At 42.1% G+C, this 72,089-nt stretch overlaps 1 protein-coding gene across 2 annotated transcripts; it reads left to right on the plus strand.

Moving 5' to 3' along the window:
• Window positions 1-442: 442 nt before the first annotated feature.
• SOCS6 (suppressor of cytokine signaling 6) lies at window positions 443-27,756 on the plus strand. Of its 2 annotated transcripts, none has more exons than XM_081263410.1 (2): window positions 443-555; window positions 24,317-27,756. In XM_081263410.1, the coding sequence occupies exon 2, from the start codon at window positions 24,441-24,443 to the stop codon at window positions 26,046-26,048; it is 1,608 nt and encodes a 535-aa protein (XP_081119536.1). In that variant the 5' UTR covers window positions 443-555; window positions 24,317-24,440; the 3' UTR covers window positions 26,049-27,756. The 2 variants fall into 2 exon arrangements, with proteins under 2 accessions (XP_081119536.1, XP_081119535.1); XM_081263409.1 differs by having other exon boundaries at window positions 474-658.
• The last annotated feature ends 44,333 nt before the right edge of the window (window positions 27,757-72,089 follow it).

The following is a 72,089-nucleotide window of genomic DNA, read 5'->3' on the forward strand; positions in this document are numbered from 1 at the left end:
CTCTATAAAGAAATGAGTCAAGTTGCCAATGAATGCACAACTTCCCATCAGTTGTCTTGGAATTCAGGGGCACAAACAATGGGGAACTTGCAGCAAACCCCAGTAAAAAGGAGTGCACGGCAAGGTGGCCTCCGCAGGGGCGGCGGGGCCGGGTCCCACTTGTGGCTCTGCCTGCGCGGGTGTCCGCGGGCCTCGGGCTCGGGCCGCGCGGGCCCCGGGCGCGCCCCGGGCGGCGGGAGACCCAGCCCCGCGCCGCCCGCCCGCCGCGCGGCCCCGCCCCCTGGCGCCCGCCCCGCCCCCTGGCGCCCGCCCCGCCCCGCCCCGCCCCGCCCCGCGCGCCGAGCCCCGCCCGCCGGGCGAGCAGAGGGCGCGGGGCACCGCCAGGTCCTCGCAGCGCTCGGCTCGGGCCGGGGCGCCGCGGCCGCGCGCCCAGCCGGAGGAGGAGGAGGCCGCGGAGGAGGCGGAGGCAGGCGGCGGGGGGCGGAGCTGCCGGCGAGGGGGACGAGCGCGGCAGTCGCGCCGGCGCGGGCGAGGAGCGGGCCCGGGCGGCCGCCGGTGAGCGTCGCGGGGCCCGCGGGAGGCCGGCAGGCTCTGGCCGCCCGTGTCGCGCCGCCGCCGAGGACCTGCGCGGCCGTCTCTGCCGCGGGCGCGGGCGCGGGTGAGCGCAGCGAGGCCCGGCCGCCTCAGGGCTGGCGGGGCGGGGCGCGGCGGCGGGAGGGCCGAGGCCTGCGCGGCCGCGGCGGCGCCGCCGACCCTCGGCCTCCGCGCCCGCCGGCCGCCGCCTTTGTTGCCCGCGGCCGCGGGGCCTGGGCGCTGCTCCCGGCGGCGTGCGGGCCGGAGGCCGCGGCCGGGGCGCGGGGCGGGCGCGGGCGCGGGGCGGGGGCTGCGGGCGCCGCGGGCCGGGCCCGAGGCGGCGAGTTGGAGACCGCCCGGGGCGCCGCGGGCCGGGTTTTCGGCGCGCCCGCGAGTTGGCAACTTCGGGGACCGCGCCGGGGTCCCCGCGGCAGCGCGGAGGTCGCCGGGGCAGGTCCCGGCGCCGGACCCGAGTGAGCGCGGTGGCGTGTGGCCAGCGCAGGGCAGTGGGAAATCGGGGGCTCCCAGCCCCACTTTTGGAATTGGGGGCTGGTGGAAGAGGTGGTGGGACCGGGCTTCGGCGGGAGAGGCGCGCGGCGCAGCGGACCGACCCGCGGCTGGGAGGTCTGCAGGGCCGGCGCGGAGCCCGCCGGTGCCGCGGTGCCGAGAATCGGGACACCGACCTCTCCCAGAGACGCTTTTAATTTGCTGTGTGCCTTGGCATAAAGACACATTTGTAATCAAACACAGTAAACTTATGTCTGCTTCACGGTGAAACATCCGATGTTCCCAGCCACGGCAGCAGCAGTTTACCTTGAGATTTTATTTTTAACCCCCCAGCACCCACAACCTGGCGGGCTTGAATGAATTAATTTTAAGTAGTTAGTGCTCTGAAGAGTCAGCGCTGTTTAGAAACATGAATGGCATTGTTTACCAGCTTTCACAGATAAAACGCAGGAAACCCTGTGCAGTCTCGGATGCTTTCCACCTTCCAGTCCAATTCCTCCTCAGTTCTGCCTTCATGGATGTGGGAAGCTTCAGGATATACCCTGCTCAAAGGAAAAAAAAAAAAAGCGGCTGGAGGATGTGGACTTTGCCTTTTGGTTTCACGTCCTCCCTCCTTTTTTCTTCCTATATGCTGGCTCCTGGCATTTGACTTGATAGGTATTCTCAGGAGAACATAATAATCTGGAGTTTGCAAGAGCTCTTCACTTCCAGGCTGGGTAATGATCAGCCAGGTTGTTCTCTGAACCTCTTTTTTGGGACTCCATTCAGCATCTCTGAAAATGCTTTTTCTCTTTTTTAAATATTTTTATTTTTTAACATTCTGACTTGATAGCAAGTACTTACCCTTTGCCCCTTTTCCTTACTGGGGAAGACTGGTCAGCCTTAAGTCCCTCCTCCATCCAGGGGCACACCCTCAGGGTGTCACCTGCCTCCCTCCCTTGAAAGGCCATCTGCAGGGAGTGGCCGCGAAGGGATTTGGGTGCCTGGCTCAGCAGGGGGTGTTGTGTAGACCAGGTCTGCAGTTCCAACCAGATTCTTGGTCACTTTCCCTTCCTGTGTTTTCCTGCAGTCTTGCTTTAGAGTTGAAAAGGTGCTCTTTTTAAGGTCCTCGTCTAAAGGCAAAATCAAGGGTCTTAAGACTCTTCTTGTGTGACTCCTCTCTTCAGAGGAAATCCTACTAGTTCTCTCCCTTTTGGCTAGTTTTCAGGCAACTTTGTGTTTTGTTCTGCTTGTAGAAGTAATCATGTGATCTTATTTAAAAGTCATGGTACACTCTGAAAAACTGGGAATGTTATGTCATTTCTGAGTTTGTTGCAGTTATTATTATTGTCTCTTAAAAATATGCCATTATGAGGAAACAGGCTAATGGACACATTGGAAGTATGATGCAGGCATTGGAAGTTTGAGGACAGTACCTCCCCTTATTTCTGGTATAGCTAGTGTATTTGTGTACATTCTGTTTCATTGCTTAATAAGACCTGCTGCTGAGATCACCTTTCCATGTTTTGTTTATTGCCCTCATTATTGGAAGTGAAGATTATCTAGTTCAGACCTCTGACCTCTTGTAGTTCTAGACATAGCATTTACATCTGTGGTCCCCAAGTACTCTTGTAAAATTATTCCTTTTACAAGGAAGAAATTTCTAATATTAGCATATGTTATAAAGGTAGAAGTTTTCTTATATGAATGGAGTGATTGAACTAATTTAATAAAAAGGTATTAAAAGAGAAGCAGTGGTGGGACTTGTGTTCTGTTGTCCTGAGAGTGAAATGGCTGTAATGTTTGTGAGTCATTTGTGGTGCAGTTTGGCATGTTGTTTTAGCTGTCAGTGAAGGTTTCAGGACTGAGGGCACAATTTTCTTAAACTGACATCAGGATCTTTGTGGATGATCCACACGACATCAAATTCTCCTTGCTTGGGACAGTTGTTTCTATCAGTAGATGGCTGTTGGTCTTGTTGATGTTTCCATAAAGTCATTAGGCTCTCAGTTCCCACACCTCACACAGAGGATGTCAGGAGGTGTTAGAGCTTCCATTTACTAGCGGTTTGACCAGAGCAGGGTTAGAATTGCCTCTAAGTCTTATTCCTCATATGTGGCTAGAGTGGGGATAATAAGCCATTTTACAGTTGTAGGAAGAATATTTCCATATATATATTTTATTTATTTATTTGGTACCAGGGATTTGAATCCAGAGGCACTTAACCACAGAGCCACATCCCCAGCTCTTTTTATTTTTTGTTTTGAGGCAGGTCTCGCTGAGATGCTTAGGGCCTTGCTAAGTTGCTGAGGCTGGCTTTGAACTTATAATCTTCCTGCCTCAGCTTCCTGAGCCATTGGGATTACAGGCATGTGTCACCCTGCCCAGCTAAGAACATGTTTATTTAAAATAGTAAACATAAGAATATGTTTATTTCAAACTCTTTCTGCCTGCTTCTATTTTTCACAGAGTTAGGCCCTCACCTTTCTAAGCTGTGTTCTGACTCCCGTCTTGGACATGGTGGTTGTTTCCTGCAGTGCCCTTCAGTGGCTCTTTGTGTGGTTGGTTCTCCCTCGGATCTTCCTCCAGCATCAGTACCTCAGAGAAGCCTTCCCTGACTACCTCAGGGTCTTTTCAGTAATCCCTAGTAGTCAATTTACACGTTTCCTCTGTCACATTTACTGTTGTCTGTAATTTTTCTGTGTACTTGTGCCTAGTTTGTCCACTCAATGCATGTTGTGTGAGGGCAGCAGGCCTGCCATGGGCTGTCTGTCCTCTTTGTGTCTTTAACACATCCTGAGGGGCTTGGCCTCTGAGGAACGACCTGGTATATAAAAAAGGGAATATATTTTCCAACCTATTAAGGGCAAAGATGTTTTGTGTAGATCTTAGAAAACTGTTGGTGTTTGTATTGCTTTATTGGTTGTATTGCTTATTTATATTGTTTATTCCTGTGTTAGCTGATTTGCTCAGCTGAATAAATCACAGCACTAGTAAAATCAAGACCCTGTAATAAGTGGCCCACACAGCCCTATACAATGTGCAGCCTCAGGGTGTCTGAGTTGACTTGGGACTCCACCTGGCTCTCCATATGGATACACGGTGGAAGTGTAGTTATTTAGTGTTTGGAAAGTAATCATTGCAAAGGACAGTTTCCTTGGCATTAGCTTACATAGTTCAGTAAAGCAAAACCTCAGGTATCTGGAGCTCCCTGGCATCCTCAGTTTTCTGATGTAGAGTCAAGCAAGAAGGAAAAATTGATTTGGAATTAGACAAGCCAGAGACTTAGATGACTTTGATTGTAACCAATGCAGGCAGTCTCTCATGGGGATGTAGATGTAGATATGAATTTTAACACTTGAATTTTGTAGACAGGTTTTGTTTATTTTTTTAAACTTTTATATTGTTTATATATAAAATAATAGTAGTGTCTTCCTCAGTATGAAAAATTGATATATATGTATCTATCTTTATCAAGCTCCTGGAATACACAAGTGTTAATAGTAATAATTAGTTTAAGATATACTAGATTAGTCAAAAGGAGTATTGTAGTTAATTAGCAATCCCTTGGGTTTTCTTGTCAAAGAAGTCCAGTGTGGAAAAAGGGTGTGAGACCAAAGGGACAAGAAAAACAAATAAAAGAGGAAAGCAAATGGGCATTCATGGAGTGTTAGTGGTGGTGCATGCTACTAGGGTGGGCAGATTAGGCCTGGCACTGGGTGACCACTGGAACAGAATTTGGCATTGGGGCCTTTGTAGTTTTTTGGTGCAAGATCTTGCAGGCACTTGCCTTCTGTCTCTTCTGCTTTGATGATGTTGATCTGATGCTGTTTTATTGCTCTTCGTGGTGTCCACGCTAAAATGTTTTCTTGAAATTATTGAAAGGGCACCATTCCTGGAGACTGGGGGTTGATTAACCTATTTCTCCAGTAACAACTTCTTGAATAGTAATAGAGAGGAGGGAGAAAGCCAGGATACTTCTGATAGCTCAGTGGCCTCTGAACATTGTAAACCCTAGTGGTCTGTGGCATACTGAGATTTCCAGCAAGTAAATTTGGTCCTCTGAAGGGGCCATTCATCTAAAGATAGCAGTTTTGTGACAGTACAAAATTATATTTAACATATACACTTGTGCTTAATAGATTTTTTATAAAAACTCCAGTTGTTTAATATTCCATATTCAGTAAGAGCTCCAAGGGTCCATTGTTTGCTGCTGCTTATGGTTGTACCTGTGGTGATTTTTGTGGTAGACCTTACTCTGACCACACTGTTAACATGCTGGATGGTTGAGGCTGCAGTGTTAGGACACTTTTAAATTAAGATGAATTTGGGCTGGGGATGTGGCTCAAGTGTTAGCGCGCTCAATTGGCATGCGCGAGGCACTGGGTTCGATCCTCGGCACCACATAAAAATAAAATAAAGATATTGTCGCCACCTAAAACTAAAAAATAAATATTTAAAATAAATTAAGATGAATTTTCATTGGTAGACTTAATACTTTGTATGCATGTTACTTTCCTTTTGTAAATTTTGATTTGATCTTATCATAATGAAGGTGTTTGTTAAAAGTTAAGTTTGTTTTTGAAATATTATCTCTTGTGACAATAGTCATTTTTGTCTATTGACATGGCCTTTAAAAAGTTCAAAAAAAAAAAAAAAGGAAAAAATTTATCAAATATCCCAGTCTGGCAGAATGTATAAACAGGTACCGACACCCATAATTGTATTAGGATTTTGGTGGTTTTATACATTTGCAGAATTGCCACAGTTTAGAGCTAGAAGGACCCTTATTGATTATAGCCCATCTTCATCCTTACACAGCTGGAGAGGAAATTGAGACTGGAGAGGTTATGCAGTTTGCCTAAAGTTACATACCATAGAACACTAGCCGATTTCAGAATGGGGTCTGATAGACACAGTCTTCTTGCCCTTGAGACCAGATGTTACAACTTAATTGTGGAAGCTGGGCGTTTGGATCTGTGACTTCATGGAGGATGTTGCAGTAAAGCTGACTCTTGGAGAGTGCTTTGTTTTTGACTGGGGAGAGATACAGAAGGCAGGGTCAGGATCTGAAACAGGAGGAGCCTGTGCCATCAGTCTGTAAGTTCTTTTCTCCTGCTTCCAAGGTGGGGCTCCTTGTTTTTGTTTTAGCTCATCCTCCTTGCCCCTTCCTGAGAGAGATGGTGGGAGGGATTCACTTATTTTAGTCAGTATGGAATAGTTTATGTGCAGTGACAGATTAACCCTGGAATCTCACTGTGGAATGAAGGTTTATTTCTTGCTTTCCTAAAGTCTGGAGTGGGCTGGTCTTCCTTTGTCTTAGTCCACTTTTACCTGCAGGCCTTCTCCTATTGCCTCAGGTTTAGGGTGCGGGTACAAGTGGGCTAAGGGGTACACACTGTTAGTCCTTTGGCTAGAATCAGGCTTGTGGTCCTACTGGGATGCCAAGAAACAGGGATGACCACAGGAGAGTCACTGAGCCATAAACGAAGGCACATTGTCTCTTGGAATTTTGAAGGCATTGTTCCATTGTCATCTTTGAGTCAGGTGCCACCTGATTCCCAAGCATTTGTGTATCTTTTTTTTCTTCTCTTTCTAGACATTTTTCAAGACCTTGGTATTATCTTTGAAATACTAAAATTTCAACATGGTATGTTTAATTATTGTTCTTATCTTTTTTTGGATGTACCAATCATTTCATTGATCACTTATTTGAGTCTGTAAACTTGTGTTGTTTAGTTCCAGGAAAATTTAAACTTTCATTTTTTTCTTTTTCCTTTATTTTCTTTTTTCTTTCTGAAGGTCTTCTTCACTGGCTTTAGTAACTCCTGAGTTGATCCATTGATTCCTTTTTTAAAAAATATTTATTTTTTAGTTGTAGTTGGACACAATACCTTTGTTTATTTGTTTATTTTTATGTGGTGCTGAGGATCTACGCTAGGGCCTTGCACACGCTAGGCGAGTGCTCTACTGCTGAGCCACAACCCCAGCCCCCATCCATTGATTCTTTTAGCTCAGTTTTTCATGTTGGTCTTTTTTTGGGGGGGGTGTGGAGAGGTATTGTTTACTTTTTCTTTCATTGAATTTTTAATTCTGACATTGACGTTTTGTTTTCTTACAGTTCTCCCTATTTTCTCCTTGCCCCTTTTAAAATAAGAATAGCATCTAACTTGCTTTAGATTTATGATACCTTTTCTCAGACTTGTTTTTGGCATTTTCCAGTAGGCCTTTGGATTTTGTTTTATTTGAAAAAAATTTTTGTGAAAAATTATATCGCATTTATGTATGATAAAAGGCATTCTACTGTCTTGTGTAACTAACTAAAACAAATAAACAAATTAATTTTTAAAAGAATATGGAATAATCTCAAAAATAATTTGCTGAATAAAAGAAGCTATATACTGAGTTAAAAAAAAATATTTTTTGTGATGCCGGGGATTGAACCTAAGGCCTTGTGCATACTAAGCAAGTATTCGACCCCTGAGCTGCATGCCAAGCCTTGACTTAGATTTTAGTTTCCTCCAGTTTGTCTAAGCCAATTTGCAGTGTTATCATTGACTGTAATTTGCTTTCCAGCTTTCATTGTCTGTGTGTCAGGGTAATAGTGGAGATCAAGAAGTACATGTTTAATCAATATCTTTCTCTCTTTTTTTTTTTTCTTTTTTAATAGTTTTTGTTTGGTTTGCTAGCATAGGTGAATATTAAAACCTTTATTTTGAGGGAAGCCAAATGTAATTTTTCTTTAAATAATTGTAATGAGTTTTCATTTCATGATCTCCTGAAGCCACATCTATGTTACTGATCTCTGGTAACTTAATTTATGAAATGCCTACTGAACTATAGTGGGTAACATGAATTATTTGAAGTTGGGTCTTTTTAAAAACAGAGATCTCATATTTGGGAGTTCACTCATGATTACTTTTGACACTCAAGTTTTATTACTTGAAATAATCCTTCTGTTTTGTAAGGTTTTATGTTATTTGCTTAATAGGACTCTTATTAAGTTGGATAGTTATTGCTATCGAAGATCCCCTATAGTTCTAATGATCAATGAATGAGGTTTACATTGGCTCTTAATGTACATTTAATAATAAATCTTGCATGAATTACCTTTTACATCCCAAATCTGCACTAAAACCCCATTCTTAATTTGGGTAGCACTTTGGAAAATGAGAAGATTATTTTTAACTGAAAGCACATATTCTCTAGTGCAAACTAAATGAAAATATCTTATATATTCATATACAGAAGCATTTGATTAATTAACAAATTGCTTTTTAAATTTGAGCTTTTGTATTAAGATCTTAAGGTTCAGAGAGCCGTCCAAGCAATTTTGTTACTTTTCAGTTATGTACATATTGCTTTTCAGAAGTTAAGATTTTTGTTTTAATAGTATACTTAAGAGATTTTTATATGTTTCAATCTTGAGAATGAAAACTGATGAAGGACTTCTTCACAGCCCTATTTGCTGTAGTATCTGACCCTGAGTCAACACAGAAATAGCAAAACAACTCTTCTTTGGACTCTGTTAATAGTTCACATTTTGTCAGAAACTCTTAAAGGCTCTTTTCTGCTTGGTAGATTAATCAGTGAAGTTATACTTTCCCATAGGCAATGAAAGTAGTAAGGTTTTTAAGGAATTTGTAATATTTTTCAGCTAAAATATTTTTATTAGCATTTGTTAAAATGTTAATTGGTTTTAATTTGTAATTGTCAGTTATGTTTATATACAGGGAAACTGTATTAAAACAACTACATTTAAAATGTTTCACATTTCTTATTCTAGAAGTCAGGATTTATTACATTATTTCAAAGGGTTATTCTAGAAGTCAGGATTTATTACATTATTTCAAAGGGTCAACTGATTGTACCTTAGTCAATAAGGTAGGGAGAGTGTTGGGATCGTTTAAGCATCTTAATAAGTTGGGGGTGTTATATTTTCTTTCATTCCTTTTTTTTTTTTTTTTTATGTTACTGAATATTGAACTCAGGGGCATTCTGTCACTGAGCTGCATCCCTACCCCTTTTTAGTTTTTGAAACAAGTCTTACTAAATTGCCTTGGCCAGCCTTGAACTTTGTGCTCTTCCTGCCACAGTCTCAAATAGCTAGGATTACAGGTGTGGGCCCCTGTACCGGGTTGGGTACATGTACATGATTTTCTTTATCAGTGCTTCCGAAGACTTCACTGATTTCAGATTGAGTGAACTATCAGTTTGTCAAAAATGTATAATAGTTATAGAAAACCCAGTCTGAAATACACAGTGAAGAAATAAGCCATTTTTATTGCTACTTGAACCAGTTCTCTGACATGAAAACTCTTTCTCTTCAGTTCTGATGCTGTCTAGTGTTAGAACAGACCCTGCAGGTGGAGGGCTTGGTGCACAAGCCTGCCTCCACTTCAGTGCCAGTTGCAAGTCCTGGGCTGCTCCTCCTGACTGGCTGGCTGTAAGCCAGGAGTTCCCATGGCCTCCTCCTCAGACACAGCAGTTTACTAGAATGGTTCATAGGACTCACTGAAACACTTCACTTTTATTTACTGGTTTATTACAAAGGATACAATTCAGGAACAGCCAAACAGAAAGGTGCACAGGGCAAGGTAAGGGCTTCTGTGCCCTCTTAGGTACCCCTCCCTCTCACTGCTTTCCTGAGTCCAGAGCTTTCTGAATTTGGACAGAGTGTTTGCACCTTCTGTTTGATCTCCATCTTTCCCCTTCTGCCTCTGCTGTAGGATGGGGCTGAAAGCTCCCCCACTGTGATTGCTTGTTCTTTCTAGGAGCCCCACTCTAAATCACCTCATTATTGTAAACTCAGGTGTATTTGAAAAAGGCTTGTTATTAATAACAAAATATATTTAATGTCACTTAGGAGATTGGTGTCAGGAACCAGAGACAAGACCAAATATTTCTTAAAATATACTTCTTTAAGTAGGTAAGTGCCTAGACAGATGTAAAAACGTAAACATTAGAAATTCAGTATGTATCTATACAAAAAAGGGATGTGTTGGTACATAAGTGCACTGCTTTTTAATTACACTATGTAAAAATCTGAGGAGAGCTGAAAACTTACTTTATAGATTAAAATCTTATAAGCTGGCTCCATTAACATTTTTTGGTAATTGAAGTTGGGAACATACTTCACATTCACTTTAACAGGAATGTATTGTGCATAGTTACAGTGAAAGATGCTAAGAAATGTTCACGGAAAAGTCCTGTGCAGGTTAAATAGCTAGTTCTCTGCAAATTTTTATTTTATTTTAATTTATTTTTATTTTTTAAAAAATTTTATTATTTTCATTGAATCAGATACTTTTAGAATTGGACATGCTTTAGAGATTAATCTCATTTTATATGGGAATACAGACTCAGAAAGGAGATTCACTCAGTATCATCCTGCAGACTTAGGTAAGAACTACCCCATGTTTTGGTTGTTAGTAGCCTACAAAGTATGAGTGAACCATTAAAAATAGCAAATATAAATTCATTTTAAATTTATTCAGTTTTAAAATATGTGGGAACTTTTAAGTCTATTTTCTTAACTTGGTTATATTTAATTTTTGTATCCACCTTTGTAACCAGGCAAACATTTCCTATTGCTTTTCAAAGAAGAGCTTAGTGTAGGATCTGTAGGCCCTGAAAGAAGTCAAGGCAATTTTATTATGTTTATTATACATCAGTTATTTTTACTTTTATATACTTGTCAAGAACTATGAAGGCCTAAGCAACTGAGACCCTGTCTCAAAATAAAAATGGGCTGGAGGTGTTGCTCAGTAGTTAAGCACCCCTGGTTTCAATCCCTGGTACCAAGAATCTTCTGTTGTACCTTACTTGTAAGCTAACATGTTAACAAGTTAACTTGCTAAGTTTCATGGATGCTGGCAGAGATCATGGGATTCCAGCATCAGAGAAAAAGGGCTTTATTACTCAGGGTTGTAGCAGTAGCTAGTGTCAGCATCTGTCCCAGTTCCCTGAGCACTGGTGTCATTTGGAGAGAAGACTGAACCACACCAAAGGAGAAAGCAAGAAAACGAATGAGGAGGCTGTGGCGGTAACACAGGTGATAGAGGACTGTTGTCTGGGTAGAGTCGTAAAAAGTGGCTGGATTCTGCATGTATTTTAAAGGTAGATGAGAGTGAGATTTGTGACATACTGGATGTGAAGTATCACAGAAAGGAATCAAGGTGATTTTGAACTTTTTTTTTTGTAACAGGGATTGAACCCAGGGGTATTTAACCACTGAGCCACAACCCCCAGCCCTTTTTTATTTTTTTATTTTGAGGCAGGGCCTCGCCGCCAAGTTGCTCAATCTGGCTTTGAACTTGTGATCCTCCTGCCTCAGCCCCTTGAGCCACTGAGATTACAGATGTGTGCCACTCTGCCCCGCTGATTCTAATGTCTTGATCTGAGCAGTTGGTAGAATGAAGTAACTGTAAGTGGAAGTAGGAGATCTTGCAAGCAGAGCTGGTTTGAAGGTGGGGTGGGTAAGACCCGGAATTTAGTGCTGAACATGCAGTTTCAGACACCTATAAAAAACTCAAGTGGCAACATCAAGGAGGGGTTTGAATATAATTAGTCTTGAATAAAGAGATAAGAATTTGGGAGTGGGTGGCACATAGATGCTGTTTAGCGCTATGAGAATGAATGAAATTATCAGGTAAGTGAATATAGATGGAGAAGAGAGGACCAAAGCCTGAGAGCTGCGGAGCTCCATGGAGAGTCTGAGGGAAGCCTGCAGAGGAGTCTGAGGAGTGACCCTGAGTGTGGTGTCCTTGCAGCAAAGAGGTCAAATGGTGTCAGGGAAAGAGGAGTGGCCAAAGGAGCTAAATGGAGCATTTAAGAAGGCTGAGCACTGGTGCTGGAGTTTCTTTGTGCTGGAGGCGGAGAAAGCTCTGCTGTGGCTGCAGGAGAAAACCAGAGGGGAGGCATTTTAGCTGCTGAGTTCACACAATTCTCTCCAGGTGTTGTGCTGCTAAGGGGGTTAGAGAGATGGAACCATGGCTGGTGGGGGAGTGGGGTCAAGACTAGTTGGCTTTTATGTGAGAAACAGGAAAATTGTTAGGAGATGAAGTGTGCATATGGAGGGTGGCTGCCTTCAGAAAGGAGCTGGGAGGAGGTGGATGTGGAACAGATGTCACCAAGTGGATAGATGTACTGGGCGGGTCCAGTTTCTTCTTGATGTTCTTGGTTTTCTCAGTGATGTTGGAATTTGGGCCTTAGCTGAGGCTGAATATGGAGAGCAGGCATTACAGTGTGAGGAAAGGTGATGATGATGTGGAGTGGTCAGAATGGAGTGGGGGAGTGGATCAGGGAAGTGCAGTCTGATCTCCAGGCAGTATTGAGTATGAAGTGAGAGCAGTCAGGGTGGTTGTTTCCCATCCACATTCATCAGTGTGGATGGAGGCCTGGTGAAGGCAAGGGTTGGGTTTAACCAGTGCTGCCAGGAGTGGAGTGGCACTGGAGGTTTGGTATATGCCAGGGAGTGGATACAGTAATTAATTGTGGAATATAGTTAGGAGGGTAGAGTGTTATTCAAAAGTTGTTAGGTTTATCATTCTTATTATTTAAACTTTGAATATTTAAGACCAGTTCCTGACTACATGTATTTGTGTGTGTCTATGTGTCTCTTTGTCTATATCTGTATAGCTCTACACACAAACACCAGTATGAAATTGTCATTTCAGCTTTGCAGAAAATAATTTTACATTGAATAAGGAGGAGGAGGCTGTCTAGGTCCTAATAAAGCAAAAATAATAGTCTCATCTAATATTTATTATTTGGTTGTGATATAACTAAAAGCCAAGGAAAGCACTTTGCTTTAACTTGGTGGAATTACTCAGCCATTCCTTAAAGCAGTTTCAGAACAAAAAAGTCTGTAGACTTTATTCTTATAAACACACTTACATGTTCAATGCAGAGTATTTTCCAAATGAAATATTAAAAATTAACATTTTTGAATAATTTGTCATCCCGTTAATAGTTCTGCTGTACTTCTTTCTGATCCAATTTTCCTCCCTATTCTTTCTACATAATTGAGACCACACTTTACATATAATTTTGTTTCCTGTGTTTTTGCACTTAACAAATGAACAATATGAACTTTCCCCATGTTATTTATAACTGTACACTTATCAATTTTCTTGGTTCCCTAAAGTTCCATTGTGTAGATATGCAAGGATTGTGTTTACTGTTCTCATAACTGTTGGGCTTAGGACTGATTTTTTAAACTCTTTTTAAAATCACAATACAGGGAACATTGTTATGGTTTCATTTCATATTATTTCTTGAAGATACATAAAATAGCATTGTTAGGTGAAAGTATGATTTTTAAAAGTTTCATATTGTCAAATTAATTTTTGCAATTAAGGTTATATTCAGCAATGAATATCATTAGAAACATTACTGTCCAGGTGCAATGAAGGTCAGTATTTTTCTATGAATGTGTTAAGCCAGTTGGTTATCCATGTGGAAAAAATTAAATTCCTACCTCATACATAAATCAATATTGTATTAACTAGGGGAAAACAAAGCTTTACTACTTATATTTTTCTTTAGTAGGAAATACACAAGAATGTGTATTTCAGTGTAAGAGAAATTTCTTCAGGCAGTAAAAGGGGCAAATAATGAAAGGAAGACTGATAAATTTGACTGAAATGAAAAGGAGAAACTTGAGTTTCTCAGGTACTACCCCCCTACACACATGCATAATGAGGGCATAAGTACTATGCAGCTATAAAAAAGAAACAAGATGATCCGTGTGCCTGATAAAGATCTGAAATGCACCAGCCCTATCATTCATTTCTTTATATATGTCGGCAGCATATCAGGTTTCCATTTTCTCTACATCCTTAACTTCACGTGATATGCTGTTTTCATTTTAGAGGGAGTGTAAAGAATGGAATGTCCTTACAGTTTTGATTTATATTTCCCTAATGACAAATAGTTTGAAGAACTTTTCATGTGCTTTTTAGCCATTTGTAAATCTTTGGTGAAAGCTATACTCAGGTATTTCACTCTGCGTGCATTTGTGTTTCTGAGAACTAAACCCAGGGCCTCTGAGCCTATGCTCTGCCACTGAACTAGACCTCACCTTTTGCTCATTTGTAAAATTGGGTTATTGCCTTAGTCAAGAGAGTTCTTTATATAAAGAACTTGGTTCAAGTCCTTTGTCAGTTATGGTTTGCAAATATTTTCTCCAAATCTCTAGTTTGTCATTCTTTTAATTGTTTGTTTTGAAGCATGAACATTTTTAATTTTTAAAAAAATTAATTGAAGTCTCATAATTTTTAATGTAATATTGTGCCTTATGATATTACCTTTGAGAACCCTCTGCCCAAACCAACATCACAAAAGTTTTCTCTTTGAAATTTTATAGTTTTAGCTCTGACATCTAGTTCTGTGATGCATTTTTAATTAATTCTTACATATGGTGTGAGGTAAGGATTTTTGTTTGCTAGCAATTCTGTTGTTGATACAAGATTTATAGACACATAGTTGTGTGTATTAAGCTTCTCTACATAAAAAATTATGTCAGCTGTGAATGAAGATAGTTTTATGCTTTTTACTTTCCAGTTTGGATGCATTTTGTTACTGTTTTTTCTGGCTTAACCCCTCAGACCAGTGTCCACTGGAGGCGGTGAGCACAGGCTTCCTTGCTTTGTTCTCACTCTTGGAGCAGGGCATTCAGTCCTTTGATTGTTAAGTATGGGGTTTGCTGAGGATTTTCATGAATGCTGCAAAAAGCATAACGGTGGCCTATGTCTACACACTGTAGTGTAGTTGCTGACTCCTGGAGTAATGGGTTCAGCACATCACATTTACTGTAATTATTGATGTTTTAGATTTATACCTATTGTTTTGCTTTTGGTTTTTTAAAAATTTATTTCTTATTTCTGTTTGTTCCTGTGTTGTATTCTTTTGTGTTCAGTGCACATATTTTAGCACCAGTTTAATTCATCTTGTGGCTTTTTTTTTAAACAATATTTTTGGAGTAGTTTTCTTTGCGATTCTTCCATAGATCACTGTATGTATTGTTAGTTGTCACAGTTTACTTCAAAATAATATTGGTTCTGGTAAGATGTGGACGTTTGGCTTTAACTTCCTCTGTTGCTTCCTGAATTCCTTCATGCCATTTCACAATATCACATCTGTGTGTAATGTGTTGTGACTTCAGTAGTGTTATAGTTATTGATTTATACCATCTCATGTCCCTTAAAGAAGAAGAGATGCAGTATTTTGCATTAATGTATGTGTTTATCATTTCCAGTCATCACCAAAGGTTACTGTCTTTGAATTTGAAGCACTTCCATATATATATATATATTTATGTTTATATTTTTATTTTATATGATGGGCCTGCTAGCAACATATTTACTCAGCCTCTTTTCTATAGAGGAATGTGTTTATTTCATGTTTAATTTTTCCTGGTAACTCTTGCATTGTTTTGAACATAAAATGCTTGGTTAACAGTTTTTTAAAAAATTTTTTTCAGCACTTTTAATGCGTCCTTCCTCTGCCTCTATGGTTCCTACTCCCTTCGTAGGGGTGCTTTCCTCTGCCTCACTCAGGGTCACTAGTTTCTGTGCATTAAGTGTCTTAGTTTGGGGTATGCTGCTTATCTCTTCTGTGCTGAAAGGGTTGCTTTTGGTGGTTTAATCCAGCTTTATACTTAGCTTTGGGGGAGAGGATTTATGGACCTCCTAACTCCATCATGCCAGAGGTGAATCTCCCTAGGCAGATGCTGTTCTCATCTGCATTTCCAGATGAGGAACCAGCCATGAGTGTCCAGGTCATTAGAAAGTGACAGCTGCAGTGTGAGCTCAGGAGAGTGGCCCCAGTGCCATCAATCCCTAGGCTGCTATTCACTGTGCTTCGTGTCATAGTAGCACACATCATGTTCCAGCTTTTCAGCTGGGAGTGTAAAGAATGGAATCTCCTTACAGTTTTAATTTATATTTCCCTAATGACAAATAGTTTAAAGACCTTTTCGTATGCTTCCTTCACAGTATGAGTGGCTTCCTTATGACTTTGAGCAGAGTATTAAACTATCAAAAGTTTGGTTTGTTTTTCTGTAAAATGGAGATGAAATAGTCTCTGCTAAATGGAGTTCTTACGAGCAGCAAAGAAGGTAAATGTACATTTTTAGTACATTCTGACCTCCGGGGGTGAGAGTTACAATTTCTGAGTCCACCCCTATTTTCAATCATTGTTTGCAGCTTGAGTCTTCAGGCTTTTCCAGGAAGTGTAGTGTTTTATAATTGTCAAGACAAAGTTGTGAGCTGGAATGATAAAATGAGGGAGACAAAGGATGCAAAGAATTGGGCAAAAATTACGGAAATCTGTGGAAATCATAGTGAATGATGAAAACCACTGCTGTACAACGTGAACTGAACTTAAGGGCGCCATGATTTGGGTATCAGGGAAGTGGCTGGATGAAGTTTTTGTTGCTGGTGGCACAGAGAGCAGAGCCACTGGAAGAGCCCCAAGTTGTGGTTGACGTGGGAAGCAGAAGACTGGACGAGTGTGGGACATGGAGGCAAGGCATGAGGGGAGTTTCTGTGTCATGAAGTTAAGCATTGGGAAGACTGGAGAGCTGATTACCTCTGGCCCTGAGGAACTCAGGTTCTGCCTTTCTTGATACCAGGTGATGGACACACGGATGTGCTCCTGTATCTAGACTGCTGTATTTTCTTTAGTAGGTATGGAAGGGGGTAGTTGTTTTGTAGTAATATTAAACTTGCTCAGTTGTTACAGAAAGAATTAATGAGAACAGGAACTTCAACTGGGCTTGCTGATCCCTTTTTGAATTCTTTAGAGCTGTATTCACTCTGTGAATTAAATGCTCTGACACTGAATGTGCATGTTTAGGTGTACAAATGTGCACACAAGTAGGATCATCTCTGCGTTGTTTCATAGCTTGCTTTCTTGAGTCAAGTATGTTGGGACTTCTATGTGTTTGACATTGTGGTCATCATAATTCAGAAAAGTAGGCCACTAATTTTTAATGTGGATTGTTATTTCCTTCAATTTAGGTTAATTTCATATTTCTTATAAATTATGCAGTCAAAAGTGTGTGTATTGATTTAGTGGGCTCTAGAATCCGTTGATCAGTTGTAGTTTTAAGCAAGTGGCTTCATCTGCCTGTGCCTCTGCTTTCCCATTGTACACTGAGAATCTTAGTACCACTGCTAGCTGCAAATACTTCTAACACATGCATTGTTTTAAGGATATCACATGCAGTAGCACATTCAACTCCATCTCTAACCCAAGAGATAGGTACTATTATTCCTAAGATTATCCAGCTCCTAAATGAAGCTGGGACTTTAATAAATACAGACAGGCGGTTCCACAGTGTCATAACTGGCTCCTGCATAGTGCTGAGTTTATAAGGTGTCATAGATCATAAAGCTCAGTAAGACACAGTATCTTCAGAAAGCTGAAATCAAGGCCTGGCACATATCAGGCCAGTATGTAGTATGTATTTACCCTTATTAGGCAAATTATCAAGTAATACAACTTTAAAAAATAATGCTAGAGAGAACATTGTTGACCATATGTTGTCTTTTGGCATGAGTGTATATCCAAGAGACAAATTTCTAGTCGAATAATTACTTGGTTAAAACATGCATGAAGTTAGTTTCAATGTAAATTTCCAAATGATCTTTTACAAACTTGTATCAATGTACACTTCAACCATTAGTTTATAAATGTCTAGTTTGGGATGTCCCTCCCAATATTGTATTATATATAGATTTAACCTTTTCACACAGGTAAAATATTTTCTTGTTTTGTGTTTGAAATTCTTTTTAGCGCATTTAAAAAAAATGAGATTATTCTCAGTGAAGTCACCTTTCTTAGTACCCAGCTTGTTGCCTTTTGACAGATGTGTTCAGCCATGGAAGTACCATCACAATTAAAGTACAGAGCAGTTTCCATTATCCCAGATTCTTTGACTAGGTGATGAATGAATTGAGAATATTTTAGGATATTGATTGGCCACTTCGGTTTTTTTTACTGTTTTTCTTGCTTTTTTCTTTTTTGCTTACTTTCTTCCCTTTCTTCTTTCATTCCTTCCATTTTTTGTGTGAACTATTCATATATTTTTCCCATTTGTGTTTAGGGTTTTTGCCTTTCTCTTACTGATTGCTGCCAGCATAGTCTGTTACAGAACTTAATTTGTCATATATGTTTGCAGTTTTCTTCAAGTTTAATTTTGGTTTTACAAGTAGAGAGCCGTATTAGCACTCCGGTGGCGTCCCTATCTGGTTGAATTGTTTCCCACTACTGCTGTTTGCAGTTTGTGCTTTAGTGTTCAGAAGTGAGATTGGGTTTTTTGGTTTTTAATCAGTCTTTGGTATCAGTATTCTGTTGACTTCAAAAATAAATTTGGAGCTCTTTTCCCTTTGTCCTCTCCAGTGGTGTAGTGAGTTGAGTATTGGACTTATCTTTTTGATCTGTCACTTTTTCAGTTTTTTTTTTAATTGACAGTTATTGACTCTTTTGCTTCCCTACTTCTAATGTTGTAAATTTTAGCAATATTTATTTTGCTATAAAATTGTCCTTTTCATCTGAGTTTCAAATTTATTTTCATAGTACTCACATATTGTGATTCCTCATAAGTCTGTGATTATTGCTTTGTCCATTTCCAGTTTTGTATGAGGACATTTTTTCTTCATTATGCCAGTAGTTGTTGACTAGGTTTCTGTTGTTTGATCAAATAATCAACTCTTAGTGTTTAAAACTGTTTCTTTTCTGTTTCATTAACTTATGCATTTATTTTAACTTTTTCTACATTTTCTTTTTGTTGTTGTAATTGCTGACTTCTTGATTTTCTTCTTAAATTTGAAAATTTGAACTTTTTCTGAGTTGTTTCAGGGTCTTGTAGAACTACATGTAGCTTTTTATTATGGTAGTTTATTAAGTAGTCTACCATTTTGTTCATTTTGAGATTTTGACTTGAGTTATTTATATTTGGTGATTCTGACTTAATCCATTTAATTTTTTTCTCCTTACTTTTATTGCTTTGTGGCCAAATAATGAGATCTTTTATTTTAATTTACTAAGATTTTCTCAATGTGGTTGAATATATTGTGATACATAGTAACTAGTCCATACAGTCTTGAAAAGTATGCTATATATCTGTTAGATAAAATAAGTAATTTAAATCTGCTGTATTCTTCACTTTTGTTTATTTTATTTTATTGTGCTAAAAGACATTTTAATGCTGTTCCATTTTATGTGTACAGATTTTTTTGGCCGTTTTTGTGTTCTTTGTGGATTGTATCTTTTGTAGTGTGCCCTTTTTTACAGTGTGTGCAGTCTCCCAAAATATATACTATTTTGTATTGTTACTTCAGTTCCTTTGTTGCTATGTCTTTTTCCACTCTTTTCTATTAGAGGATATTTTTTTTTTCAAAATTATTCAGGATTGGCATTTTTTGGTTAATTGAAAAACTTCACTGTCTAGGGACTTATGAACTTTAATCATTTTATTTTGAATTAAAATAGGTAAATATATGCCCTTTAATTTCTAAATGTCTTTCCTTTAAGTGTGCATTGAATGAGTTCTGTGTCAGCCTGAACTGTATAAACTTTGTCTTTACACAATGCATCACCTAGGATTTCTAGTTTGGCACTTCTTTTAAGTAGAATTAGAATTTAATGGCATTTGTAAAGCAATCTTTGTACAATAGTTGTTGTTGTTTTTCTTTTAAATACTATTTCCTTAGTCTTTTTAGAGAGGTTTTGCTTACAACTTAATTGTATAGGAAAAAAATTTAGTATCTCTATTTAGTATTCACAAATCATTTAGGTCTATTGTCGAAGGAATAATTTTGTTAGATGTTTGTTTACATGTAATGAATTTAAATTTGTAAAATGGTGGGTTGGAGCATCAGCCATGCCCTGCAACTATTTTAGATACTGGGGCTATAACTGACCATATTATAGAGGTCGTGCCCTCAGGTAGAACATACTGAACACAGTGGAGCTGATGGAATAAGAACATAAGAGCAGGGGCGGTGAAGAGGACAGCAGCACAAAAAAGGCTTCAGTGTTTCAGTATCTGAAAGTTTTTGAAGACAGTTTGTTTTACTAGGGTGTCCATTTCCATAAAACATCTAATTGGGTCATTTTTAAAACTAGATCTAAAATCTTGTTCTTGTAAAAGTTGAATTTATCCCATTCATATTTATTGGCATAGTAAATCTGTTGAAACCTAAATTCTGGCATATTTTGTATTATACTTGCTTTACTCTCCTTTTTTTTTTTTTTTTTTTTTTTGCCTATCTCTGTCTGGAAAGACTTAGTACCTGTACTTTTCCTTTTTTACCAAGGGGTAAAAAAGGAAAAGTACAGGTACTCACAGGTTCAGGTACAATGGAATAGAATCCAAGATACTGAAATGGAAGGGTCTCAAAAGTAGATAATGCACCCTTAGATGCTGCAGAGGGGTATTCGTGATGGTGTGAGCTTGCTTACTTCCTGTATGGCTGCTTTGCTCTGTCTGTATCCTTTCTTCTCTTTGTTGTTTTAAACTGTCTTCACAGACATTTTAAAGCCTGCAGTTCTTAAACTGTGGTCTGTAGATCCCCTTTATTATAATAATGTTGACATAATTTGCCTTTCTTACTATATCAAGTTTTATGGATGGTGCAAAAACAAATCAAGGCAATGGCGCCAAACTTAATAGTAGCAAACTTAAGTAATAGTAGTGAACTTAAATAATGGTCATATGTTCTTTATTGACAAGCAATTTGGTAAAACAAAACAAAAATATGAAAGAAAATTCCTGTCATGCTTGATTGTGCCATTGATGAAGCTAAAAATATTAATTTCATTAAGTCTTTGCCTTGAGTACACATCTTTTTACAATCCTTACCTTGAAATGGGTGTATTTAGAAAGCGCAACTGCCACTAAACAAGAAGGAAGGCTAGTTCAGGGGGAAGTGCTTGCTGCCACAGTTTGAGTTACTGACTGCATCTACTACCTTTTTCATGAAAAAAAAATTACTTTTTCTTAAAAGAACAATTGAAAGACACACTATTCAACTTGTTTTAGTAGACACTTTGTAAATGATCAAGGTGAGCCTTGTGACTTCCCTGAGAATAGCCAATGGTATTGTTGCCAGTAGCACAGTTCAGACTTCTAAGCACAAGTCACAGCTTTGAGCTCGCCGTTGCCGTCTCTGTGGCCCACTACCAAAGAGTGTTCTAAGGAGATCAATGACATTCACAAACATGACTTTGTGATGAAATAACTAATACATGATGTTATAAAATCACCCAAGTGAAAAAGGTTGATTTAAGATGCACGATAGACTATAATAGAGAAAATGATTTTTGATATGGTTGCAGGTTTTGCAGTGTAATTAACCTTTTTTTTTGTGTGTGTGTGTGGTTCTGGCGATTGAACCCAGGGCCTTGAACATGGAAGGCAAGCACTCTACCAACTGAGCTGTATCTCCAGCCCTGATTAACTTTTAAGAAATTGTCACTTGTTGAGGTTTGGTATAATATCAAAGAACAATATCCACAATGATATGAAAAGGTTATAAATAAGATACAGTCCTCCTTTTTCAAGTATAGCTCTAAACTAGGCTGGATTTCTTCTTATACTCCAACTAAAACAACATGTTGAGAAATTCAGTGCCGAAGCGGAGTAAGTCCAGCTGTCTCCTCTGAGTGGCAGAAGAGACTCAATATGTAAAGCAGTGCCACTTCTGTCGCTGCCTTCTATAGTGGGGCAGTGTAGTTCTTTTCCCTGAAATGCTGTCTGTTAACAATTAATAAGTATATTGTTTGAAGATGAATTATTAATTAAATATTTTAAACTCTTCTATTTTTAATTTCTTGTAGGATAAATTTCAGTAACTATAATCCACATAAACAAAGCTTTTCGTGTTCTTAATAAGTTTTAGGAGAGTAAAGGTATCCCGGGCCTGACAGTTTTAAGAGCCACTGATTTAAGGAATAGGAAGACAAACGAGGCAGTTGGGATAGGAAAAGGGTCAGCCTTGCAGTTCACAGCCAGGTTCCAATTCTGGATCTGCTGTTTTCTAGTATCAAATCATTTCATTTCATTGGGCGAATTTTAATTTAAGATAAATTTTAAATTTATTTGTAAAATGAGGATGATAAGGCCATTTTGCTGGAAGTAAGTAATTTGATTTGTCTTGATGTTTTGCATTAGATGTTACAGCTGCCTGAAATCATTCCTTAAAAAAGAGTTTGTGATATATAAAGTTTACTCTAAGAATCTAAAACCTTTTTCCTTGAACCATTGTACATATTTTCAAACCATGTGTAAACTTAAAATTTTACAATTAGAAAAGCAGTAGAACTAATTCAGAACATTTACTTAAGCTTAAGACAGATGGTAATCCTGTAAAAAGATGGCATATATTTTTGGAAGTGCAAACAGAAAAATAGATACTCTTAAAAATTCCAGAGTAATCTTTGCCTGGAAAATGTGAGAGAGAGATACAAGACCATATGGTCTAATAGAAATTTATATAGTTTCTAATGTCTAGGATTGAATTTTATTTCTTTATTACTATCGAGGTACATATGGATTGGTAGTTGAAAAGGAATAATTTTCAAGTAGATAACTACCAACTGCTTCTCCTGTGGCTGCCAGTCTTGGTATGGATGTGATAGTGGGAAGCAGAACTGTTTGAACCCCACATTTAGCGGGGTTAACTCAAATCTGAGTACTTACCACCTTGGAATCAGCTACTGATTGTGCTGTAAGGGCAGTTACACTCACCTAGTGATTGGGTAGAAGGTGGTATGTGGTGAGTTCACCTGAGGACAGCTTAATGTGGATGTAGCACAGTATTTTTCAGTATTTTATTTTTTTCTGTCTTATTAAAAAATACAGTATATGACAGTAAGATGGTTTTAAAGTTGCTTTATTTAACGGAGAGGGTATTGCTGATCCCCCATAGGTTGTTTGATCTGAGTGGTTCTTACTAAGTATGTGTTCATACAGATTCTAGCTATAAACCAATCCAATGCTATCTATAACTGAAAGCAAATATTTGTCAGATCTCTCTCCTCTCTCACCTGCATCCTTAGGTTACCACTCTTTCTAATGGGTTCATGTTATAATTTATCCCTTCATCTGTTTCGCCTCTTGGATTAGGCGATCATAAATAATTTATTAGTCTTCAGGTAATCATACAGTACTGTCTGTGAAACAGGGGCTTAGTAAATGCAGAGTGAGTTAAGGACTGTGATCAAAGTTCAAGCTGTTGTCATTTGCCAGGATGCTGAGTGGGCTCAGGCACGAGGTGAAAGGGCTCAACCTATGGCATTTTGCCTCTCTGTGCTAGGAACTAGAAACATGACAGTGCATGAGCCTTCCCTGCAAGAACTAGTGAAAATAAATGGATAATTTTCCAAAGATTATGGATTCTTTTTATTTATATATTTTTAAAGATGTTTAAATATTTAGAATGTGTGTAAGTTGTTGGAGGATGAGTTTGGCTGATATTCTCTAAGTTCTATATAGTGCCTCATAGATTGGCAAATAGGTAGAGGAAGGGAAGTAGTCAGATTTAGTGTTGAAGGTACACATGAGCACTGTTTCACACATAAGCAACTCAGTGAGACCCTGTCTCTAAATAAAAAATTCAACAACAACAACAAAATGGGCTGGGGATGTGCCCCAGTGATTAAGCGCCCTTGGGTTCAATCCCTAGTGCCAAAAGAAAAAAAAAAAAGGATAAAACAGAAAAGCAAGGTGCATAAAAAGGATAAAATAGGTGAGGTCTTGTTCTTATGTCTGTTGTTGAGTGGGTACAGATGAACCCAGGGCCTCATGCATGGTGGGCAAGTCCTCTACCACTGAGCTACATTCCTGGCCCTTTTTATTTTGAGACTGGTCTTACTAAATTGCCCAGGCTGGCCCAGTCCTCCTGCTCAGCCTCCCCAGTAACTGAGGTCTTACTAAATTGCCCAGGCTGGCCCAGTCCTCCTGCTCAGCCTCCCCAGTAACTGTGCCTGGCTTGTTCTTAAATATTATCCAGTATTTGCCACATGCCCACTGCGTAGCAGACAGTGATCTACCATGCAGGGTGTAATAGGAAAAAACTGAAAGAGCTGACATCTCAAGGAAAGACTGGTGATTGTTCTTCAGAAACTAAAAGATTAAAACTGAGTAAAAGAAAACTTTGGTGGAAAGTTCTACTTGAAAAATCAAAATCACTTGTGGGTATTTTAATGTGTTTTGTCTTTTTTGATTTTTTTTTTTTTTTTTTAGAAAATGGCTCCAGTGGTCAAATGAAGCTGGAAAAATATATAGATGCAGCACTGCGGCCTTTCCAGATGTTTGAGTGTGATACTCCAGTGAGAAATTGATCCCTTGGATTAGGTAACTAGTCATAATGAAGAAAATTAGTCTTAAAACCTTCCGGAAGTCTTTTAATTTGAATAAAAGTAAAGAAGACACTGATTTCATGGTAGTACAACAGCCATCCCTAGCCAGTGACTTTGGAAAAGATGATTCCTTGTTTGGTGGCTGCTACGGTAAAGATATGGCCAGCTGTGATATCAATAGCGAAGATGAGAAAGGTGGGAAAAGCAGATCCAAGAGCGAGAGCCTGATGGGGACCCTGAAAAGGCGCCTTTCTGTGAAGCAGAAGCCCAAGGGCAAGGGCAGCACGCCCTCGGGGGGCTTGGCTGAGGAGGACACCTTCTCCTCCTCCTCGGCTCCTGTGGTCTTCAAGGACGTCAGAGCTCAGAGGCCCATCCGGTCCACTTCCCTCCGCAGTCACCACTACAGCCCCACACCCTGGCCCCTCCGACCCACGAACTCGGAGGAGACCTGTATCAAAATGGAGGTGAGGGTCAAAGCTTTGGTCCACTCTTCCAGTCCAAGTCCTGCGCTGAACGGGGTTCGAAAGGATTTCCATGACCTTCAGGCTGAAACTGTGTGCCAGGAGCAGAATGGTTCCCTCAAGCGTTCAGATTCTCCCCACGGAGACTTGCATCTCCACCTGGAGGAACACGTGCCTGTAGTTATTGGACTTGTGCCTCAGGACTACATTCAGTACACCGTGCCTTTAGACGAGGGGATGTGTCCTTTGGAAGGGTCGCGCAGCTATTGTCTGGACACTTCTTCGCCCATGGAGGTCTCTGCGGTTCCTCCTCAAGTGGGAGGGAGCTCTTTTGCCGAAGATGAGAATCAGGTAGACCAGGACCTAGTTGTTGCCCCAGAGATCTTTGTGGACCAGTCAGTGAATGGTTTGTTGATTGGCACCACAGGAGTCATGCTGCAGAGCCCCAGAGCAAGTCATGATGAGGTCCCTCCGCTCTCGCCATTGCTACCTCCAATGCAGACTAATCAGATCCAAAGGAACTTCAGTGGGCTCACGGGCACAGATGCCCATGTGGCTGAAAGTATGCGCTGTCATTTGAATTTTGATCCTAACTCTGCCCCTGGGGTGGCAAGGGTTTATGACTCTGTGCAAAGTAGTGGTCCCATGGTTGTGACAAGCCTTACGGAGGAGCTGAAGAAACTTGCAAAACAAGGATGGTACTGGGGACCAATCACACGCTGGGAGGCAGAAGGGAAGCTAGCCAACGTGCCCGATGGTTCTTTTCTTGTTCGGGATAGTTCTGACGACCGTTACCTTCTAAGCTTGAGCTTTCGTTCCCATGGTAAAACACTTCACACTAGAATCGAGCACTCGAATGGTAGGTTTAGCTTTTATGAACAACCAGATGTGGAAGGACATACGTCCATAGTTGATCTAATCGAGCATTCAATCAGGGACTCTGAAAATGGAGCTTTTTGTTATTCAAGGTCTCGGTTGCCTGGATCTGCAACCTACCCCGTCAGACTGACCAATCCAGTGTCACGGTTCATGCAGGTGCGTTCTCTGCAGTACCTCTGTCGTTTCGTTATACGTCAGTATACCAGGATAGACCTGATTCAGAAACTGCCTTTGCCAAACAAAATGAAGGATTATTTACAGGAGAAGCACTACTGAAAGATTGAGAACCCTGCATCTTGCACTTTGGGAATAAGAAAAAGAGATTGAGATACAGTTTACAACTTTCATTGCCATCAGAATCTTTTGCTGCCATAACTATTTTAATTTTATGTGTAAGAGTCAACAGTTTGTTGAGGGGTGGGGAAGTGTCTGCAAGGTGTCTTGGGTTTATTTTGGTTCTTTAAAAAGGGATGTCTTGAGGTTCTAGAAGTGTGAATTATCTTTCATTAGTGTGCAGAATAATCACAATGTGAATTATCAGATTCTCCTTGATGCCCCCCCCCCGTCCTTTGCTGCTATCCACTGTGATTTTTATGCATTAAAAGCACATTTCATGTGTCTTCAACCCTAAGTTGAATGAAACTTACAGAATGAAAATTACTTTCTCTTTAAATGACCCATTTTCAAAAGTTAGTGTTGAATGAACATGTGATAAAACTATTTACATATACACTGAAAATGACTTTTTAATGTCATACTTCAAAAAGATTTATTTAGAATTATTAATTAACATCATCTTAGTTAATGGGATGCAAATTTGCCACATATCTTTACAACTTCTAAATTATTTTTAAGGTTGTGCTAATATTTTGGTTGTGAAAACTTTGTGTTTTTCTGTTGCCTTCATTTTCATCTTGTGGTTTGTCCATTTTAATAAATGGCCTTACATTTAAGAGTCATAAAGAGATATATACCACAAATTTAGCAATCGTGGCCTTTTCTGTCATTAAACCCGGGTACAAATTGGCATAGTGTAAAGACCTATAGACTGGAACAGTGACTACAGAAGTGAGATCAGTTCCGTGAGAGCGTTGTTTTCATGTTGCCTGCACTGTTCCTTTGGTTAAATGTTTAATCTGTGATTTCTTTAGTTTAGTCAACACATTCTTGGGTGAACTTGATTGTACAACTAATTTTCATAAATGGACTGGATTCTCTTAACAATGTTAAAGTTTATAAAAAAAGTTTGAAATTGATTTGAATAGAAAGAAAAGATTGCTTTAAAGTTGGATTTATATTTTTCTTTTATGTAGTCACAATAAAATGTGCTAGATTTGACTTCTCTTTTCCCCTGCGTCCAATAAAATCAACCCTTAGTGACTTGAGTTGAAAAATTTTGAAAATTGTGGAGCATCACATGAGAAAAAGATGAAAACAGTACTATAGATACACAGAAGCCTGCCTCCTGCAGGATCCACTGCAGTTTCGGAACAGGCTTTTCATTTATTTGTTATTTTCATTGAACCAAGTCTAGAGTAATTTGGCCTCTCGTTTTTTTCTCTTTTTGAGTAAGTCAATGGGAAGGGATATTATTATGCCTGAGAATTTTTAGTTATTTTGGAATGTGGAGTGTTTGTTCACTTTGTAATTCTGCAACATAGTCTAATTTTCAGATTGTTCCATTCAGAAACCATTCCCAGCTAAACAAGCCTTAAAGCAAAATGCTGGACATTTCTTCCTGTGTCACTTTAAGTTTTCCCATGTCTTCCCTTCTTTAAAACACAAGGGTAAAGGTCTTTGGTCTATGGCTGGCATTGTCATCTAACATCTCTGTATCCTCACTTTTTAATTAGTTTTTGTTTTTTTGTGGGGGGTGGGGGTGGAGGTGCTGGGGTTCATGCTAGGCACATGTTTTATCACTGAGCTACATCCCCAGCCTCTGTTTTTTTTTTTTTTTTTTTTTTTTTTTTTTTTTTTTTTTTTTTTTTAAGAGACAGAACTGAGATATTACCAAGGAAAGGCACAATGCCATATCAGTGTTTGGTATTTTGACTTAAATGGGGAAAGGTACTTCATTTTGGTGGGACATTGATTGTACCTTGTTACAAAGACTCCTTTCATTTTTTGATGTTTTCACCTAATAAGATGGAATATGGTGTATTCTATAATAATATAATTTAAGTGTTCACTATAAGCTATTTGGATTAAGAACTATTACAGAGTTGTAACCTTGTGATCAAATTGATGCAAGACATTTAACTATTTTTGCAAAACTATTTATTTTTAAACAATTTGAAATATATCTAGAAGTCCTTGTGCATCCATGTTAGATGGCAGGTATTGTCACAGTCACTTGTGCTGATGGTAAGTGTTGAGATGGCTTCTTTGTGTCTGTCTGTCCTCGGTGAGCTGGCAGTATAGAGGCCTTGGGACCTCACCTACCAATCTCTGTGGATGTAGCCTGTCCCTGCATTTTCTCATAATGCCATGTGCTTAAAATATGCCCATGTAGTGTCAAGATTATTTTGATCTTTATCCAAATGTTTTTTAAATTGTATTTTGTGGTTTTTTGGAGGGCAAGTCAATACTGTTCTAATTTGGAAAAACAATTTTTATGTACTTTGGTATTATTCATAATGCAAAATACCTTAAAGTAATATGCCCTATTATAATTCAACTTGAAATTGTTACGTTCTTATAGTATATAGATAAAAATCAAAGTATTTGCCAAGAAATTAAATTTGCAAACAGAAATGTGTATTGCAGAATTTGCTGCTTATGTGTAGAGAGGTACCTCTTTTGACCTAGGCAGTTTGACATAATGTGGAAGATTGGCTTTTCTGATACTGAAATGGTCTGGTAAAAGTGGAAAGGGGAGAAAGAGAGAAATCTTTATCCTATAGCTTGGTCTAGGTTCTATTTGTGGATTCTGTTGAAAGGGAACTTAAGTGACATGGACCCAACTTGTAAGTGATTCTCAAGTATGTACTTTAAAAGAAATCAGACCTCCTGGAAAACAGGAAGCTGTGTCCATTTGTGACAGTAAATGGATCAGAGGTAATTTTTTTTTAAATCAAATATTTCATCATAGAGCTTGGTGGAGGCTAGAAGCTATTTTGAGGCTTATTATGACAATGCGTTTTTATAAATGAAAAGAAAGCTGTGGAATGTACTTGAAAAATGTCTCCTTTCTCTGTCGAAGGAAAACTGTTTTCTTTCTGCTTGGTGCAATATGAAAATTTAAAAAGTCACACATTATATCACAGGAAATGACCTAGAACTAAAAATAGTTTTAAGGAAACCAGCTACCCAGGGCAGCCCTCTTGCCATTGAAGAAAATCACGTGCCAAAAGGCAAAATCATTGGCATATAGGAAATGAAACACAAAGTATATGTTATATTTTCTGAGCCAGTATTATTGAAACAGGATAAAAGTTACTAAAATCTTAAATAGGTTTATGCAATGTCTCCTAGTGCCACAGGTCTATCTTTCTAACAATGCTTTCAGGAATGCCGATTTTAATTATTGTACGTGTCACATAGTATATGAGAGATATTGCTTTATGAATGATTCAAAATAATATATTTTGATTTAAAATTTAATTGCTTTTCATTGAATGTGAAATATTAATTTGAAAGTGAAATCACACTACCAGCAATAGATAGTTTTGTTGAATACTCTAATAAGGAACAATAGCCAGTTCCATAAATTTAAAATTCTAAAGGTGTTGGTACGATAGTAATCACAGATTTGGTTTCTTTTAATACTTTTTTAATCCTATAAAAAAATGTCTTTTATAAACATCCTTTTTATTGATCAATCATAACATGGCAAAATGTGTATGTAGTCACTGTTCCTGAAAAGTTATCCAAATGCTACATCCAGAGATGATGAGAAATTCTTATAGAATTTTGTAATAGTATATATGTTGGGTTAAAGAAATTTCATAGTTGTTGGAGTGCCATGAAATTAATACTTGCAATCCAGATTGCTGTAGTTTACACTTTTTCTGTATGTTTCAAATCAGGTGTGTACCATTTGTACTGAGAACACCACAGAACGAACTATCCAAAGTCCATTGATTTTAATATGTGTTTTGGTTTGTAAACAAATTATAGTAATTTCTTGCACATTTTTGGAAATTAATTGTATAAGAGTTTATTGTATCTGCTCCTAGATACAGTGTGTAAATAAAAATTTCGTTCACAAGATCTCTCTGGTAGTCTATTTAATATTCTGGTATGGTGTCTGATTTGAATTAGTATCTGGTTAGCTAGGTTAGCTAGGCAGATTCTGGATGTCCCATAAACTGGTCAGATACTGGAGAGTGGGAGCCACTAAGTTTTGTTGTAAAAAGGGAAAAATAAAATTCTTTCACTAAAGGAAGATGTCGAATTAAGAGTCCACAGTGGTGCTGATGTGCCAAACACCAGAATTGTGCAAGCAGGAGAACATCTAACCAAACAGAAAGACTGAATTCAAACTAGCACACTAAATTCAAACTCTTTCACACAAAGAGGTCCAGGATGGGTGATAAAGTGTTCGAATTGTGATATTTAGGAAACATGTCCCTTCTTAACAGTATTTTGTGGAAATAGAACCGGCCATGTAGATGCATGTGTCTAGAGGTCATTTAGCAATCCTTTTACTAATAAGATTTCTCAGATCTACTGGATTTAACTTTATGCTTTTAAAATTCTTAAACATGTTGGGTAAACGTTTGTTTTAAAATTTTGTTCTATATTTTTAATGAACCACTTTTAAAATCATGGCAGGGCTGGGGATGTGGCTCAAGTGGAAACGCACTCGCCTGGCATGCACGGGGCACTGAGTTTGATCCTCAACACCACATAAAAATAAAGGGGTTGTGTCCACTGAAAACTGAAAAATAAATATTTAAAAAAATTTTCTCTCTCTCTCTAAAAAAAAAAAATCATGGCTATTCAAAGATGAATTTTAACCTGATTATGTACAGAATGTTAGATATTTTGACTTTAATAGAATCCAAAAAAATGTGGAGCTGTAATCTTAACGTTCTCCAGAGCTGTCACCAGTTAACAATGTTAGTGTCATACTTTGGGTTAGCAGAGGAGAATGGTCAGGGTTCAAGAACTAGGAAGAGACTAGACATTTACTTAAACCATGAGCAGGAAAATGGATTTGTTCTTTTTAGTTATACATGGCAGTAGAATGTATTTTGGCATATTATTCATACCTGGAGAGGAAAATTGATTTTAAAAACATAATGCAGATGTTTATTTTCTTGAATGTAATACATAAAATATTGCAAGAAGACAACAGCTTCATACTACCCCTTATTTCCCAATCATTTTATTCTTTGATAATTAAAGCCCCACATGAAGTCAAAAACTTAGCCAAAGTAGTGTCTTTATGATGTTAGGTCATAAAGATCCCCAAACCTATATCCAGATCATATACAACTCCCTTCTTAGGTTAAGCAGGAGTAGTGATCCCATCGAGGGCTTTGTATGAACAGACACCGAGGACAAGACTGAACTGCTTTTATTGGTATGGAGACCAAAGTGGGAGGTGCAGACCTAGACAGATCCCTAAGGATGTGCTTAGGAGAAGAGAATTATAATCATCCCCAGTTTCACCCAACACGGGTACAGGTCCTCCAAGATAAGGGTGGCTACTTCCAGAAGAGCAGGTAAGGCAAAAATGATGCAGCCCCCAGCGAGTCGTGTCGCACCTGGTGGTGAAGGCCCGAGTTCACCATGGCCAGAGCTGGAGGGCAGAGGCCTTGCTTGAATTGCAGCCTGGGCATACACAATGGTGTGGATGGCTGGATGGACAGAGATCTCCACAGATGGATTCTTCATAGTTGTCTGGTGCCCTGTGGATTTATTCTTTCTTGAATGAAGTTTTTATTCTCATTCACTTCCTCTTGAAGTTCATTCAACCAGGTAGAGAAAGAGGAAGTTGCTGCTGTCCATCCTCGTTCTGGGAGGTGCTTGCAGTCCCAGATGTCCACCCACAGGAGCGTGAGAGTGGACATACCAAGATGAAAGACCGGCTGCTCCAATGGCTGATGGTTCACTGAACACATAGGCCCCCCTGAAACATCCACAGCTCATCATTGTGCTTGCCTTGTAATATTTCTTCCCTCATAGTTTTTACTTCTACTTTTCTTAGGCTTTTGACTGTGGATTAAAAGTAGTTTAACCGGGGCTGGGGAGGTGGCTCAAGCGGTAGCGCGCTCGCCTGGCATGCGTGCGGCCCGGGTTCGATCCTCAGCACCACATACCAACAAAGATGTTGTGTCTGCCGAGAACTAAAAATAAATAAATAAATATTAAAAATTAAAAAAAAAAAAGTAGTTTAACCTGTATTTCAGTTGAATTTAGCTGTCTTTTAAGAGTCTGTTATTTTGACCTCCAGTGCAGTTTTTATATTTTTCCAAATCTTTAGGTTTGTTTAGAATTTATTATATTAAAAAAAGTCAATTCTCTTCATATTTTTGCACCTTATTTGCATTTTCAGTTTGAAGGGTTTCCAAGCTGAACCACCTTTTTTAAAAAAATGTATTTTTTTAGTTGTAGGTGGACACAATATCTTTATTTTTATGTGGTGCTGTGCATCAAACCCAGTGCCTCAGGCGAGCACTCTACCACTCAGCCCCAGCCCCAGCCCTGAACCACCTTTTTAAAGAAATTTGGCCCATGTTTCCTTTCTTTTCTCCTTTTGTGTGACTGGTCTTGCTACTAGATAAGAATCTCTTTTGGCACTTGCTACTTTGTCCCCTCCCCCGAAACCTGGAGGGACAATATTCACAGACCTTCAACTATGAGAAGTTCCGCAGCGTTGTCTTCCAGGCCACCTGCTTCTTTATGGAGAAAGAGGATTTGATGGAATGGAAGCATTGGTTCATGACATTTACACAATACAGTTCTCATAGGAAGATCAGTCACGAGCCCAGTCATGCAAGCCCTCAGCAACCTTGTTTTCTTGTGGTCGGCAAGTGTTGAGAACTATTTTTCACAATTACCATGCTGAAGTACCTCTGGGGTGTGACAAGTTCCTAGAAAACCAATAGATGCATATTTTCAAATAGAAGAATCATTGCTCTGTGATAAAAGAAAGCTTTTCTGGAATCTAAGTAGTAGGAATAGAAAAAAATTAGAGGGCTGGAATTTGTACAAAGTCTTGATAGCAAAGATGTAACTGTGCTTAGTATCTATGCTAATACCTAACATACATAACTCATGTTTTCAAAAATAGTCCTAAGTAAGGAAGGTACCCTTGTCTTTTTATAGATAAGGAAACTGAAACACCCATGTCAACCTTACCAAGGTCACAAAGGTAAGTGACAGAGCCAGATTACAAATTTAATCTGGTTCCAAAGGCTGTTATTTATTATGTTTCTCTTCAGGGTTTTATATTTAGGATATTCATTTCTGTGGTTGTCAGGGAAAAGAACTTCAGTCTAAGTAAACAAATTACTTCTTTCTCCTCCAGGGAACTATTTTATTCTAGAGCTTAAAAAATAAGTCTATATAAGTAATGCCAGAGATAACCATTTATGGAAGCTGGGATGGTAGCATAGCTGAAGGGTTTCATCTTTTATTGACGAGGATGGGGAACACTGCTTTTCTTTTCTGACCTTGTAAAGATTGACAAACTACCTTATATGTTAATATGGGAATAAGATTTGGTTGAGTACAATCATAACTCTTGAGAGGATTTCTCCATGTGATTAGCACAAAAGGAAAAGTGCTCACTCTGCTTTTTTGCTGATGTATTTAATGCTAATATCAATTGCCTGAGACATTCATTGTTCCCTGTTTTATGAGGAGCCAGAATGTTACGTTTTATAGCAGACCAAAGACTCCAGCCCTTCTCTGACTTTCCTGTGCTCTGTTCGGCCAGTTCTCTTTGACTTCCTGTCGTTTGTGATAAGCACACCCAGAATGAGGACTTCCCTTCAGAAGTAGTCTAGCTATGTCCTCCACGTGCTGACCTGGCTTCTCTGCCTGCACCAAAGAAGAAGCATTAGCCACCTATTTTCAGAGAGCTTTATTGTAGTTGTTAAGACAAATCGAAAGGAAATTTCCCCACTTCTGTTGTGGAAAGTAGCAATTTATATTATGCCTACCTCAACATCATTAAATCAGATAATCTTTTTGTCATGAATTATGGAATAGATGTCCTAAAACCTGTCAGCATGTGGGATTAACCTGGACAGTTGGGGGGATTAGGACAATTAAGCAAGACAAAGTAGCAAAGGTCTATTTAAAATATATTTTTATATTAATAGTGTAAGTCTACATGCAATTGAATTTCTCACCTTCCATTTAACAGAAATATCTTTATTTACTTTTTGAGAGATATTTTCATTTGATACAGGATTCTGAGAAGACTCTCTGTCCCCCTTTTAGTATTTTAAAGATATTCCATTGTATTTCAGACTCCATTGCTTCTGATGAGAAGTTGGCTGTCATTTGTAGTGTTGCTTCTCTGTAGTGATGTGTGGTATCCATCCTCACCCCGATAAGCTTTTTAAGATTTTTCTCTTTATTTTCAGTAGTCTGATTATGATGAGCCTGGGTCTAGTTCTCTATATTTTACTGTCTGGTACTTGTTGTAATTCTTGGATCTATAAGTTATGTCTTTCATCAACTCTATTTCTTCAAATATTTTAAGCTTTTTCATATTCTCCTCTTCTTGTAAGACTCTAATTTTGTTTCCCTAAACATCACTGGGGTTCTTTATGTTTTTCAGTCATCTTTCAGTGCTTTAATAAACAGAGAAGAGTTAATGTTGAGAGCAGTGAATATGTTGGACTTGAGGCAAAACATTAGATGTGAAGGAATCACAAAGGAAAAACACAAATAACTTCATAAAAATTCCCCTTAAGCCACTGACTGACTGAACGTTTTCATGCATAGGGTAAGACTCCAAGGACCTTGTGTTATGGTTTTTGATGTGAGATGTCCCCAAAAAACTCATGTGTGAAACAATGCAAGAAGGTGTAGAGGTGAAAGGATTGGGTTATGAAAGCCTTAACCCAATCAGTGAATTAATCCTCTTACAGGGATTCACTGAGTGGTAACTAGCCAGGTAAGGTGTAGCTGGAGCAGGTGGGTCATGATGGTGAGGAGTGCCTTTGGGGTATATATTTTGAATCTTGTGTGTAGAGACTCTCTTGTTTCCTGGTCTGATCTCTTGAGCTGCTTTCCTCCACCATACCTTCTGCCATGATGATGTTCTACCTCACCTCAATCCATGAGAAATGGAGACAGCCGTCTATGGACTGAGACCTTTGAAACTATGAAACATAAAATAAACTTTTCCTCCTCCGATTGTGCTTGTCAGGTCTTTTGGTCACAGCAGTGAAAAGGTTGACTAAAACACCTCTGAATAGAACAACAACAACAAAAAAAAACCCACAATAGTTTAAAAAAAGAATACTGGGGGAAATTAATATCAGGGAGGCTAAGGAGTCCAAGAGAAAGAATATAATTTCTGTGGCTCTGATAGCAGGTTAACCCACCCTCACATTTTCAGTCTCCAATTTGCTATATTAAGCCTATGCAATAAATTGTTCATTTCAAATTTTGTAATTTTTGGTTGTAGCATTTCCATTTTCCAGCTGAGATTCCCCATTTGGATCCTTTTCTTTTGTCTTTACCTCCAGTGTCTGGTTTGGGGTTTTTTGGCTCCATTTTTTAGCATTATTAGTAATTTTTTATTGGATGCTGAACTTTACCATGAAAACTTTTTAGAAACCCTGGACTATTATTGCTTTCCCTGAAGAGGTGAGGTTTTCTTCAGGAAGGTAACTGGATAACTGGCAGATCAGTGTAATTCTTGTGGAATCACACTTGTAGGTGTTAGTCTGGTTTCTTTAGGATTTTCCTTTTAACTCTGATGGCACAGCCCTTGCTCCTGAGGTATGACCTGTTAGGGGTCTCAAAGTAGTATATTTACCAACATCATGCCATTTAAATTCCAGAATCCTTCCCCCCAGTACTTAACAGCTCATAAACCTTCTTTTTGACTTTTTAGACTCCCTGTTAGTGATTTATCCCAAGATTCCTTTTTTAAACTTTTTGTTTTTATTTTATTCCAAGGTTCTTGAAATCTTACCCTATGCATGAAAATCTTCAGACTCAGTGACTTAAGGGTTTTTTTCTCTGAAGTTCTTGTTTGTTTGTTTTTTTTTCCTGTGATTTCTTCATTTCTAGGGTTTTGCTCGAGTCTAAGATGATCTGATAACTCTAGACACTAACTCTGTCTCTACTTGATATGTACTTGTTGCCACCTCTAGTTTGAAGTCTTTTCCTGTGTATTACAGTTTGGAAAATGTGCTCAGGGTTAAAAAAAAAAAAAGCCAGGATAAATGTGGATGTCACCACTCACATTTTTCTGTCTTGGGCCCTAGGGCCACCTATTCCTGCCTGCAGTGCTTTCCTCATGTCTTCATGGAGTTGTTTGTGGTGGGATGATTAATCAGAAATGAGGTAGTTTTTCCTGGCCAGAGCTAGAAGTCACCACTGACATCTGAGGTACTGTTTACTTATGTATATGTTTATTGTGTTTCTCCTCCACCCCTGTCCTTAGGAAGTAAACCCTACCAGATAAGCATTTTGTTCAATACCTCCTGACAGGAGGGGGCGGGAACATGAAAGGTATTCAATAAATCTTCATTGTATTCAACGGTCAACCACTGAACCTCAGCAGTGTGTGGGGGGGAGTGGGGGGGAGTGGGGAGGTAGGGGTAGGGGTGTGGGGGTGGGAGGAGTGAGTGGCAGGTAAGATATACTTCACAGTGAGGGAATGGTAGGTACACTGTCAAATATGTGTTATCACTCTTCGTGTAACCTCAGTAAGCCAGTCAAAACTTGCCTCAAATAAGTCTTCTGTGGAGAGCTGCGGCCAGTCACCCCTTCCCTAATGAGGAGGACGCTGAGGCAAATGGCCTGGTCTATCTCAGTTGGGAATGCCATTGCAAAATCCTGTAGACCAGGAGGTCTGAACAGGAGTCTGCTCTCACAGCTCTGGAGTGGAAGTCCCAGATCAAAGAGCCAGCAGGGTTGAGGTCAGGAGAGGGCTCTCCCGTCACTGTGACAAAAGTCCAGGGAAGGTCAACTCAGAGAAGGAAAGCTGGACTTTGGCTCCTGTGCGAGTTTCGTCCGTGCTCTCTGGCACCGCTGTTTTCAGTCCTGTAGTGAGGCAGAGCCTCCTGGCAGGAGGGTGTGGTGCAGGAAGGCTGCTCACCTCATGACTAGGAAGCAGAGAGAGAGAGAAGGGGCAGAGACCCCACACACCTTCAAAGTCAGGTCCCCATGACCACCTCTCCCAACTAGACACCACCTCCGAAAGTCTGCCCTACCTCCCAGGAGCACCACCAGTAAAGAACCAAGCCTTCCTTGTGTGAGCCCTTGAAAGACATTTCAGTTCTGAACCAAAACACACATCCTCGGTGGACAGAGGCAGGTGGGCAGAGAGGGAGGCAGTGGGAAAGAAGGGAGAGAAAGGGGGAAAAACCAGGGAGGGCACTCTGGTGTCTCCCCTCAGGGCACTCGTCCCATCCTGAGACCTCTGGTGGCCTCATCTAACCTAATTCCGTCCCCAAAGCCCCACTTCCAAATACCATCATATCGCAGGGCAGGTCTTCAACATGGGAAATTGAGGATGGGGTGGGGTACACCAGCATTTCATTCACAAACTCTTGCAATAGATGAAGAGGGAACTCAGTGCACTGCACGCTCAATTCCAGCACAGCAGGGATCAGTGAGGACTTAAGCCAAGGAGCAGGGCGGGGTCAGGATGGAAGGGGACTTGGGTCTCAGCTAATATTTGGGAGCCCCCTTCTCCAACTTCCTAACCCAGCGTCTCACCCTATTTCTGTACTCCAGACTTTTCTTTTTTTCTCCCAGTTATGTACATGTTTAATTATAGTGACGTTTCTGCCTGAAGTATACGAGGCTCACTTGGTGGTTTACAAACAGTGAACCCACCAACCTATAACCAAGAGGATCTTTTTCCTGTCATTTATCTGAGCAGACAGGTCTATCTTCAGTGAACTCATTCCTGTAGGTGATTTGTTTTACTCTGCCCCTGCAGAGTGAATCCAGGAGTCTTCCCACAATAAGCATTTTCCCTCTCTCCAGAAAAAGCAGTCTTCTAATTCTGTGTCACACTCGGACATGATGTTCAAGTATCACAAAATTCCCTTTTCAAAAGCAAGATTTGATTTTTTTGTTAGATTCAATTCTAAAGTATGTCTTCCAGACTTGTGATCAGATGAAAGGTAAAATTTAAGTGGCTGAAACTATGGCTGTTTAAGTTCTACAGCCTGGTTTTTTTTCCTCTGCTCCATCAGTGCTTTTCCTTGTAGATCTCCAAATGAAACCATTTTCATGAGAGAAACATGCAAGGCAGGAAGCAAACATATATACATCAATATTTTGTTCTGCTGGGCCCTTGGGGCTCTTGGGAATGAGCTTGCATGTCCCTGAGTAAATTATGAAATTATTTTTTCATGCCTTTGATCACTTGCTGATAGGTCTCTTGATTGACCCAGGCAATGGCCTCCTTTCATGTGAAAAAGCCTCTTCAGAAAGCAACTTTGTGGAACCTAACTTTGATCTACATCTTTTGATTATGGGAAAAAAATATAAATGTAATTCACTTGTTACGAACCATGTAATCTTTAAAGCTTTCAGTTGGCAAGTACAGCTAAAGTGTGGTTTGTACCAGTTTACATTTATGCCTTTGGGTCACAGTTCTTTAATCCTAACTGCATATTTCTCTAGTAATGATGGTCAGTGGTTAGTTTGTGGACCATCTTAAAAAAAAATGGCTAATGTTTCTTTGTGTGTGTGTGTGTGTGTGTGTGTGTGTGTGTGTGTTTAAACTACTTCTAAGGAAGTAGTTTTTCCCTGTTTAGAATTTAAAGACAATTGGTGGAATCCAGAAATTCAGCGAATGCCAACTGGAAGGGAAATCTGAACTTGAATTCTTAGAATAATTTATACCAGATATCATTTTTTTCCTTTCTGCCTTACACATTAAAATACCTACACATTTACATTGTATCCAGTCTTCGGGGGCTTTTCAAGCTATCTACAGTTGTCCTGTCATGGGAAGATTATCAATTCTTCATTTAATCAAATCAATAGTTTAATTAATATGAGTTATTAACTCAAGGGCATGAAAGAGTCCATGTAAGAACATCAAACATACAACATCCATCAACCACTGGATTGCTATCCTTCATCATTAATCGCTATAACGAAGATTTGGCCCTACTGTTAAAAATGTTTGAGTGGAAGCACTTCTTCCTTTGTAGGAACTAGATCCGGAGACCATAGCAGGGTGGGAATATATTTCCATTGTTCCCTGAGGAAGTTAAAATGTGAGACATATAAATGTCCAAACAACTAAAAATTCTCAGAAAACTCTGGTTAAAAGACATAATTTTTTTTCAGCTTTCATTTTCATATTAGCCTTAGAGTGAAAACTTTATTTTAATATCATAATGTTTATTTCTGTTCAGAAATTTTGGTAGAAGTAAAAACTTTTGGATTTAGAACTTGAATTAAGGTAGGTAATATGCTTGAATTCTAGTATAAATATTTCAATTATGTTTCTCATCAACTTACAGTTTATATAAAGTTTTGTTTTTTTTCTTCATCTAAGTAGATGACAGATAAAGTTCTGGTGCAAATTCCCTGTCTTTCGTGATACTGAATCACAAATTATATCTTTATACTCTCATTTGCAGAATTAATCTGTTTTCCTAACTGTTCTTTGTACTACTGTCTTTGCTCTGCAAAGATATAAAAATCTAGAAATTAAAGTTATAACTTTGCCATGATACCCAATATCTAGGACTTCTTTCTTTGAAATATCACTAAAATAATATTAATTTTTACAATTTATAGTAGCAAGCACATATGCCATAATTATTGCTCATAATAAAGATAAGGGTGGTTAGAGAATTCTTGAAGTCTTTTTTTTTTCTTATCTTGAATCCTTCAAAATTATGAGGCTTTTAAAAGAAAACTCTCTCTCTTCATGTATAACGTACATTCTTCATCTCTAACAAAGGGAGCCATGTAAGTTTCTAATACAAGTTTTTAAAGGAGAAAGGATAATTGTTGTCACTAATAGCTATATTTGAGTGTTCCAGATTCCAGACTCTAGAGAAGTTTAAGTTATTAAACATCAACATCATACAGAAGCCACTGCATCATGTTACTGGTGTTCTATAGGGTGAAAGGAGGATGTTGGTATGCAAGAGGGAGATGGCTAAGCCTTTTGTTTCTGGTCCTGAGAGGTAAGGACGAGACCGTGAGCAAGCCAGGTCTTTTACGCCCCTCCACCCTTGGTTCCCACCCTTCTGCTCATGCTTTAGAACAGGGGTCTTCAAATTAGTGTCAAGTGCCTGAGGAGGTCAAGGGCATGGGAGCTGTGATAAAGTATGCAGGCATCCATGGTTTCAGGGTCTCCTTTTCTGGATCCTCAAGCACCATGTCTGTTCTTTAATAGAAGGGACCTGCCTGGGGATATGCCTAGGGTGGGGCTGCCACTCAAGCAAACTCCTTCCCAACCTCCTCTCAGCACTCCGTAGCTGCACTCCGTGGCTGTGAGCTGCTGTGCAGGCCATTCTCCCTCCCGGCCACACTTAGATCTCACTTCATTTTGGAGATGAAGGGAAGAATATTTCCAACCCAGAATACAATGCAGAGACTAACCTTTAAACAATTGCAATAATAGAATAAAAATATTTTAAGACAGTAAAGCTAGAAAAAGAATGCATGCATCTTTTCTCAGGGGACCATTAGAAAATGTGTTCCAACAAAAAGAGAGTAATCCAAGGGAGAGAGGATTCCCCCACATAGGAGAAATGGACCAGGGATCCTGGAAGTGAGACCAAAGGATCTCTAGGTGGCCAGCGGTAGCAGACTAGAGAGCAGCCAATCCACGCTCAAGTGAAAGGGTGTCGGATCAAGCAGGGACGTCTTCAAGAGAAGAGAAACACAAGCCGATGAGCTGCGCTGCATTCAAAGGTGTTGAGAAAGATTCCCAATTCCGTTAAATTTCAAAGATGATCAAATGTAGAAAACAAAGTCAATGAAATAAATGTGACAGGTAGCGACTGCTGTTGTACAGCACAAAGTTTAACAAGAAAGACACAATGATGTCACAGTGTCTGTTCTAGTTATGAAAGTGTTTACTTGCTTATCCTGAAACACCTCCAACAATCAGGATATAACAGGCGAGGCTGGAGAAAGGAGCCAGCAGAGTGCGTGAGGGAGCATTGGGCACAAAAAGTAGCTATCTTCAGGAAAATGACTCACAATCAATACCTGACACCAAGGCTGAATGCAAGCAAGAGGACCCAGAAACAGTGGTACTCACTGGCAACAGAGCAGAAGACTCGGGGACCCGATGGGAGGTTGTGGTAGGCAGCACAGTGGCCTCTCAATGATGCCCAGGGCCTGCAGGCTCCTTTCATTTCCTGGCAGTGGGAATCTGCCAGTCCCCAGAAGGTCCTGTCCTGCAGACGCTCCCAGCCTTCAGGTCCCTGGAATCTGACAATCTACGCAAGGGGGGGTCCCATCCTTCTCTTACCCTCAGATCAAGATTTATTTCCCCTGATGTGTGTTAAAACAAAGTCACTCTTTTTCAAGAGCAAAATCAAACTCCAGGACTCGAAGACCAGCTATATAGTTTAAGAAAGAGAAAGGGAAGAGCTCTCATGTATCTATGGCAGGAAAAATGCTCCTGCCAATGATCAGCCAGCCTCTTGCCCCCACAGAACAAAAATTCTTATTCAGTTGTGGTGAGCTGAGGTGGGAAGGGCATGTTTAAATTCAACCATTTAAAAAAATATATTGGTTACTTATTGCACTGTAGCCAGAGAACGTGGGTTTTGTATTTTGTCATGTTTAGTGTCTATTGAGATATTAACAGTGTTCTAAAATCAGTTCTTTAAATCTGCCAAATGTATATATTAAATATATATATATATATGTATATGTATGTGTGTGTGTGTGTGTGTGTGTATATATATATATATATGATGAATATGTTTTAAACTATCTGTTAATTATATCAGTTGATTCATCTAATAATAAAAATAGTTGGTAATATTTACTCTGGGCCAGGCTCCATCCCAGAATCGTCAGATACATTATTTCTGGGAGAGGTGCAGGCTCTTCAAGGTTAGTGTTGTGACGCCCACATGAACTTGATTGCTGAACTTGGGGCACTGAGAAGCTAATCACGGGCTGATCCATGGCAAGGCAAGGGTGTGGCCTCCCTTGTTCTGCTCCAAGGCCCTCTGTTTCATGCCACCTCCCATTATTTTAAAAGAGTTGCAACGGGCCTCATTAACAAATAAAAACAAAGCACTGACTTCTCTAGGTTAACTCTCAAACAACACTTGATATATTTATCAATGATTTCTTTCCTCCCCGCTACTTCTAGTTACCTTGGGTTTACTTACTTGTATCATAGAAGTTGCTAGAAAGTATCTCTGACTTGTGAGCATTTCCATAAATCCCTTTATGTTGGCGTTTCCTTTACGGCTTTTTCTCCATTTCTGCATTTTTATTCTACATGTTCACATGTCAAGGAAATGACGAGGTCCCTTTTATTACTATGATTTGAAAGGAGCTGGTGTGGTTCGACTTTCGAATCCGCATTCTCTTGGTGTCCCAGTGTCCCAGCCTAGTTTCTGGGAGGTGCAACGACTCAAGTGACTCAGTTGGGTCAGCTGAGTCACCAGGAGCCAGCCCCAGGGACAGGGCTGGATGGGAATGTAAGGTGTCTGCTCTCTCCTCTGTTGTCTAACCACTGCCTGCACGACACTGCTTCCTGACGGTGGCTCACAGGCAGTTGCATAACTTTATGTTCCTTTTATCTACTCCTGTCTAAAATGGTAGTGATAATCCTTTATCCCTTCACCTTCCCATCAGGATATGGCGAGGATTAATCATTACAAACAAAATGAAATTATCAATCTCTCCGCAAATAAGTTTACTAAGTAAATATAAGAAACTTTCCCAGTGGTTTCTTTGTTTTTTATAATCGTGCACGTCAGATAAGGAAGCACACGGTCCAGGAAGGAGAAGTTTTGAAATTCCTTCCAGAGAAGTTTCACCTTCATTTGAAATTGACCCGGAGGCTAAGGAACCCTAGAATTGTTCCAGCTGGTTTTTACTCTGCTAAAATATTTCCAAGGACTAATATGCTAATTTTTAGACTGACCCTTGTAGTTGCATTGTTCTGACTTTCTTTTCTGTTATATTTGCTGTGATTCTGTAGGTCCCACTACTTATCTGTGCCAGTCCATGTATTTTCAGACTCCAGGACAGCAGAGCCAGGTGGAACAATCAACCCAGGAAAGGATGTTGATCAGACGCTTGATGCGAGGTTTGGGGCAGGTGTTCTCAGATTGGTTGGTGGCTTAATATCATGAGGGTCTTGTGCTCTGTCTTTCCTTCTATTCCAGCATTCTGAAGTATGTTTAATATTGCCAATAGGCTTGATGCTTCAAGGTCACCAAGTGGTTGCCATACATCTAGACAGCACATCTTCATAGCTTTGCCAAGATGTCACGGGGAAGCCCTTCTTGCATGTCTGTTTTATTTTACCCAGAAATGGAATCCTTTCCCTGAAGACCTGAGCCTGGTGTTGGAGTGAGCAGAACTAGACTCATGGCCTCAGGCTGCAGGGGTGACTGGAAGAGTGAGTGTTGGTTATGCTCAGCATCTATACCGACTGGTGGGCAGGGGAAGAGGAGTGGGGAGTGACCACCCGTGTGTCTGTCACGACTCCCAAGTTCTTTTTCTTTCTTTCCCTTCCACCCCATTCACAGGAACCTTGCCTGCCCGTGGCCTCCCCTCTCTAGGCAGGGGCCTCTGACAAGCCTGTTATGGAAGTTATGGAAGTTGACACTCCCCATCTAGGAACTAAAAAATGGGTTCTCCTCGTTCCTCTTTCTTGACTCCTACCTGAGCCTAATTTGGGGTTTACCTCTAAATAATAATTGTAAAATTGTTGTCCCATAAGGTCAAGAGAAAGAGGATGTATGAGGAGGTCCTCAGGTTCTGTGATTTCCTTTCACATTTGATTAAAAGATTCTTTAATAGCAAATGGTATGATGCTTCAGGTAAATCACAGATTATTTCCACAGGCTCTCCTCGGATGAAATAGACTGAAACATGAATGTGTCCAAGATTCTGTGGGGGAATGCAGTTAAAATTCTAATCCACAAGAATGCAAGAAAATATTTGGAAAACAATCCACCATTAGCTTGCCTAATACATACCAACTTACCTTCATATTTGCCTACGATGTGATGCTTTTTACTACTCTGTACATTTATTCCACCAGAATACAGCATTGCCCAATTGTAATAAGCAAGAGAGACTGAGAAGTATTTTCTAAATTTTTACCATCCAGGAATGTGCCATTTAGTTGCTTTGTGACTTTTGGTATGTTGTATTGAAATACTTGGGTAAGATCCTAAGTAAACTTGTTCAGTAAATGAATGTAAAATTTGGGGGATTTGTTTTGGATTCAAGGGAAACCATTCAACAGACAGCAAAGCAGACAGTGTGCTAGAGCCCAGGAAGCCGTGTAGCGTCCTGGTCGGGAGCCTGGAACCGCAAGGCTTTGTGTCAGTGGGGTGCCGCGGAACTCTCTGGAATGATGGAGATGTTCCATATCTGAGCTGTCCATAGGGGCCTCAGTTCATATGTGCAATCACACTCTTGAACTGTGGCCGGTATACAGTGGAAGAAGTGAGATTGTAATCTTATTTAATTTTAATTAAATTAATTTTAAATTTAAATATGGCCTCAAATGAGCACCTGACCACCAGACAGGGCTGTGCAGACTGGGGCACAGGGTCAGGGTTCACATCCCACCTGGCCCTTACTCATCTGCTTCCTAACTGCCAACTGCATGGTGTTACCATCTGTAAGAATGTTGGGAAGACCAAAACACATATGGAGTCCAGATATGGAAGGTCCATACCTCCAATCTGTGGCATGAGGCGGTATGTGGAAGTGAATGTGTGACTATGGGAAGTACCTAGAAATATATGTCATCGGTATTAATATGCAAGTTTGTCATTATTTTTACTTTTATGAGGAAAAAGCAAGATCCATTTTTTAAATGAGATTCATTTTAGTTAGCCAGGTCATTGAATAAATACTTGGTCTGAATTTGGCTCTCTGACTTTCTGGACGTTGATGGTTGTCTCACAGTGTAATGGGATTTGTCAATGCACTCTCCCTGGCTCTGCAAATCAGTGTCCCTGTGAACCCAGTGCTTTGACTTGCATAGACAATTGATGTAAGAGAGTTTTATTTATTTTTTGTTATGCCATAGATTTATCTCTGTTAGTATGTGGTCTTTATTAGTATGTTCTCGGTTTTTTGCATTTGATAAATGAGGAAAGCCATTCCTCATTTCTCAGATATCCACATTGTAGAGTTGAGTGGGGGATATTAAAGAATTAATGGCTGCATTTCAGGTATTTAGAACACACTTCCTACAAATTATGATAACAATAACATTGGCAACAAGGAATTGTTAAGTGATCTGGGTGTAGGATAAGTGCTGCATAGGCATCATTTTGGTTGATCTTTGCTGTCCCCACCATCCTAAGGGAGCAGGATGGAGAGCTTGAGAAGTTTCCTCCAGGTCTCATGGGCAATGAGCAGCAAAGACAGGGTTTGTTATCTTTGAAGTTTGCTGAAATCCGCCTCCTGCAGTATGAGAACGTATTTATTAACTCAGTGTGTCTGTTACTTCCTTTAAGAAAAATGCAATAATTAAGTTTAATGATCTGTTTTGCATTTGAAAAAAAAATTGGAAACAGGAGGCAAGATAGCTGTTGCTGAAGCTGGAGATGGAAAGCTGTGTCTGTTTGGGCACCTTTGACGGAGGGAACTCTTTGGATTTCCTCTATGCAGTTTTCCTTGAGAAAATCTCTTGCTTTAGGGTTTCTTATGCTGTTGCTAACACAAAGATTTTGTCCTATGAAAATGAACTCCTGCTCAGCCTGGTTTAAGATATAAAGAATCATCTGTTGATGGCATTTCAGTAAATTTTTAAGTTGCAAGTTTAAATATAGATAGTTGAGGATATTAGCGGTGCCCTGGTTTGGATGTAGTTGAAGTGTATCCCCTTGTTGTTCTCGTGTTGGAAACGTGGCCCTAGCATTGTGGTGTTGGCCAGTGGTGGGCACTTTAAGAGGTGGAGCCTGGCTCAAGGTCCTTAGGTCATTGTCTCTCAAAAGACATTGTGGGAACTCAGCCTCTATCTGGTTTTCTGTTTAGAAATGTGATCCATCCCCAACCCAGTGCTCCTGCTGTTTGACACCACCCACCATCTGCCATGGACCTCACCAGAGCCAAGCCAGTGCTGGTGACTTGCTCTTGGGAGCTAAATAAACCTCTTTATTTTCATAAAGTTGTCCTGCCCCACACATTTAATCATAGTAACAAAATATAGTACAGTGGGCAAATTCTTAAGGTGAAACTGGCACATTTTTAAAGTTGTCTCCTGTCTAGAAAACCCTTTGTAAGAGGTGGAGGGCTTCCCACCCAACCTGGTTTCTGTCTTGGTATACTTGTCTTTCTTTGCACCCTTATTTTACTGTCTTTTTTGTTGTTTGTCTGGTTTTATACATGCCAGTAGAATGCATTTTGACATATCATACATAACTGGAGTATAACTTCTCATCCATCTGGTCACACAGGATGTAGAGTTACACAGGTCATGTAGTCATATATGCACATAGGGAAATAATGTCCCAGTCATTCTATTATCATTCCTACCTCCATGCCCCTCCCCTCCCTTTATTCCCTCTGTCTAGTCCAAAATACCTTTATTCTTCCCCTCTCCCCTTAGTGACTTAGCATCCACCTATCGGAGAAAACATTCAGCCCTTGGTTCTTTGGGATTGGCTTAGTTTGCTTACTGTAACGTCCTTTTATTCATGCAAGTGATCAAAACCCCCTTCAGAGAGGACAGTTAATGTATTACCTCTCCAGTGACACTCTTCATTCTGCTTGACAGGGAGCCACGATGGGAACTTTGTCCCACCTAATATCCAGGGATGGACCCTCACTGGTTTGAAAGAGTAAATGCTTACCTTGCTAAAAAAAAAAAAAAAAAAAAAGAAAATCTCCAAGCCCTAGGTGTGCACATGGAGAGTGCCTGCTGAGGGAGCCAGACCAAGCCTGAGGGGTCTCACCTGAGATCTCTGAAAATTATGCAGAGCTTTGTCACATTGATTTTAGAAATGAGTCATCAAAAGAGCCTGCTACCCTAACCAATGAATACTTTAAAGCCTAGAATGTCTCCCTAATATAGAACCAATACTCCTTTACTCCTGTACTTGTAACCCTTATTCATGTATACATTTTTACAGAATTGTGTGTTTTCAAACCTCTTAGGTGTATCCCTATGAGTGGCCTTGCTGGATCATATGGTAATCTGATGTTTAATTTTTTGAGGAACTGCTAGACCAACCCACAAATGGTCTATCTCATTTCCATTCCCACCAGAAAGTTGGAGGAATCAGTTTCACCACATCCTTGCTAACCCTCTTTGTTTGCCGTCATTTTGATGTCACCATCTTAGCAGGCATGAAGTGCTGCATCATTGTTCTAATGCAGAACTTTGCAGAGGTCTGGACTGAACTCAGCCAGAGCTTGATGGCGTGTTGGAGTCACAGCTCTGGGATGGTGACTGTGGCACCCTTCCTATTCTACTTCCACTGCAGCCTGTTTTCCTCAACCACTTCACTCTTGCTTATTGACAAGTCAAAAGGCATATCCATCCAAACCAGGTCTGGGTGGGTTCTGGGAATCTTTCTGTTTACAGAGCTTATCTGACCATTCTGATGAGACAGTTTGGATTCATTGCTCTGCATTTAATCTTCTGTTGGGCAAGCACTGTGTTTTTGTTCATTACTCATATTTAGAACATTTCTGGCCCATAGTAGGTGCTAAATTCATATTTACTAAAAATATGTATGAAACACTAAAGGTTATGACAAGGGTCATAACAAGGTTATACAACTCTGGAGAAGCCTTTCCATTCTGCTTACGAACAACCTGGCTATAAAGTGTAAAAAGCATTTGCTCAGAGTTGCAAAGTCCTTTGAAACATTCCGCAAGATCACAAAAGAAGATCCATAAGATCACTTCCATCTTGAACATGTTCACTCATCAGAAGCCTGGGGAGAGGCTCACCTTTCATTTCTAAACTATAGTTCTGTGCTGTGGCCCTCGGAGATCCTCTGGTCACACTTAAGGGGAGCTGAACAGCTGCAACCAGAAGAAAAGGGAAGTCACTCTGCCCCTGAGATACTATGACATAAGCTGAGATTCCCTACCTCAATTTGTTAAAAGTGCTTCACAGCTTTTTTGCAAAATCCTGAGTGTTTGTGTGGCCTAGACCCTGCTTTCCCCAGGCCCTGCCTTGCGGGGCTGTGGACCTCGGGGTCCCCTGAGAGTTGGCTGTTCTCTTTCCCTGGGCCCTGCATGTGGATCTCAGCCTTGGTTTTTGTCCTTTGCTGGGTTTGGACCCTGTCGTCCTGGATTCAGTGATTTGTTTTTGTGTAAATACAAGAATCAAGCCAGGCCACTTTCCTTGCAGCAGACCATGGAGACTTTGGTGGTGACTGGGGAGCTTTAGAACACAGCAAAGTGTGGAGATGGAAACGGAATCTTAGACATTATTGTAAGTCCCTCAGCCTTCCTGCTGTGGGACTTCCTGCAGCCTCTGCGTGGGGCCAGTCTCCCCTTTCTTCCTCTCCCTCCCCTCCTTCTCTTTTGCTCAGAGTCTTTTTCTTTCCTGGTAACTTAACTGCCCTGTGCTTTCTTTCTTGATTATAACAAGGTCATCTGGGCTCAGCTTTTGCATCTTAATCTTCTTAATACTAAACAAGAGAGCACTCCTGACTAGCAATCAAATATGTCCATGCACATACAGAGGCACATATGCACACGTGTGTGCATGCAAACATTGCACTTGTGCACACAGATGCACACACTTACACACAACACACACAGAAATACGTGCACATATGTGTGTATCTATACATACATGCATGCTCATGAGTACACCAATATAAACACATGACATTTGCTCATGAGCACACATACACATACACATATGTATATATACACATACATCACATATGCACACATACATACTATCAGATTTCTCCACGACATAATTAATTCTTAAATGCCTAGACTCCATATTTCTCAATTTACATGTAATATTCTGCTTTTACATTTCACACAAATATATACATATATTTGAGCCAAAGATGGCCAGGTCAATTTGCTGCCTGAAATATGAGAGCACTTTTGTATAATCAAGATCCCCAGCCACTTGTTCCTTCCTGTAACTCCTCCTTGTGGCCCTTAACTGCCAGCGCCTGAGAATGAGCCAACTCATTCCTACTGCATCCCTAGTATGACCAGCCCTGCATTAGGCAATGCACAAGATCAAATGCCAAGCAAGAAAAAGACGATTCCAGTTTTCACAAGCTTTTTAAGTACTAAAGTATAATATATTGAAAATATAGACTTTGAAAAAAAACTAGAATAGGAAGAAATATGTACATCTTGTGCATATTAGCCTTTATTTATTTATTATTATTTTTTTCTGAAGGAGAAAAAGTTTATTTGTAGCTCAGAGTTTCAGAGGTCTCTGTACATAGGTGGCTGACTCCATTGCTTTGGGCCCCAGGTGAGGTAGCACATCATGGGGAAGGGCCAGCAGAAGAAAACTGCTCAGCTCATGGTGGGGTCAGACAGAAGAGGAAGAGAGAGGGGATGGGGTGGGGAAGGGGAAGGAGCTGCAAGAAGATGAGCTCTTCCAGGGCACACCTCTGGCCATACCCCACCTGCATATACTTACACCTAATCATTCAAACTAGAATGGACTTCTTAGGTTACAGCTCTTATAATCTAATACTTTTTACCTTTGAATACACCTGTATTAACAGGAGATTTTGGGGGACACCTCATGTCCAAACCATAACATTCTGCCCCCAAAACTCATGTCCTTTTCACAGTGCAAAATGCACTTAGTTCATCTCCAAGAAGCCCAGTCTTAACAGTTCCAGCATTGCCCAAAAGTCCAGACCAAGTCTGAGTCTCATCTGAGACTCAAGTCAAATTCTTGCTGTGAGTCCCTGTAAAAATCAAAAGCAAGTTACATGTATTCATTACGCAGTGGCACAGAGTAAACATTCCCATTCCAAAAGGGAGAAGTAGCATAGAGAGTAGGGATGAGGCCAAAGTAAGACTGAAAACCAGCCAGGCAAACAGGTCTGGTAACTCTGCACACAGCATCTAGGACATGTGGCTGGAGATGTTCTCTCCCAAGGACTTGGACAGCCCTACCCCTTTGATCCTGCAGATTCTAGTGCACAGGGGCTGTCCTTTAGCCTGTCTGCAGTCAGCAACTTTTCTTGGCAGACTGTCCATGTTACTGGTATCTCTTAATTCCTGGAGTTTCCACTCCAGCTTCAGATTCACCTCATAGCTTTATGTATCACCCTCTCAGGGGATGCCTGCAAGTTCTCTCACCCTGTTACACACTGCATGGCCCCCCCAAGCTTTACTTTGAAATCTTGGTGGAAGCATCCATGACTCCTTAACTCTAGTATCCTGCATTCCTGCAGAACCAGCACCACATGCATGATGCCAAGGTTTGCCACCAGCTTGAGCAGTCCCTGGGTTCCCTGGTGTCATGGCTGTGGTGCCCTCTGAGTGCCTGTAGCTTGGCATCATGAAAGAACTTCCTAGACCCCCCACCTCCCATCAAGTAGAGGGTCCCCATTATCTAGTCTTTTTTTGGGGGGGGGCGGTAACCAGGGATTAAACTCAGGGGTACTCAACCACTAAGCCACATCCCTAGCCACATTTTGTATTTTATTTAGAGACAGGGTCTCATTGAGTTGCTAATGCTCACACTGAGTGCCTCACCATTCCTGAGGATAGTTTTGAACCAGCGATCCTCCTGCCTCAGTCTCCCGAGCCTCTTGGATGACAGGCGTTTGCCACCATGCCTGGCTCCCATTATCTATATTTAACAGAATTTTCCCCTCCCCACCCTGAGTCTGTATTGGGTGTGGTCTTGCATTTAGGATCTTTCCTGGTGTCTCTATGTGAGTACTTAGCATCTCTTTAGGATCTGTAATCTCTTCAACAAGCAGAGTTTTCCTTGACTCCAGATTCACATGCACTTTTCTGGTCAAATTGCAAGTTTTTCAGATCTTTCTGTTCAGATTTCTGCTCCTGATCATCACAGCACACTGGGTTAAAAGCTGCCAGCAATATCCATTCTACCACCTGAATTCTGTGCTGCCTGGAAATTTCCTCCTCCAGATTAATTAGTCTATCACCTTTGAATTTAGCCTCAAAGAAAGTTGCCGGACATGGACCAAATGTAGACGACTTCTTTGTGAGAACAACACAAATAGGCTCTAGTCCAATTTCCAGTAGAGTCTTCCTTCCCCTCTGAAACCTCAAGGACACAATCCACATTTCAATGGGCATTTTTGTTTGAGCTCCCACCAAAATCGTCCATTAAGCTTTACTTAAAACATTCTGGTATATTTTCAGCTTGCATGTCTAAACTTTTCAAAATTCTTCCCAACTGGCTCTCAAGGCTTCTGAACCACATGAACAGGTTGGTCACAGCAATGATGCAACTTCTTGTACCAATTTCTGTTTTAGTCAGCTTTGTGACCAAAACATCTGACAAAAACAGTTTAGAGGAGGAAAATTTATTTGGAGCTCTCAATTCAGAGGTCTTGATTCACAGATGGTTGACTCTATTGCTCTGGGTACAAGGTGAGGCAAAGCATCATGGGGAAATGGGCCAGGAGAGGAAAGGTGCTCAGCTCATGGTGGGGTCAGGAGGGAGGTGCAGGGTGCAGAGGCACATAGTAGCTTTTAGTGCAGTAAAATTCCTCTGAAATCCTTACTACAAAGCAGACTTGGTTTCCTAGCTGCTCCTGGATAGAGAGTGATGTGTAATATGCTTTTCCTGTCATGATACTAAAAGTCTTTAAATTGGGTATTTTTATTCTATTATAACTAAGAAGTTAGACATTTATAAAATCCTACGAAGGCCCTAAATGCAGGTTTATTATTACAGTGGAACACTAAGGGACCATTAGTTCAATAAAATTTTTCAGAGACTCAGAAGTGAAAAATATTAGCAACATTGTTTAGAATATAGGAACTAGAAAGTTTAAATGTCCATGAGTGGAAATAAAATAGGAGATATGGCTGTTACTACTCAAGGGGAATGCAGACAAAATGGTCCAGAAAACGCAGATAGCACAAATCACACTTGCTTTATAAAAATCATTTTATTGTGATAGCTAAGGTGTGCTAGCTGGTCCGTGGGCTCTGTCTAGTAGTAGCCGCAGGTGAGGCTTCAGACGTGCAGTGGGCAAAACCCAGCTTATCTTTGCCCCACAGCTCCGTTCTCTGGCCACTTGCTGACTTTGCAAAAGGAAAAGAAACCACCTTCAGGTGATTAAGTTGTGAAGTTTGGACAAAGCCTTGGGGGAGGGCTGGGAGAAGCTGGCACATGCTACCCCTTCTTCTTCACCCACTTGTCCTAGTGTAGTGAGGACCGGGTCCTTATCTTCTGGGAGCAAACAACACATAATTTCATAACAAGTTAGATCGACGGCAGTAATTCCGTCAACGAGTGCTGCCTGGGTTAGGCAGAGAGCTCGCCTCGTGGGCTGTGGGACCTGAAAGCCCTGTGAGGAAGCAGCTGCCCTGAGCCAGGTCCAGGAAGCAGGTCCAGGACGGGGTGGGCGTGGAGGGATGTGAGGCCTGGTGAGGTGAAGGGCAGCCTGAGCAGCAGCAGGAGGGGGCAGTGAAGCCCAGTGGCTGGATTCCCTTCCTGGTGGCAGAGGTTTAGGCTGGAATTACTCAGAAACAAGAAAAGCAAGGTTCAGTCAGAGGGTAGAATATCGTGGAGGAATTGACAGGCTGGGGAAGGGTCACAGATACTATTCTGTGGATTGATAGTGCTAACCCCAGTAATATATTAGGTCACAGTGGACGTTTACGGGGACGCAGATTCCTGGGCCTTCAGGGACCATATATCACACACATGCGGCCCCTAGGAGCTACAGCATTTTAAAGTTTTTCAAATAGTCCATTTCAAGGACCAAAGTATGGAAACCCTGTTGCAGACAATGGAGGACATACAGGAAGTTTTTCAGACAGAGTTGAAATAAGAATTTCAAAAAGCATAATTTTATAGAAACAAGTGTCCAGCATGACTTGTTGGAGAATCCCGAGTTTAGAAGGTAGCTTGGCATTGTCTGCCTTTCTGACCCGCTCATTAAGCTCTGCTAATAGTCACCTGCCCGTATCTTCTGTAGATTACTATGTGATCTATTCCAGAGGCTCCCAACCCTGGTGCCCATCAGAATTACCTAGGTCTTTAAGAGTCTGACATGCAGACGGCGGCATTCAGGCCAGTCACATCTACGGGGACTGAGACATCATGATTTTTAAAACCGCCCAGTGCAGCCAATGCCAAGACCCTCTGCTTTAGAGGAAATGGAGAGTTAAGACACGGTGCTCTTGTTTTTCAAACTTGCAGTCTTATAGGGGAAATTAAACAGGCACAGACACGCGCATACACTGGTCTACAGCACAGTGCAGTCACTGGAGGGAGACAGGAATCCCAGTGCCACTTGGTAAAGGGTGGGAGACTTCATCTCTGCTTCAGGGTGTTGTCCAGAAGTAGGAAGAAAAAGAGGAGCCTAAAAATAGCTGGAAGAATTGTTCCTCCAGCCTCACCTCACACTGAAATCCAGGTCACATTCTGAGAGCACTGCAGGGTCTGACCCCTCAGCCTCCATGACCCCCTCCCTTCTTTGTTCTGTCTTGGCAAACATCAACCCCACTTTTCCACCTGCGTGCTCACAGCTGCCCGTGGCTGCCGAGAAGCCTGCAGTTGGCTGCCGGGTCTTCTTTCACGTTTGTGACACCTGTGTTAAGTGGCAGTGCAGTACAGTCACAGGCCATCATGACTGTGCTTAAACCCTCCAGCGAGGTGTGCGAGCCACTTCTGCTTCCCTGGCCCCTCTGGCCTGGCCTGGAGTTGCCCGGGCTCCCAGCCCTCCCGCCCTCTAACCCCAGGCCTTGGCTGTGTCTGTGCTTCCTGTCTGACTCTCTGTCTGGAGCTCTGCGGGCAGGTTTCTTCCTGCTGTCATGGTACGGTGGCAGATGGTACCTAGTGAGCTCCTTCAGTGCCGCCTGGGGCTGGGCAGGGACCCCTGAGCCAACTGGGGTGCTGGGAGTAAGTGAACCGGCCAGTGTTGGTCTGAGTACTGAGAGAACATCTAGAAACGCTTGGAGGGACCTCCTGGGCTGGAGACACGAGTAGTTTACAAAACAGAAAATCGTAAGTGCCATAGGAGAAGATGTGCTGCAAGGGTTTGGTGGTCAGAGAGAGTGACAGGTCCCTTCTGAATGACAGGCGGGAGTGGAGGCCTGGGACAGGAGGCCCAGAGGGGAAGAGACTGAGTGGTGAGGGAGGTTGTTGGAAGGCCTTGGCAAAGTCTGGCAAATTCCAGGAGTGGGGCGATGTGCTGGCGTTGAGCAGAGGGCTCTGGAGCTGGACTGCTGGTTTCGTTGGTTATCACCGCATGGCAAAGGCAGCTTTGCCATTACTTGCTCCTTGGTTTCTTCATCAGTCACCTGAGAATAATAATGGCTTCTTCCTTGCAGGATTTGATGAGTGCACAGGTGAGGGTCTTGGAACAGTGCCAGGTGCTCTATGAGTGCTCAGGAGCTGTGGGGCCAACACTGCTAGGAAGAGATGCTTCACCATCAGCTTGGCCCTCGTCATTTCCATTCACAGGGACTTTCCTATTTTTCTCTTATTTTCCTTCTCTTGATCTATTATGAAGTCAGTTGGAAAAAACATCAAGGAAAACAGGATTGAGAGAGCCGAGGAGGTGGTGGGGAAGGGTAAGGCTGGGCTTTGGGTCTGTCTGGGAGTCCCTGCAATAGTTTCCTCTTTCTGACTTCCAGGGTCCATGCGTGGAAGCTGCACCCTTCCAGTCTGTGTTCCACCTGGAGACGTCCTGCGAGCTGTGGGAGTTGACGTGAAGGCCCCGAGTGTGCGGGAGCAGACAAGCTTCCACGAGAGATTGAGAGGGAGGATGAAGCAAGGGAGAAGAAGAGTCACAAGTGATCCTGAGGTTTTGAGACAGCCGGAGTAAGAGAATGATATAGGTTACCATTGATATGGATAAGGAAGCCTGGAAGTCGGAGAGACAAAGGACTTCCTGAGGATAATGGGGAGGCTGCTTTTTGATATGTTAAGGTGAGATTCAGATGGGTGATGCAGGTGGCCTGGGGCTGCGTGCACTAAGAAACTAGACTTCCTTGGAGAGGGAAGAGTAGAAGATACTAGTGTGTCCTCAGTTCTGCCTTCCTCTGATCTCCCACACCCTGATTTATTTCCCTAGTTTGCATCCAGCCTCCTCTTTGCCAACCATAAATCTGGTTCAGCTCACACCCCTGTGTATCCAGGGCTTTGTTGGGTGGGCTACTTGCTGCTCCCTGGGGTAGCGGTGTGGATGAGCATGAGTTTTCCTTTCCTTCCTTTCTCCAGATGGAGTGAAGATCTGTCAGAGACCAGCCAACGTGATGAGTGTGGATGGTTGGACGTCCCCAAAATGCACGCTAGGGAGCTCCTCAGTGGGGAGTCGAGAGGATTAAATGAGCTGAAGTGACACAAGTTGTCCTGTGCTGCCTCCAGAGTCCTCGGGTAAGACAGCTGCTCAGCAGAACAGCCAGCCTGGTCCTGGTCCTCGCTGGAGTCCAGCCCAGTGCTGCTTGGTTCCCGTGGAGGAGCTGGTCCTCAGGGTGTCCTGACCAAGGACAGAGGAGCTTCTGTATACGTATCCACCCACCTGGGGCCTCAGGACAGCCGGGGTCCACTCCACACTTGAGCTTCTCTCTTTTTATGTCCTTCTGATCTGCTGGGGACAAATCGTCAAGATGGCCTTTTCAAAGCATTAGATAGCTGGCTTTGGTGTCGGGCCCCCAGCTTAGGTGCCGGCCCAGTTCGGTTTTGACTTCAAGGCTCAGTGGAGGCATCTTTTATTTTTGACAGAGTAGCTTATGCCCTAATTTTGTGTTCATGACCTTGAAATCCCTGATAGCCCTGATTGAATTGGAAACTTTTCCTTGAACTTTGATCATCTGATCGGCACCCAAGTGAGACCGCTTGAGGCTCCTCTGGTGATGGAGGAAATCATAGAATGGAGGGATGGAAGGGATGCTGCGGTTTGTCCCAAGTGACATCACACTGATGCACCCACGGTCACATCCACTCACTGAAAAGGTTATCAGTCCCTCATAAACTCCCATTCTCTAAGCATGAAGCTATTAACTGCAACCCCATCTAAACAGCAATACCACAGGAGTACCCAGTGTTTAGCACGGACGTAAGTCACTATCAGGCAAGAAGTGGAAATTTTATAGTGGAGTTTTGTGTAAACTTTTCAATGATTTTAAATAATAATAATAATAAAAAAACCAGAATATAAACTTGCATTTATGTCATACTTAAAACTAATGGGGGACAAGAAAATGGAAAGCTATGGAAAATAAAACCAATTGCTATGCTTGGGCTATCAGGATAATTTTTCTTTTTTATTAAATACTAGTGAATATGCTATCCGTTTGCTTGTCCATTGTTCTTGCATCAAACTAATAAAAATGTTGTTTTTATTCTTTTTTCTTTTCTGCTTAAAAATAGGTAAAGCAAATAAGAACATAGTAATTTACAATGTCATCCTTCAGGGCTCAAAGGCAATGATAGAAATAGAAGTTCACTTAGTGCCACAAGCCTTCCTCATCCTCTCCCAACCCGTCTATAAACTGTCGTAGCTGTTTGTTGAACTTAAGTTTGCAATTTAACATGAGCTGGGGATCCTATTAAGAAGGATTAGTGTTTTAGAGAAACCACAACACTAAGCTATGCACAAGAGGAAGACTTCAGCCAGTTCTTAGACGTTTTCCCTTGCACCCTGGGAAACAGTATTTCCTGAATCATGCTTCCTCACATGTCTGATTGGCAGGAAGGGCTTCCCTGTTACTCAGCCTTGTTTCAATAGCTCCTGGTCACTGAGGCTCACAGGCAGCTTGGTCTCTAGGTGTGGTCACTCACTGTTGTGGCTTCTGTTCTCTGAAGACCCATAAAACAGAGGGGCTGGCAGACTCGGCAGTTTTCCTTGCTTTTTTCCCAAGTCACTGAACCATGCGATTGGTCCTAGTGCAGGACAGTGGTTCCTAGAGGACAGTGTCTTCCCTCTTGGGAGGAGACTTGCAAGTAGAGAAGAGTTGAGGTTTTTGTATTTAAAAAAAAAAGTCAACCACGGCAAACTCAATTTGAGGTAATCTTAAAAATAATATTTCTGTCAACGTGGAAAGAGAGAACGAGGCTCTTGATTTTGTTGTCACTGCGGCTTTCGTGTAGTCTGTCTCCTAAAGACTCCTGTGCTGCAGGAGGGTGCCCAGTGTACGGTGCTGGGCTGGTGGAGGCGGCGAGGTCCCGGGCCTTCACCATCGCACATGGATCAGTGCTGGCTCCTGAGAGCAGGCCAGTCTCCTGTGACTGGCTTTGTCCTGCAGGGAGGATGTGCTAAAGCAAGGCTGGCCTGCTTGCTCAGCCTTCCTCAGGCAGCCGATTTCTCCCTGTATCTTCACCACACTCTGAAACAGCCAGAGTGGCCCTTGTCAGCACCCATGTGACTTTCTATTTGAACCTTCCAGCTACTGAATCATGCACCAAATGAATCTCTTTATCTAAGTTATGCACCTCCAGGTATTTTTTTTATAGCACCACAAGATGGACCGAGACACATGATAATAAAAGTGATCCCGGGGCACTTTACCATTGCGCTACCTCCCAGTGCTTTTTATTTTTTATTCTGAGACAGGATTTGACTAAGTTACTCAGGCTGGACTTGAACTTGTGATCCTCCTGCCTCAGCCTCCCGAGTTGCTGGGATCACAGGTGAGTACCACTATGCCTGGTTCCTTAGACATTTGTTTATGCACACAATGTGACAGTTTGGTCAATTTTGTTCCCTAGCACCTCCCCTTTCCCTCTCTTCCTTCCTTTCCCTGATCCCCTTCCGTTGGTATTTGGAGGGACAGAAGATATATTCCAGATGTGTTAGTCAGCTTGTCATCACTGTGACCAAAACCCCTGATAAGAGCAACTCAGAGGAGGAAAAGTTCACTTTGGCCCATGGATTCAGAGACACATGTGTCCATGGTGGACTGACTCCATTGCTCTCGGTCAGGGGTGAGGCGGAACATTATGGCGGAAGGATGTGGTGGAGGGAAGCTACTCAGCTCATTGTGGCCAGGAAACAGAGAGAAGGGACGCACCCTTCCAGGGGACACCCCCAGTGACCCACCTTCTCCATCCACGCCCCACCTGCCTACAGTCACCACCCAGTTAGTCCATTCCAATAACTGATCCATCAAATGGACTATTATGCTGATCAGGCCATAGCTCTCAAATTCAGTCATTTCACCTCTGAACATTCCTGCACTAACACTGGAGCTTGGGGGACACTTCACATCCCAGTCACCCCACCAAGTTAGAGGAGGTCTGCTGCTTTCCTCTTTTCATATATCTGAAATCCCTATGGTCTGACCTTTCATAAGTAGCAAATGTGCAGGATAGTGAGGTACTGAATCAAATAGAGGAGGGCAAGAAAAAAAAGGTTTAGTTCCTAAGTTGGTGGTACATCTAGAAATCTGGGAAGAATTGTACCAGACTAGAATTTCTTACTCCCGAGGCCCTCCCCAAGAGTAATTCAACGTAAATTTTATAAAAATCCTCTTGGCTCTAGGCTAGTTAGATAAAGAACTTCTAATTCTCATTGTAAAGTGAACTTCTAAAATATGGACATAAAAATGGTACAGGTACCATGGTACATCTACAGGTTAATTAAGCTTTTAACAAATTATTTTGATTTTACGTTTTGTTAATCTTTGCTCTCGGCCTGCTGTGTGTTCACTGTGCCCTGAATTCCTGTCTCCTCTTTGCTTTGGTTACCTCCTCCTTGCTAAGTCACGAAGTGGTGACTTTAGGACTTGGCTGGAATGAACAGTGACTGAAAGGTCTCCTCCATCTGAGTCAGCTGGTGGATGCATCTGCCTGAAAAGAATCTGAAGTCAGAATCCATCAGGGTGACTGAGATAGAAGAAGAAACGGAGACACAGAGAAGAAAAGGGTTTGCAATAATTTGAAAGTTTGCCATTAGGTTTTTAATGAAATATTTTCACCAATAATTTTAATTAAAAAAATTTAATTTAAAAAACATCATCAAGTAGGTTAAGTAATATAAGTCCATTTTCTAAGGACAATGCATTCACTATTTAAGGCTCTGCAAGTGAAACAGCACTTCAGACACACAGAGACTGAAGCCTGACAGTGGCCACATACGCAGTCCTAAAAAACACGCTGCTTAAAGAGTCCTGGGTAATGATTAGCCAAGATCAGGGACTTCTGGCCTGAACTCCGTTCTCCTGAGATTGTGAGCATGTGCCCTGAGGTGGCAACTTTGCTAGATCAATGGGAAAACACTTGCACTAGACAGAAAAAGACCTCAGCTGTCCCCAGCCTCCCACCTTTCGCTCTAGTGACGTCTGGGCTTAGGGAACAGAAAATCCTCCACTGGCTGCTCAGGTCTGGGGTGCGCCGTTTGGGTTTCATGAATCGCAGAGAACTCATGCCCGGTTACTTTTTCTTCCTAAAGGGCAGGGACGTGCACCCTGCCCCCACCTTCTCCCTTGACTTGTTTATTTCTTCTAGATGTCACATCTGGGGTGGCTCCTGTAGGCACAGGGCTGCACAGCTGCCAGTGCTGGGAGACGCCTGCTGGGCAGCGCCCCTCCTTCTGCTCCTGATGGCCAGGTGGTCAGGCAGCCTGGAGCAAGGTCCTGATGTCAGGGTTCTTGCCATGTCCTCTCTGGCCCTGGCCTTCTCAAGCTGTCCAGGTCCCTGACCTCTAGGGATGGAGGTTGTAATGTCCTCAGGCCTCAGGGCCTGAAGAACCCAGTGCTCTTCTGTGGGCTGTGCGGTGAGTGCCACTTGTCTCCTGCCAGGTTTCCCCCCTGTTTCTCAGGGAAAACCTGGCAGGAGATCAGTGCATCTGGTGCCAGCCCGGTCAGTGAGGGGCTCTAGAAAGTCCCCATCCACCAGGGAGTCTCTGACTTTGATAGTGGAAATGTGTTTTTACCTATCAAAGTGGCTTGGAAGATGCACTATGAAGTACTTCTGAGCATAACCTTCAAGGTGACTGGAAAAACGAGACGCTCCATTAATGCCCAGGACGCCCCAGACCAGGCAGCTCCAAGGGGAGAGGGTATCACGGTGTGAGTTTCCGAGGGCTCTGTGGCAAAGCACCAGGAACCGGAGGCCTCACACCACAGAAATGTACTGTTCACAGCCGTGGAATCTGGCAGGTCCAAGATCCAAGCAGAATAGTGTCTGATGAGGCCCCGGGTCCTGCCCATAGTCAGGTAAGTGAGCTTGGGGGTTTCTTTTACGATAAAGGCACTAATCCCCAGACTGAGGGCTCCATTCCCAAACCCTCATCACCTCCCAGAGGGCCCACCTTTCAGTTTTGTCACTTGAGGGGCAGGTTAGGAGTCCAACATAACAACAGGAAGGACAGGCCTCCAGACCACAGCAGGAGGGTGTCCTTAACAACCCGCCCTCCCCCCAGCCCTGGTGGCCCTGGAGGACTCCTATCTCTGCATTCTGCTCACTGGCAGGGTGAGCTAGACTCATGGAAAGGTTCATGGGAGGCACCCTCACGACCAGGGAAGAGCTGCTGCAGTCCCTGTGGATAAAGGTGGGGTGTGAGGATGACCTCCAAACAGAACGGTGGAATCTGTCCCAACTGCGGGCGTCAATCTGTCCTCTTCCCCTCTGCTCTGTCGGAGCCCAGCTGACTTCTGGGGGGTTCCATCGTCCCTCCTGGTTCTCCAATAGTGACATATTCCCCTTGCTGGCTCTTGAGCAGTGGAGGCCCATCTCTCAACAGCTTCTCTCCTTTAAAAGTCTGGACGGGCTTTTTATCTAAGGAGGCCAAATTTGGTAATATTAAAGGAATCAAAAATTTTTGGCCAATTTATACTAAGTTGCATAAAGAAATTTTAAATGAAAATAGACTGTCTAAATATAGTCACAAGAGTTTTATGCATGGCATATAAAAAGTCTCTGTCTTTTGTAGGACAGAAAGTTGTGTTTGTATATTAAGTCAGCTTCACATATATCTATGGATACATATGTGTGCACAAGTGGCACACAGTGCCCAAGTGGGTGCATCTCCCAGCAGGCTCTGGCCAGGCGTCAGGAAGGATCCGTCTTCTCTTCAGCAGCAACCAAGGCTGCAAAGGCGCCCACTGAGAAGGAGGCTAGAATAACTGTCCTCTTCAGGTTCGCCAAGCACACTCCCTGAGTACACAAAATGGGATACAAGATATTTTGTTTGTTTTATTCTTCTTATTTTTTTGATCTGCTTGAGCTGTGGTTTGAGAGCAATGAATAACACACACGGCAGTGCAGGGTCTCTCACTCTTGGCACTTGGGCATTGCCACTCTGTCTGTTTCTTGTAGGGCTGTGCTGGCGTTGCAAGGTGTTTTGCAGCCTCCCCAGCCTCTGCCTGTAGATGCCAGTGGCACCTTCCATCCTGCCCAAGTCATGATCACCAAAAATGTCTCTGCCATTGGCAAATGTTCTGCAGGGGACAGAATTACCCAAGGTCTAGATCCATTCTCTGCAGTGACTGCAGTTACAGCATATTATCCATTTTCCCAGGGTTTTTGTCATGTGTATTGATCACTATGTTTGGCACGTAAGGATTCATGATTGTATTTATTGCTATTGCTGTTCCTTCTTTTGTTTATATTTTCTTGATGAATCGTTGCCCAGCCCCTTACTTCAACCCACACAGTTCTTACCGGCATTGCCGTGGCTACCGCCCCACGGGAGGAATTTCTGCAGAGCAGGTCACCCTGAATGGCCCTCATCAAGTTCCTTCCCACTGCAGAGGGAGTGGGAGATTGGGCACTTGGGGCAGCTATAGAATCGGCCATGGGCTGACTGGCAGCATGTTATTTCTGGAGGCTGGGAGCCTGGGATCAGGGTAGCAGCACAGTCAGGTTGTGCTGAGGGCCACTCCTGGCTGCAGGCTACAGACTTGTCATCACGTCTGTCATTGTGTCCTCACATGGGAGAAGGAGGGGCCACAGACACTTGGGGTCCCCCTCAGAGGGTGCTAATCCCACTGGTAGAGCTCCACCCTAAAGACCTGATCCCCTCCCAGGTGCTATTTTTCCTAACACCATCCCTTTGCATGTGAATTTGGGGGCCACATTCAGTCCACCTCGTCTTACTTGTGTGCTGGTATAGCGGTTATGACTTAGAAGCTGGGAATCTTGTATCCCATTTTGTGTACTCAGGGAGTGTGCTTGGCGAACCTGAAGAGGACAGTTAGTCTAGCCTCCTTCTCAGTGGGCTCCTTTGCAGCCTTGGTTGCTGCTGAAGAGAAGATGGATCCTTCCTGATGCCGCTGGCTGGAGCCCTCTGGGAGGATGCACCCACTTGGGTACTGTGTGCCATTTCTACAGCTTCTAATTTCATGCTCAGGGCACAGAGCTTCCTGGCATGGACACTCCCGAAACGTGCCCCCCTTCCTTGTACTGCAGATACTTCTGAAAGGGCTCCTTCTGTTTCTGGAATGTGCAGATGGGTGTTCCCTGTAAACAAACGTCCAGCGGCAGGTTACACTTAACATTCCCTGTCCCCAACACCAGAGACAGGGTCCCAAGTTGCAGTCCAGAGTCTTGAAATTTAAAGAGAATAGCAAGTCTGTGAGTCATTTATTGTTGAATAATGCACTGGAGGTGCTTTTCCTGGTCCCACCCAGAAGGTCCACCCCTCTGCCAGGCTGGCTGCCGCCCACTCATCTGTCACCTGCACAAAGACTTTTTCCTCCTCAGGCAGCTTGGATGGCTTCCTCATGTCCCCCAGCCCTTTGTGTGCGCTATATTTAGAACTAAACGAATCATTCTGCAGTGATTGTTTATGTATCTGTCTCTCCCAGTGGGTGACGAGCTCCTTGGAGCCAGGAGACATCCTTACTGCCTACACGCCCATCTCCATCTCCTTTTGTTCAGCAGATCTCTCCGTCTGTTTTCACTTCCCTCTGAACTCCTTGCAGTGATTCCCTTGTCATCAGTGGACTTCACTTCTGTTAATGCGGTGACAGTCAGGCTGGTTTTTTTTTTTTTTTTTTTTTTTTTGTGGTTACCGGAGATTGAACTCAGGGCCGCTTGACCACTGAGCCCATCCCCAGCCCAGTTTGTATTTTGTTTAGAGACAAGGTCTCACTGAGTTGCTTGGTGCCTTGCTTTTTGTTGAGGCTGGCTTTGAACTTGCGATCCTCCTGCCTCAGCCTCCCGTGTCCCTGGGATTACAGGCCTGTGGCACCGCGCCTGGCCTGGGTTGGTTTTTTACAGCTCTCTGTGTACCTTGGGCTCTCTCCACATGCCTTCCTTGGCCGATCCTGTACCCTTTGCTTGGAGCACATCACTCCAAACAGCAAACCACAGCCCTTCCCTGTGCTGGGTTTACTTCTCCTTCTCAAGGTTGGCAGGGCTCTCTCCCTGGAAGGACTCTGTGCTTCTAGTTGCACACATGTTGTGGCAGTTGCTGTCCTGCTGTCCACTTGACCCTGGGCCTTCACTGGACGAGAGCTTCATCCATGCCATGTCTCATCTTCCTGGCAGAGAGCTGATACTCAGTGAATGTTTGTTACAAAATGTTTCTTACAGAATCCATGTAATGTATTGTTCAATTCTGTAGAATTGTGTAGAAAGTCTACCTAATCTGAAATAGGAAATTCAGATCTTCACTCAGGTTCTTGTACTTGCAGATGGAGAGGAAAATAAAACATAAAAGTTTCTTAAGCTTTAGAGTGTTTTAGGGAAAAAGTAGGCATAAGCAGAGAAAAACGGGCTCCTGCTGGGAAGTAAGACCCAAAGGGCAAGGAGAGTGGAAAACAAAACCAAGACAGAAAAACAGGCTTGGCAGCCTGGGGTTAGCCAGGCCTGATAGGACGGCCCCACGCAGGCAGGAGGGGGATACCACGGAGGCCCCAGGGAAGAAAGGGGAGAAGGAGTTGAATTTTGACCTGAGGTGTGTGTATTTATGCCCATGTCTGGTGAAGCTACGGGAGGATTCAGTCCCATGGCTGCACTGTGGCCAAGGGAGGGGATGCAGTGCCAGGCTCCGGCATTACTGTGACCTGGCTGACCGGTTGCCTGGACCACTGGTCCTGGACATTGTCCACCCTGAGCACCTGTGTGAGAAGCAGCAGATCCGTGGAGTCCTCCAGCCTCAGAGCTTCTTGTAAAGACAAGGAAATGGATTTATCACGTGGACGCTAGGCAACGTTGGCTTTGACACTGTATAGACATGAAGTTGCCGTCTTCCTGTGGCCTCTCATGGAATTGAATGTGGCTCTTGGGGGACAGGGATGTGTCCCAGTTCTTTGTCCTCTCAGAGCTCCCCATGCTGGCTGTCACAATCATGTCTATTTTATTTTATTTTTTGTGGTTTATTTTTATTTTTTATTTATTTATTTTTATGTGGTGCTAAGGATTGAACCTAGTGCCTCACACATGGTAGGCAAGCGCTCTGCCACTGAGCTTCAACCTCAGCCTGACACGTGACTATTTTAAAATAAAATCTACTCTTTGACAGATGGAGAGTCATCTCCCCTTAGGTCTCTCTTGTGGTTAAGATGCCTTGGGCCATTATGCCGTGCGCTGCTGTTGAGTTGGATAAGCATCTTTTAGGGCCTGGCCTGTTCCAGGGTTGGCATAGTACAGGAGGCACGGTGGCAGCTCATAGACACCGCACAGCTCAGGGTCCCAGTCCCCAAACATCAGTCCCAGAGATCCTAGTCCCTCTGGGGAGCAGGCTCAGTAGGCACCTTGGGGAACAGGCAGAGAGCAAGAATCTTCTGAAGAGGCTTCGAGATCCCAAAAGAGAAACATGCTGGGCGTGGCTGAGCAGAGCACTCAGAGCACCAGAATCCTTGAAGCGGCTGTGGCTTTGTTTAGTTCATCAAGCCTGCGGCCAACTGCCCCACCTGTTGTTAAGCCACAGACAGGACTTTCTGTGAGGATATGATTTAGTTATTTTAAAGTTATTTTGAACAAGAGCTCCTTTTATTGATAGCTGAAGCACCTAAGTGGTGTTATCGCCACGTGACTTTGTTGAGATGACTGATGGACACATCCAGGTGCTCTTGGGATTTCTAGACACCAGCACTCCTGCCTTGGACCTGTAATAAGAGACCTACACAGGAGTTATGGGTCTGCGAGGTCATGGGTACTAGTGTTTCCTATGTCTGTGTTCCATTACCTCTTTTTTTTTTTTTTTTGCAGAATAAATCACCCCCAAAGATGATGACTTGAAACATCAGAAATCATTTCATTGTCATAACCATAGAATTTCATGCATCACCTTGGCTGGGTTATGGTACTCAGTGATTCTTCAAGTACTGATTTAAGTTGTTGCTGTGAAGATATTTTGTAGATGTGACTAATGTCTATGTTCAGTTGACTTTAAGTAGATTATCCTTGACAGTTTGGGTGGGTCTCATTCAGTCCTTTCAAAGGCCCGAAGAGCAGGATTGGGCTTCTGAGAAGAGCAATAAATTCTGCCCCTGGATGATAGTGTCCAGCAGTGTCCAGCCTGCACTTCCAATGCCCTGCTGTACAGATTTCAGATTTGCCCGGGAGGAAGCTCCCACGACAAAGAAGCTAATTCCTTGCAACAAATCCATGTCCTTCCTGTTCTGGATCTTTTCTGTGGAATCCTGACTGATACAGTTATCATCACTCACAGTTCTGGCACCTGAACAAGCTCTGCTCCGTGGCTTTCTCTTGGGGTCCCTCAAGCAATTGCAATAGAAAATGGCTGGTGCTGAGGTCTCCTCCACCATGCGGCCTGCGCAATGGTTTCATTAATGAGGTTCTAGGCATAAAGTTAGTTAGATGAGATCGAAATAAAACACACAGACTCAGTTACCTTATTTATATTGCCAGGTCTGAGACGGCTCCCCTCTCTGGTTCCCGCCTCCAGCCGCCCAGCAGGGCAGCGAGGATTACTCTGGGCTAGCAGGAGAGAGAGAGAGCGAACACGCCTGGGAGTAGCCCTTTATTTGGGGAACAAGAGATTCAGGGGAGAATTCCATCCAATGAAGGTTGAGGGGGGGCTGCACTCCAAGGTCAGGGTCAGTGATTGGGTCTCCGGGGTCAGTGGTCAGGCACACCCCCACACGGATGGGCTCTCTCATCAGGAAAGGGTCGGGAAAGCTCCGACACAGCCAGAGCGCCTCAGGCCCTTAACGGGAGCCACCCAATCACGTGTCAGAATGGCTTCCCACAGTCTCCTTGACTGTGTCATTCAAGTGTGACCGTTGACTAGGACCTCAGCTGAGCACTGGCTGGAAAACCAAGATGTGGCCTTTCCATGTGAGTGGGGCTCTCCTATGGCACAGGAGCTGGGTTTCAATAGGGATTCCCCAGAGAGCAAGTGAAAGGGCATGGATTTATTATTATTATTCTTATTATTATTATTATTATGACCCTGCCTCGGGATTGATAGGGCAGCCATCAAGGTACTTTCAGGATGAAAGGTAAAAATAGACCTGCCACTCATGGGAAGAGAGCTGATGTCACCTCTTAGAAGAGCATCTGCCACGTTTCTTCAATTTGTGGTGAAAAGAGAAAACTAAAACCAAATTGTTTGAATTTAGGGGACAGTCCTTTGTTCTGGACTTCTCTATTGAAACAGCCTATATTAAATGTCATGGTGATTCTTTTTATACATATATTTACTGTGCAAAGCAGAAGCCAGTGACTGACAGCCAGCCCTGAGGCTTTGTGACATTCAGAATTTGGCAGATTGATGGCATCTGCTTTGCTGCTCCGAGTCATGAGGTATTTTGTGGCTTCCTCCAAAGTGGTCACTTATCCTCAGCATAGTCCTGGTGACCTCGGGCTCTCCTCATTGAAAGACTGACCACTTTCACTGCTGACTGTCTTTACTGAGTTATTATTTACCTCCCTGCTGTAACTTCTACCCTTGATCTTGAGTCTTCCCTCTCGGTTCACTTACGGCTTTCCTACTCGGCAAGAACCCCATCCTCAGCCCACCGCGAAGTCTCCCTTTTCCTAGGTTAGGCAACCTTAATTCTCATAAATGTCCCTTATGTGACCCAGTTGGTACCCTGGGTTCTAGGTAAGCTTGAGTATGGTGAGGGTGTCGTCCAGTCCTGTAGGATCTCGGTAGTCCCCACTTTGTTCACGTTGGCATTGTGACCTTCACAGTGCTTGTTGGCCGCAGCTCTCCATGTTTGATGCTGCTGCTTATGCACTTCTAGAAGCTCTCCAGTTTGGTCATGTTCTTCCTTAATGGAGGATTACAGCAGGAAACACTGTGCTCTGAGCAGGGCCGAGTACGAGCCTGTACCTCCCCTAATGGATATATTACACTTATTCACGTAGCCTAAAACCTTCAGGTATAACACGGAGAGTGTATGTGTCAAAAATGTAGTCAATTTTAATTCCATATGCTAAACTACACAAATTCCCCGTTTTCTTCAAGTCTTATCTTTGTGCAGTTACGTATTTTCATCTTAAGCTTTCTACTTTACTTTCGTTCCTAATTTTATTTGCAGCATGTTTGTTGCTACCACTGCTTTTGCTGCTGAGTATTGATGGTGATGTGTTTCAGCCCTCTGCCTTTTGCCTCTCAGTTCAGTTTCTCCAGTTATTTCTGATTCAGATGCTTCCCTCCAGTCCTCTCATTTCCACTTGCTCTGCAAATCTGAGGTAGCTACTGTGTGGACTTTCATTTAAATTATTAACTGAAACACTCAACAGGATGGCTTGGTGAGAGCTCTGGGTCACTCCTCCGGCTGATTAATACTCTCTGGACAGCTTTGTTGATGCAGCTACCTCTGCCCCTTAATGCCTTTCTGAATTTAGGACTTGTGAAGCTGAACATCTTCTGGATCGTACCTCTCTCTTCATTCCCAGAACCAGTAATGTGAGAACAGGCTGATTTGTGTTTAGGGAGTTCCAAGGGCTTCTAAGGACCTTTTTACTCTCTGGTCACACACAAAAAAATTCATTTTGTAGCCTGTTTTAATATTTTTAAAATATTCTTAAATTGTCAATGGACTTTATTTTGTTTGTTTATGTATGGTGCTGAGAATTGAACCCAGTGCCTCACTCATGCTAGGCAAGCACTCTACCACTGAGCCACAATCCCAGCCCATGTTTTAAATTTTTCTAAGCATCAGTTTCAAACCAAGGTATCTGCAATTCTTAAGACCCACGTTTACTACTTTATCAAAATGGGACCAAGATTTGTCATCTCCATCTTCTGGGACATTTTTCTAATTCTCCATAATTTCTCAAAGTTTAGTAAGAGTGGATTAAGTTTGTGTCTTTCAGTTCCCGGTCATCAGTTGATCTGACTAGATTCTATGCATCAAGCGTGGGGCTCAGAGCCAAAGGTTGGCCACCTAATTCCACAGTAGGGACAACATGAAATCATCAACAAATGTCTGGTGACAAATTTACCACCAGGTATGACACTGAAGTGCTAAACATTTGAGGGTATAAAAGAAACCCCCCATCAGATGACTTGAGATAGAAGATACCTCGGAGTGTCAAGGCCTTCAGAGGGGTGGGCTGGCTGAGTTGTGGTCTTCCTGAACTCTAGAAATGCCCTGGCCGACCTGTTCTGGGGAAGCATAAATATACACTTAAATGACTCTAGTTTAAACGGTGATAAATACTCAGATATGACATTTTCACATTCATCTCAGTGTTTCATCATTTTCATGGCCCCGACCAGTTCCAAGTCAGCCGTAATTAATTCCAGATTGATGATGGCTTTACGTTTTCAAACGTTTAATTGATGAATTGTCTTCAAGGTATTTCTTAAGGCATGTCAAGAATTTATCAGAGATTTAGAAGATAATGAGTCTAAAGATTAAATTCTTTTTTTCTCATAGATTGAATCTTGGCACTCGGGCCATTTGTGTTATTTATAGAAGGAACACTGCTGTGTACGCATGATCATGAGGTGGTCTGTTGTACCCTGCCGAATCCCACTTCCCTTCCTCTCCTTGGCCCTGGTCCAACATTCCACATCACTTTTATATCTGCAAATTAGAACATTGCTCTCTGTATCCTTTAACATATGGCACTATTTTCAGTTCTTCCCTTAAAATAATAAACATATACTATCTTCCAGATTTAAAGTGGCAGATAATCAGTAAATTCTTGTTGGCAAATATCTATTATTTAATAAAGGTATGAAGTTATTTTTAATGAAGTTTTCCGTGGTTGCTACTTTCCTTGCTGACTTAATATGTATCTGTCCTGAGGGAGGGGCTTTTTGGGATTATTTTGTTATTCATTCATAGAATTTTTTTCTTGCTTTGGCTAAATTCACATCTATATGAATCACTAATCTTTTTTTTTTTTCGATTTTCAGTTTTTTTTTCTTCTGATTTATTTGGATAGTTCTATAGAGTTGAAACAGGTCCTTAGTTTTTAAAAACCTATAACTGTGATTAAATGAGTTCTTTGAATAATTATTTATTCAATTTTACTCCATCACACATAGCTCACCTCTATGTTCAACCTCGGACCCAATACCATAAATAAAGCACCATAAATTTGGTGGCCTAACACAACAGAAATGTACTGTCCCTCTGTTGTGGAGTCTAGAATCAAAAATTGAGGTGTTGGCAGGTACACTGCCTTCGAAGGCTCCGGGGAAGAATGTTTTCTCTCCTTTTTCATGCATCTCGGCAGTGTTGTGTTCTCACCTTGTGGTTGCACGGCTCCAGTCTGTCTTCACAGGACCCTCTGTGGCTTCTCTAGGTCTCCATCCAAGCCTCCCTCTCCTGACTCTCAGGAAGACGCCCCTCATCACACTTAGGGACCACCCAAATCCCGGTCACTCATCTGCAAAGACCATATTTCTGAATAAGTTCTCATTCACAGGCACTGGGGTGAGGACTTGAACGCCTCGTTTTAGGGGACACATTTCAACGTACTCTCCTTGATGTCCAGGTAAAGGCTTTAGGTGAAAATATTCAATGAGTTTAATGAACCGAGCTTGATGATATTATAAGCAAAAAACCCAGAAAACATAGTGGGGAACTAATAGATCATCTCTCTACAGGCAGCTTCCACTATGATGAAATCCTTAATTGTGTGCTGTCTTGTTTGACTTCCCAAGTTAGTTTCACCTTTCATAGGGGACTTCTGAGTGTATAGCCCTGACTTCCCCTTCCAAGGACCCTGGCCCACTGTTTAGCACAGAGAAATTTCTAAGAAGAACAAAAAGACCTTTTGGCCAGTGGGTTCATGTGTTTAAAAATGATGACCATTCTCTTTTTGCAGTGGTACAGGACTTCAGCTGTAGCGTGATGGGTTTAGGTTAAACACTGGCCGTGTCTCCAGATGTTGAAGATGGCTGGCACTGGTGTGGATTCCTGAAGAAGGGTGGGGGATTGCTGGCCAGTCCCAGGCTTAGCTCAGGGAAGCATCCTGTTCTGACTCACTGATTCTAAGAAGCTTCTGGTGAAGCACGCTATTGTTTTATACATCACTGGGAAAGAAAAAGTGTTGCAACTGTACTTGGGAGGCTTCATGAGAGGAAGATGCATCATGATTTCAGAGACGTTAAAGATGAACAAAAAGTAAATCTTAGACTGGAAGAGATATGAGACTTCAATAGAAAACAGGCTCTTTCTGTCTGTGCTTGCAGAAAAGTGAGCAGGCCGTGTGGGCAGGGTTGTGGTCTCCCCCAGGCCCCCAGCCTGCGGTATGCTGCAGCCAAGGATTTCATTTGCAGTCCCCTGGTGTGGTGATCCAGCAGGGCTTGGCAGTCTGCCCGATGCCCATTAGCATTTAATCTTTAATTCTGAGTCTCAGGCTTCCTTCTCTGTGAAGGTGGAATAATAACCCTTGTGTATCCTTCTAGGACTTTCTGTGAAGATCCAGTGAGACCACAGAAGACACCCACCTCAGAGCCAGGCCATGAGGATGGCTGGTGAGTTTGTCCTTCCCTTTCCAGGACCACTCCATGCCTCCCAGAAGCTCACTGTGGAAGGTAAAGCATCTCTTCCTAGAATGCGTCATGACCTCAGAAGTTTTAAATTCAGGAAACGTCCTTGGGATTCTCAGTAGAATCCTGCCCATCTCCTCACTGTTGGGTGTTGTAGTACTTTCTGGCTATTGCTGCAATAAATCACCACATCTGTTGCCTCTTGAAACAAGACACTGATTATCTAACAGCTTGTTAGGACAGACGTCTGGCACAGGACTCTCGGGCTAAAGCTGAGGTGGAGGCAGCGCTGGGGGAGAGTTGGTCTCTAGGTCCCACTTCCAGCTTCTGGAGGCTGTTGAGATCCTTGGCCTGGGGCCCCTTCCTCCAACTGGGAGCTGAAAACGTGGCTTCCCTGTGTGTCTTTCTCTAGAGGGAGATGGTTGTCCTATCTCCCTCTAACCGGCTCTCTGACTCTCTGCCTCCCTCTTTCCTTTTTGAAGACTTAAGGATGACTACTTTGGGCCCAGCTGTATAATCCGGCAATGTCCCTCTTTTGAGTCAGCTGATGGGCATTCGTAATTTGTCTGTAGCCTTAATCCCCCTTGGCCTTGTAACCTGGCATATCCACAGATACCATGGATTAGGACGTGGACATTTTTAGGAGCCATCATTCTGTCTACCACAAACATTTTAAAGATCTCTATACGTCTTCCTCGTTTATTGCTTGATTAGAAAAATGTGTGTGGACTGTTACACGCTCTCATTTGGATGCTCGCGATTCCAGTAGACTGTCGTAGCACTTACACGTTGTATTGAAGTGATAGATTGGTCCATGCAGCTGTCTACCTGTAGGGAATTCATATGCTCCTGTAGGGAGTACTCGGAACTCAGTTTGAATTCTCTGAACAAAGCACGGTGCCCATACAAAAAAGATGCTGATAAGTGATTCCGTGGTGGAACTTAATGAATTTGATTCCTTTTACAACAATACTTGTCTTGTTCTTTTTTCAGCTTTCACAAATGCCTTCCCTTTGTACGACAATTTGTTAGCTGT

Source organism: Spermophilus citellus (assembly GCF_964194105.1).
Source record: "Spermophilus citellus genome assembly, chromosome: 12".
NCBI lineage: Eukaryota > Metazoa > Chordata > Mammalia > Rodentia > Sciuridae > Spermophilus > Spermophilus citellus.

What these genes read in the sequence shown, in the direction of transcription:
- SOCS6 (XM_081263410.1), top strand. Translation starts at nt 24,441, where the DNA reads ATGAAGAAAATTAGTCTTAAAACCTTCCGGAAGTCTTTTAATTTGAAT.